The sequence below is a fragment of the Leopardus geoffroyi genome, chromosome C1 (genome assembly GCF_018350155.1).
Source record: "Leopardus geoffroyi isolate Oge1 chromosome C1, O.geoffroyi_Oge1_pat1.0, whole genome shotgun sequence".
Classification (NCBI taxonomy): domain Eukaryota; kingdom Metazoa; phylum Chordata; class Mammalia; order Carnivora; family Felidae; genus Leopardus; species Leopardus geoffroyi.
This window is the reverse complement of record NC_059328.1, coordinates 108,335,334-108,407,422: the sequence shown is the minus strand read 5'-3', so window position 1 is coordinate 108,407,422 and position 72,089 is coordinate 108,335,334. Positions and strand designations below refer to the sequence as shown.

Sequence of the window (72,089 nt, the reverse complement as noted above, 5' to 3'; positions counted from 1 at the left end):
TTTCTGAGGGGAAAAGATTAAAAAAAATATATATATATATATATATATATACACACACACACATATATATACACATATATATGTATGTATATACATATATGTATATACATATATATACATACATATATACATATATATACATATACATATATATATACATATATATATATATCAAAAGCAACAAAGATTATAAAGGACCAGAGCACACCACCAGAAACTCCAACTCTACAAGCATCATAATGGCAATAAATTAATATCTTTCAGCCTCACTCTAAATGTCAATGGACCCAATGCTCCAATCAAAAGACATAGGGTAACAGAATGGATAAGAAAATAAGACCCATCTATATGCTGTTTACAAGAGACCCACTTTAGACCTAAAGACACCTACAGATTGAAAATAAGGGGATGGAGAACCATCTATCATGCTAATGGTCAACAAAAGAAAGCCGGAGTAGCCATACTTACATCAGACAATCTAGACTTTAAAATAAAGACTGTATCAAGAGATGCAGAAGGGCATTATATCATAATCAAGGGGTCTATAGACCAAGAAGACCCAACAATTGTAAACATTTATGCACCAAATGTGGAGCACCCAAATATATAAATCAATTAATCACAAACATAAAGAAACTCATTGATAGTAATACCATAATAGTAGGAGACTTCAACACCCCACTCACAGCAATGGACAGATTATCTAATCAAAAAATCAACAAGGAAACAATGGCTTTGAATGGCATGTTGGACCAGATGGACTTAACAGATATATTCAGAACATTTCACCCTAAATCAGCAGAATATACATTCTTCTCCAGTGCACATGGAACGTTCTCCAGAATAGACCATATACTGGGACACAAACCAGCCCTAAGTAAGTACAAAAAGATTGAGATCATACTGTGCATATTTTCAGACCACAATGCTATGAAACTCGAAATCAACCACAAGAAAAAATTTGGAGACTGAAGAACATCCTACTAAAGAATGAATGGGCTAACCAAGCAGTTAAAGAAGAAATTAAAAAGTATATGGAAGTCAATGAAAATCATAACACCACAACCCAAAACCTCCGGGACACAGCAAAGGTGGTCATAAGAGGAAAGTATATAGCAATCCAGGCCTTCCTAAAGAAGGAAGAAAGATCTCAGATACACAACCTAACGTTACGCCTTGGACTGGAAAAAGAACAGCAAATAAAACCCAAAACCAGCAGAAGACAGGAAATAATAAAGATTAGAGCAGAAATTAATGCTATCAAAACCAAAAAAACAAAAAAAACAAAAAAACAAAAAAAAAAAAAAAAACAGTAGAACAGCTCAATGAAACCAGAAGCTGGTTCTTTGAAAGAATTAACGAAATTGATAAACCACTAGCCAGTTTGACCAAGAAGAAAAAGGAAAGGACCCAAATAAGTAAAATCAAGAATGAAAGAGGAGAAATCACAACCAACAGAACAGATATAAAAACAATAATAAGAGAATATTATGAGCAATTATATGCCAATGAAATGGCAATCTGGAAGAAATGGACAAATTCCTAAAAACCTATAAACTACCAAAACTGAAACAGGAAGAAATAGAAAATTTGAACAGACCCATAACCAGTAAGGAAATCAAATTAGTAATCAAAAATCTGCCAAAAAACAAGAGTCCAGGGCCAGATGGCTTTCCAGGGGAATTCTACCAAACATTTAAGGAAGAGTTAACACCTAGTCTCTTGAAACTGTTCAAAAAATAGAAATGAAGGAACACTTCCAAACTTTTTTATGAAGCCACCATTACCCTGATTCCAAAACCAGACAGAGACCCCACTAAAAAGGAGAACTATAGACCAATTTCCCTGATGAACATGGATGCAAAAATCTTCAACAAGACATTAGCCAACTGGATCCAACAATACATTAAAAAATTATTCACCATGACCAAGTGGGATTTACATCTGGGATGCAGGGCTTATTCAATATCCGCAAAACAATTAACGTGATTCATCACATCAATAAAAGAAAGGACAAGAACCATATGATCCTCTCAATAGATGCAGAGACATTTGACAAAATACAGCATCCTTTCTTGATAAAAACCCTCAAGAAAGTAGGGATAGAAGGATCATACCTCGAGATGATAAAAGCCATATACCAGTGACCCAACGCTAATATCATCCTCAATGGGGAAAAACTGAGAGCTTTCCCCCTAAGGTCAGGAACAAGACAGGGATGTCCACTCTTGGCACTGTTATTCAACATAGTATTGGAAGTCTTAGCCTCTGCAATCAGACAATACAAAGAAATAAAAGGCATCCAAATCGGCCAGGAGGAGGTCAAACTTTCCCTCTTCGCAAATGACATGATACTCTATATGGAAAACTCAAAAGATTCCACCAAAAAACTGCTAGAACTGATTCATGAATTGAGCAAAGTTGCAGGATATAAAATCAATGCACAGAAATCGGTTGCATTCCTATACACCAACAATTAAGCGACAGAAAGAGAAATCAAGGAATCAATCCCATTTATAGTTGCACCAAAAACCATAAAATACCTAGGAATAAATCTAACCAAAGAGGTGAAAAATCTACACACTGAAAACTATGGAAAACTTATGAAAGAAATTGAAGAAGACACAAAGAAATGGAAAAAGATTCCATGCTCCTGGATAGGAAGAACAAATATTGTTAAAATGTCTATACTACCCAAAGCAATCTACATATTCAACACAATCTCTATCAAAGTAACACCAGCATTCCTCACAGAGCTAGAACAAATAATCCTAAAGTTTATATGGAACCAGAAAAGACCCCGAATAGCCAAAGCAATCTTGAAAAAGAAAACCAAAGCAGGAGGCATCACAATCCCAGACTTCAAGCTATACTACAATGTTGTAATCATCAAGACAGTATGGTACTGGCACAAGAACAGACACTCAGATCAATGGAATAGAATAGAGAACCCAGAAATGGACTCACAAACATATAGGCAAGTAATCTTTTACAAAGCAGGAAAGAATATCCAATGGAATAAAGACAGTCTTTCAGCAAATGGTACTGGGAAAACTGGACAGCGACATGCAGAAGAATGAACCTGGACCACTTTCTTACACCATACACAAAAATAAACTCAAAGTGGATGAAAGACCTCAATGTAAGACAGGAAGCCATCAAAATCTTCAAGGAGAAAGCAGGCAAAAACCACTTTGATCTTGCCCGCAGCAATTTCTTACTCAACACATCTCCAGAGGCAAGGGAAACAAAAGAAAAAATGAACTACTGGGACCTCATCAAAATAAAAAGCTTCCTTACAATGAAGGAAACAATCAGCAAAACTAAAAGACAACTGACAGAATGGGAGAAAATTTTGCAAATGACATATCAGATAAAGGGTTAGTATCCAAAATCTACAAAGAACTTATCAAACTCAACACCCAAAAAACAAATAATCCAGTGATGAAATGAGCAAAAGACATGAATAGACACTTCTCCAAAGAAGACATCCAGATGGCCAACTGACACATGAAAAAATGCTCAACATCACTCATCATCAGGGAAATACAAATCAAAACCACAATGAGATATCACCTTACACCTGTCAGAATGGCTAACATGAACAACTCAGGCAACAACAGATGTTGCTGAGGATGCAGAGAAAGAGGATCTCTTTTGTATTGTTGGTGGGAATGCAAGCTGGTGCAGCCACTCTGTAAAACAGTATGGAGGTTTCTCAAAAAGCTAAAAATAGAACTATCCTACAACCCAGCAATTGCACTACTAGGCATTTATCCAGGGGATAGAGGTGTGCTGTTTTGAAGGGGCACATGCACCCCCATGTTTAAAGCAGCACTATCGACAATAGCCACAGTATGGAAAGAGCCCAAATGCCCATCAATGGATGAATGGATAAAGAAAATGTGATATATATATATATATGTATATGTATATATATATATATATATATACATCACATCGTATATATATATATACACACACACACACACACAATGGAGTATTACTCAGCAATCAAAAAGAATGAAATCTTGCCATTTGCAACTACGTGGATAGAACTAGAGGGTATTATGCTAAGTGAAATTAGTCAGTCAGAGAAAGACAAAAATCATATGACTTCACTCATATGAGGACTTTAAGAGACAAAACAGATGAACATAAGGGAAGGGAAACAACAATAATATAAAAACAGGGAGGGGGACAAAACAAAAGAGACTCATAAATATGGAGAACAAACTGAGGTTTCTGGAGGGGTTGTGGGAGGGGGAATGGGCTAAATGGGTAAGGGGCATTAAGGAATTTACTCTTGAAATCATTGCTTGACTGTATACTAACTAATTTGGATGTAAATTTTAAAAAATAAAAAATAAAGTTAAATTACAAATAAAAAATTCTTAAAAGAAAATTTATTATGGATCTTAAATTTGAATTTTATATAATTTCACATATCATGAAAGGATTCTTTGTATTTTGGCAACCATTTAGAAAACATAAAGACCAAGTAACATAAGTGACATTCATCTTCTATCCTCCTATGAATGAAGATTAACAATTTAAAATCACAAGATCAACCATTTAAAAACATAAAGACCAAGTGACATGAGTGACATTCAGCTTCTGGTCTCCCATGAAGATCAACAATTAGACAGATATCCACAGCATAAACAGCTCTAGAAGATCTCTGAAGTCCACTTAAGAAACTTTAGCAACAGAGTGGGATAAAAGCCTGAGAAGAACTGCAAAAGAAGAGAAGGAAAACAGCTTCAGTTTGCCTGCATCATCCCATCCCCAAAGTAAGCATTGCTCAGTACCAAGGGAGAATTTCTTCACTAGAAAGAACTCTTCTCACCAGAAAGGGTAGAGTGAGCACCAGCATTCCCAGCCTTTTGGAGAACCACACAAAGGTCTCACTTTGGTTTTATCCAGCCCAGATTGGCAAAGCTGAGATGTATGGGCATGGCTAAGAACAAGGGAAAAAATGCAGAGGTTATCGATAGCTAGGAACAAGGAAGAAAAGAAAGGGCTACCAATAGTAGCCATGACGAAGGAGCACTTGTAGTTCACAGTGACCTGCTGTGCAAACAAACCCAGCAGATTTTGTCACTGAAAAAACAAACAGCCAGAAAAACCACCCTGGGCCCTCTGCAGACTTCACCAGCTTTTGCACAACAGGTATTTATGTCTGTTGACACTTGAGTACCTCCTTACTTTCTCCACCCCCTACCTTTAGAACCTAAGAATTGCAATGGCAGACAGACCAGGACATTGTGGCTGCACAGCGCAAGACACCAACCTAAACACCCACAACTGACCATCCTCCTCAATATGCATGTGCTCAGGGCTAACCCCTCTAGCTATGTGCCTGCATGCCTACAGCCCAACTTCCATCACCAGACTCCATTACTGTATACATTGAGCAGCCAGGGAGAGCATGCTGACCACCTGGGCAACTACAACTGTCAATGAGCCTATACTTGGCTCTGGCCCTTTTTTCCTTCATTTGCCCCCATTACTAGGTGTGTTTCTGCACCTTGCACCTAGGCACCTACAGGTAATCCCTGCAGCCAAGTCTCCAGCCACCATTGTTGCCTGCTCACTGGAACTGGAGGTATACTGAGGACCCAAAAACCCTGAAACACTTCCTGCAGTGCTCACCAAAACCACATGGTTATCAATGATGTGGACTCCAGTAGCCTTAGCTGAAGAGACATCACACACCTTTGGACCTATGCCATCATATGCCCCCACACTTGGCACCCTGCACCACTAGACCCAGGGGTACAGTATATTCCAACATGCCCCCACCTGCAGGTGAAAGTCTTCCCTTACCAGAGTTATTTCATAAAGTTTGGAAGAGGAGACTATTTCTTCAAATGTACAGATACCTTTGCAAATCTACAGGGGTAATGAAGAATCAGGGAAACATGACTCCACCAAAGCAATACAGTAAACCTCCTATAACTGGCACCAAAGAAATGGAGATCCAGAAATTCAAAATAAAATTTCTAAAGATGCTCAGAGAGCTACAAGTGATATAGATAAATGATTCAATGACATCAGGGAAACACTATGAGAACAAAATGAGAAGATTAACAAAGAAATAGAAGACATAAAAAAGAACCAAACCAAAACTTTGGATATGAAGAATACAGTGATTGAAGAATTCAATATAGAGATTCAATAGCAATTAAACCAAACAGAAGATGTGATTAGAAAGCTAAAAGATAAGATCAGTTGAAATTATCCAATAAGAGGGGCAAAAAGAAAAAGAAGAATGAAAAGGGATGAAGAAAGCCTACATGACTAGTGGGATACCATCAAGATAAATAATGTAATTATCATTGGAGTTCCAGAGAGAGAAGAGAGGAAAAAGGGGGTGTAAATAAAGCCTGAGATATTTCCATACCTGGGGAGAGATTTGGATAAGCTAATAGGTCACCCCCAAAATTTCAATCCAAAATAATCTTCTCTAGGACATGTCATAATCACACTGTCTAAAATGAAAGACAGAGTTTTAAAAGCAGCAAGAAAAAACAATTTTCTCATATAAGGGAATTCCATAAGGCTACTAATGGAGTTTTCAGCAAAAATCTTGCATGCTAGAAGATATTGGGATGACATATTAACAATGTGGCAAGAAAGAAACTGCCAATCAAGAATACATTACCCACAAAAGTTGTCCTTCAGAAATGAAGGTTAGAGAAAGACTTTTCCTAACAAACAAAAACTGAAAGAGTTAATCACTAGATCTGTCCTACAAGAAATGCTAAAAGGAGTTTTTCAAGCTAAAACAAAATGATATTAATTGTTTACATGAAAATATAAAACACATTGTTGAAGACAAGCATACTCAAGCAGATTCAGAACACTCTAATACTGTGATGTGGTGTTGTGTTAACAATTAAACTCTAGTATAAGCCCAGAACAAAATGGTTTCACTGGTGAATCCCACCAAATATTTGAAGAAAAACTAACAACAAACTCTTCTCAAGCTCTTCCAAAAAAAAATTCAAGAAGAGGTAACACTCCCAAAGCCACTTACAAGGCCACCATTACTCTAATACCAAAGCCACATAAGGGATCTACAATAAAGGAACATTACAGGTCAATTTCCTTTATGAATATAGATGTAAAATTTTTCAACATAGTTTTAGAAAACGGCCCACCATGATCAAGTGAGATTTATCTCTGGGATGTAAATATGTTTTAACATATACAAATAAACAGATGTAATATATCAAATTAATACCATGAAGGATAAAAATTATATAATTACCTCAGTAGATGCAAAAAAAATTTGACAAAATTCAACATCCTTTTGTGAAAATACACAAAGCTGGGTATAGAAAGAACATACCTCAACGTAATGAAGGCCACATGTGACAAACCCTCAGCTAACATCGTACTCAACAGTGAAAAATTGAAAGCCTTTCCTCTAAGATCAGGAAAAAGACAAGGAGGTCCACCTCACCACTTTTATTCAACATAATACTGGAAATCTTGTAGCGAAATCAGACAAGAAAAAGAAATAAAAGACATACAAATCAGAAAGGAAGAAATAAATCCTCTCCTTTTTTTGCTGATGATATGACCTCATATATAAAAAATCATAATATTCCACCAAAAATTGTTAGAACTAATCAATGAATTCAGTAAAGTTACAGGGTATAAATCAACATACAAAAATAAGTTGCAAAAAAATAAGTTGTATTCATGTGTAATAATGTTGAAACATTTGAAAAAGAAATAAAACAATTTCATTCACAACAGTATCAAAAGCATAAAAATACTTAGGAATAAATTTAACCAAGGAGGTAAGAGATATGTACTCTGAAAACTATAAAACACTGATGAGGGGTGCCTATGTGGCTCAGTCAGTCAAGCATTCAACTTCAGCTCAGGTCATGATCTCAGGTTTGTGGGTTTGAGCTCCACGCCGGGCTCTGTGCTGACAAGTCAGAGCCTGGAGCCTGCTTCAGATTCTGTGTCTTCCTTTCTCTCTTTTCCCCTCCTCTACTCATGCTCTGTCTCTCAAAAATAAATAAACATTAAAAAAACAACAAAAAAAACCACAGATGAAAGAAATTGAAATAGACATGAACAAATGGAAAGATATCCTAATTCATGATTCAGAGAATTACTGTAATTAAAATGTCCATACTACTCAAAGCCCTCTGCAGATTCAATGCAATTACGATCAAAATTCCAATGATATTTCTCATTGAAATAGACAAAAAATAATCTTAAAATTTGTATAGGAACCACAAAATCCCCAAATAGTCAAAAGAATCCTAACAAAGAAGAAAAAATCTGAAGACATCACACTTCATGATTTCAAACTATACTAAAAAGCTATAGAAAACAAAACAATATAGTTCTGGCATAAAAATAGACACAAAGACCAATAGAACAGAATCAAAGCCCAGAAATAAAGACTTGCATATACAGTCAACTAATGTTTGACAAGCCAAGAATACTCAGTGGGGAAATGTTCATTTCTTCAGTGAACAGTTTTGGGAAAACTGGATAACCACATGTAGAAGAATGGATCACTACCTTACACCACTCACAAAAATAAAAAAAAAATAAATAAATGAGTTCAAAGCTTAAATGTAGGACATGAAACCATAAAACTCTTAGGAAAAAAACATAGAGAAAAAGCTTATTGATATTCGTGTTGGCAATAATTTTTTGGATATGACACCAAAAGCACCAGCCTCAAAAGCAAAAATTAATAAGTGAGACTACATTAAACTAAAAATTTTCTGTATGGCAAAAGAAACAATGAAATGAAAAGGCAAGCTATGTAATGGGAGAAAATACTTATAAAATATATAGACTCATACAACTCAATTGAAAAAAAAAACCCACAAATAACCCAATTTTAAAAAGGGCAAACAACCTAAATAGACATTTTTTCCAAAGAAGATATTCAAATGGCCAACAGGTAAACAAAAACGTGCTCAACATCAATAACCTTCAAGGAAATACAAATCAAAACTACAATGAGATACCATCTGTTAGCTATAATTAAAAAAAAAAAGTAGTTAACAAGTGTTGGTGAAGACATGGAGAAAAGGGAACTCTTGTGCACTAATGGTGGGAATGCAAACTGGTATAGCCACTATGGAAAACAGTATGGAGCCTTCTCAAAAAATTAAAAATACAACCACCAGGGGCGCCTGGGTGGCTCAGGTCATCATCTCACAGCTCATGAGTTTGAGTCCCTCATCAGGCTCTGTGCTTGCATCTCGGAGCCTGGAATCTACTTTGGATTCTATATCTTCCTCTTTCTCTGCTCCTTCCCTGCTTGTACTCTCTCTGTCTCTCAAAAATAAATAAACATTAAAAAATTATTTTAACGTTTATTTATTTTTGAGAGACAGAGCATGAGTGGAGGAGGGCCAGAGAGAGAGGGAGACACAAAATCTGAAGCAGGCTCCAGACTCTGAGCTGTCAGCACAGAGCCTGACACGGGACTTGAACTCACGAACCATAAGATCATGACCTAAGCTGAAGTCAGACGCTTAACCAACTGAGCCACCCAGGCGCCCCCCAAAATTATTTTAAATAGAACTACCATTGATCCACTTTTGCATACATATCCAAATAAATGAAAAGATAACCAACCTCAAAGAGATATCTGTACCACATGCACATTACAGTATTATTCACAATAGCCAAGACACAGAAACAACCTAAGTGTCTGTTAACAAATGAATGGATAAAGATGTGGTATATATACAATGGGATATTATTCAGCCATAAGAAAGAAAGAAATCTTGCCATTTATGACAATATGGATAAGACTTGAAGGCATTATGTTATGTGAAATAAGACACAGAAAGATAAATGTATGGTATCACTCATACATGGAATCTAAAAAAGTTGAACTCCTATACAGAGAAAGAGTAGAATGATGTGGTTATCAGGGACTGGGGGTTAGGAGGAATGGGGAGATATTAGGAAAAAATGTACAAACTTCCAGTTATAAAATAACTAAGTTCTGGGGATCTAATGTGCAGCATGGTGATTACTAATAATAATTACCAACACTGTATTATATACCTCAAAGGTGCTTAAGAGATTAGATATTAAATATTCTCACTACAAGAAATATCATTCCAATTTTAGTATATGTGCTGCCAAAGTGAGCAACTCACCACAAAAAATAAATGGTAATAATTGTGTGATGTGATAGAGGTGTTAGGTAACACTATGATGGTAGTCATTTTGAAATATATAAATGTATCAAATTAACACCTTGTAGTTCTTAAAGTTACACAATATAATATGTCAATTGTATTTCCATAAAGCTGGAAAAATTATCAGTAGCAAATAAAAAAGAAAAAAATTAAAACACAAAAACTATTCTTAGTTTGTGGGCCATGCAGAAAGTCTGAAAAACAGGCTCTTCTGAGCATTTGTTAAGTCAAGAACTATCTGGGCTTCTGTCTAAAGGTCTGACCAGGAGGCCCAGGTGAGGCTGAAGCACCTCAAGTCCTAATCAGTTACCCAAGATTCTAGTACAACTAGCCCAAAACTGTGCATTCAAAATCACTGTGGCTGGTGGGGGAGAGTCATTGAAAGTTTCTATTCAGGGGAGTGATGTTGTTGAGAAAATCTCCCAGGCTGAAGTATAGAGGATGGACTGAAAGAGGCAGAACCAAAGGCAAGAAGCCCCATTAAAAGTCTGTAACCAAGGGTGGAAAAAAGGCTGTGACCAGGCTCTAGGAACAACACCAGAGTCTTGTAGCACAGTAGTGCTGGAAAGACCAACAGAGGCAGAGGATGGGGTGAGAGATAAATGTTTGAGAGGGAGAATAGATGAACTGATAGAACTTGTCTGGATATAACATGTTGGACAGACAGAGTAGGTTTAGAATGCCCTGTGAGACTGAGGACATGGGAACAGTGAAAAGAGCAGTTCAAAGTGAAGATGTTAAGCTCAAGTTGGAACGTGTGGAACATGGAGGTATCTGTGGGATAGCCTGTGATACTGAGTTCCATGATGAAAATTGATGTTGACTCCAGGGATAATAGGGATCCATTGAAAGTCCTTGAAGTAGCAGTGCAACATGGAGAATTTAGAGTTTAAGGAAGGTTACATTGATGTGGAAATTGCACCGTAGATGGGGTACACAGGAAAGAGGTCAACCATCTAGCCGGTGATGGGGCTTGTCCAAGTGAGAGGTGGTGTGTACTGAAGCTGGGGAACAGCAGGGTGCTGCTAAGTGCTATCTCTAAGGAAGAATATTAATAGGATTTGTGAGCTCCTTTGTAATGAACAAAAAAGTACTTATTAATTCATCTTGATTACAAACCCACCCATTCACACTTGAGATCTTAAAGTGGGGCCACTGTGTGCCTGATCAAGATGGGACAGCCAGGTTGGGATAATGCCTACTGGTTCCATCCATCTTTCATCTTCTAGAAGCTGGCTGACAGACTATACTTGAATTCTGGCAGATGCTTCTTTGACTTTTGCTCAACAGTCCTACCTTGGCTTCCCAGTTGTGCTTTCCTAGAAATCATGGCCACAAGAAACCAGACCCTGACCGCTTTGTGCCCAGGGCTGGACTAGCTGACAGTGCATGTTATTTCTTCATGCTCATGGGCCCTTCTATCCTTCTCTGCTATGGCTGCCATGTTAGAGAACAAGCCAGGAGACATGTCTGTTCATTGCAAGCTCCACATCAGGGCCTAGTTTGAGGAAACCTCTCCAAAACCACTTTGTTAATGACATAAATAAAAAATCAACCTGGCGTAGACTTTTGAGTGAGATTGGATTGGTGAAAATCATCTAAATTGTTTTGAACCAAACCTTGCTTAACCAAGTCTTATTATTTAAGATAATGATCAAGCTGGCTAGAGCTGTTAAAATATGGAAGAAATAGAAAATTATAAGCCCCAAATACTGTGATTCTGTCCTGGTTAAAATTGTAGTTAAACACAAAGGTCATGGTAATATTTAAAGAGAAAACCTGAGGGAGAAAAAAAAGGATTGATAACTTGTGTGCTTCTGGGAATGCCAGCTGTCTCAGTGTGTTCAGGATGCCATAATAAAATACCAGACCCTATGGCCTAAACAATTTATTTTCTCAGTTTGGAAAAGACTAGAAGTCCAAGGTCAAGGTGTAGGCAGGTTTGGTTTTTCCTGAGGCCTCTCTCCTTGGCTTGTGAATGGCTGTCTTCTTCCCTGTATTCTCACATGTCTTTCCTCTGTGCATACACAACCCTAGTGTCTTTTCCTCTTCTTATAAGGACATCAGTCAGATTGGATTAGAGCCCACCCTAACAGCCCCATTTTACCTTAATTATCTCATAAAGGCTCTATCTCCAAATACAAGTCATAAATGGAGTTACAGCCTCAACATATTAATGGGGGGAAGGGGAAGAAGACACTTTGGTCCATGAAACCAACCCTTTGAAATAGAATAAGAAGGTTGAAAAATAGTTACTAGTTATCATTAAGGTGCAAGGGATAAAAATCTTATCCTTTAAATACTTTATTTAAAAAATTCTTATACAGTACTTATTATAAGTCAGGCACTGGTTCTAGAAATTTACATATATTAATTCATAAGGTGAAGGACCTATTAAAGGTCAGTTTGAATATTTTTTCCATCTTGTCACGATAAATTGATATACCAGCTGCATCATTTACTACAAAGAACAAAGAAGTCCCTGGTAATAATGACGAGTATTACATCTACATCCAGATCCTAAGGTCTGTAACTTGTGTCCTTGAGACCCTGGATAATTGTTATAGGAAACTGCATTTCTCAGAATGTTTACTATAGACAATTGTATCAACTCACTCCAAGTTATACCCTATATTTATTTCAGGAAATTAAATTTACTCACCAACTTTGTTGTGATTAACCCACTATCGCCTCATCCTTCATTGTATTAATTTGATATATTACATTATATTGATATATTACACCAAGATACTGGCAAATTGAATTCAACAGTACATTAAAATAATTATTTACCATGATCAAATGGGATTTATTCTTGGACTGCAGGGCTGGCTCCATATTTGCAAATCAATCAATGTGATACATCACATTAATAAAAGAAAGGATAAGAACCATATGATCCTGTCAATAGATGCAGGAAAAACATTTGACAAAATACAACATCTATTCTTGATAAAACCTCTCAACAACATAGGGATACATTGAATATACCTCATTAAGGCCATATATGAAAGACCCACAGCTATATCATCCTCAGTGAGGAAAAACTAAGAGCCTTTCCACTACACTCAGGAAAAAGATAAGGGTGCCCACTCTCACCATTACTATCTAACACAGCACTGGAAGTCTTAGCCTCAACAAACAGACAAAATGTTTTTCTTCTGATCTATGAGCATGGAATGCTTTTCCATTTTTGTGTCCTCTTCAATTTCTCTCATAAGCTTTCCATGGTTTTCAGAGATCTTTTACCTCTTTAGTTAGATTTATTCCTAGGTATCTTATTGTGCTTGGTTCAATTGCAAATGACGTTGATTTCTTGATTTCTTTTTCTGCTGCTTTGTGTACAGAAATGCAACCGATTTCTGCATGTTGATTTTATATCCTGAGTCTTTGCTGAATTTGTATATTAGTTCTAGCAATTTTTTTGGTGGAGTCTTTCGAGTTTCTACAAAGAGTATCATCATCTGAGAAGCTTGACTTCTTCCTGCTGATTTAGATGCAATGTATGTACGTATGTATGTATGTATGTATGTCTGACTGCTTCCCCTGGAAAGCCATTTGGCCCAGGAGTCTATTTTGTGGGAGATTTTTGATTACTGATTCAATTTCTTTGCTGGTTATATGTCTGTTTAAATTTTCTATTTCTTCCTGTTTGAGTTTTGGTAGTTTGTGAGTTTCTAGGAATTTGTCCATTTCTTCCAGATTGCCCAGTTTGTTGACATATAATTTTTCATAGTATTCTCCTTTAATTGTTTGTATTCTGTGGTGTTGGCTGTGATATCTCCTCTTTCATTTGATTTTATCTATTTGAGTTCTTTTTATTTTCTTTTTGATTAGCCTGAGTAGGGTGTTACCAGTTATTTTATTCTTTCAAAGAACCAGCTCTTTGTTTTGTTAATTTGTCCTACCGTTTGTTTTGTTTGTTTCTGTATCATTTATTTCTGCTCTAATCTTTATTATTTCCCTTCTTCTGCTGGCTTTCGGCTTTATTTGCTGTTCCTTTTGTAGCTCATTCAGGTTGTATAAGATTAGGTTGTATATTTGGAATCTTTCTTGTTTCTTGAGATAGGCCTGAATTGCAATATACTTACCTCTTAGGAGCACCTTTGCTGCATCCCAAAGGTTTTGGACTGTCTTGTTTTCATTAACATTTGCTTCCATGTATTTTTTTTTCTTTAATTTATTGTTAACCCATTCATTCCTTAGTAGGAGTTCTTTAACCTCCATGTATTTGAGGGGTTTCCAATTTTTTTTCTTGTGGTTGACTTCAACTTTCATAGCATTGTGATCTGAAAATATGCATGGAATGATCTCGATCTTTTTGTACTTGTTAAGGACTGATTTGTGACCAAGTACGTGATCTGTTCTGGAGAATGTTCTATGTGCACTTGAAAAGAATATGTATTTTGTTGCTTTAGGATGAAATGTTCTGAATATATCTGTTAAGTCCATCTGGCCCAGTGTGACATTGAAAGTCATTGTTTCCTTGTTGATTTTCTGCTTAGATGATCTGTCCATTGTTGTAAGTGGGATGTTAAAGCCCCCTAATGTCATTGTATTATTATCAATGAGTTTCTTTATGTTTGTGATTAATTGATTAATATATTTATATATTTCTTTCAAGTTGAGGGCATAAATATTTACAATTGTTAGATCTTGGTGGATAGGTCCCTTAATTACCATATAATATCCTTCTTCATCTCTTGTTACAGTCTTTGTTTTAGGGGCACCTGGGTGACTCAGTCAGTTAAGCATCCAACTTTGGCTCAGGTCATAATCTCTCAGTTCTTGAGTTTGAGCCCCACATTGGGCTCTGTGTACAGCTCAGATCCTGGAGCCTGCTTCAGATTTGCTGTTTTCCTCTCTCTCTGCCTCTCCCCTGCTTGTGCTTTCTCTCTCTCTCTCTCTCTTTCAAAAAGAAATAAACATTAAAACATTTTAAATCTGGCTTATCTGATGTAAGTATGGGCTATTCAGGGTTTTTTTTTTAATGTCCGTTAGCATGATAGGCAGTTCCCCATCCCCTTACTTTCAATCTGCAGGTATCTTTAGGTGTAAAATGAGTCTCTTGTAGGCAGCATATAGATGGATCTTGTGTTTTTTGTTTTTTTTTTTTTTAATCCATTCTGATACCCCATGTCTTTTGATTGGAGCATTTAGTCCACTTCCATTCAGAGTGATTATTGAAAGGTATGGATTTAGTGCTATTTGTTACCTGCAGAATTGGTGTTTCTGGCCCTTTTTAGTCTTTGTTGTTTTTGGTCCCTTTTTGTTTTTCTCCACTCAAAGAGTCCCCCTTAAAATTTCTTGTGGGCTAGTTAAGTTGTCACAAACTCCTTTCGTTTTTGCTTGTCTGGAAAACTCTTTATCTCTCCTTCTATTTTGAATGACAGCCTTTCTGGATAAAGAATTCTTGGCTACATATTTCCCCCATCCAGCATGTTGAATATATCCTGCCACCCCTTTCTGGCTTGCCAAGTTTCTGTGGACAGATCTACCTTGAACCTCATCTGTCTTCCCTTGTAGGTTAAAGACTTTTTTTCTCTTGCTTTTTTCAGAATTCTTTCCTTGTCTGTGTATTTTGTGAATTTGATTCTGATATGTCTTCGTGATGGTTGGCTTTTGTTGAATTTAATGCAAGTTTTCTGTGCTTTTTGGGTTTTGATATCTGTGTCCTTTCCAAGAATAAGGAAGTTTTCAGCTATAATTTTCTCACATAAACATTTTGCCCCCTTTTCTCCCTCTTTATCTTATGGGACTCCTGTGATACAAATGTTATTACATTTTAATAAATTGCTGAGTTCCCTAAGTCTGCCTTTGTAATCCCTGACCTTTGTTTGCCTCTCCTTTTCAGTCTCAATATTTTCCATACTTTTACCTTCTATATCGCTAATTCGCTCCTCTGCCTCATCCACCCTCGTTTTTATGGCCTCCATTAGTGTTTACATCTCAGTTATAGCATTTTTAATTTGGCCTGAGTAGATTTTAGTTCTTTTATGTCTGCATAAAGGGATTCTCTGGTGTCTTCTATGCTTTTTTCAAGCCCAGATAGTATCCTTATAATCGTTGTTTTAAATTCTAGTTCAGACATCTTACTTATATCTACATTGATTAAGTCCCTGGCCATCATTTCTTCCTTTTCTTTATTTTGAGGTGAATTCTTCTGTCTTGTCATTTTGGAGGAAGAAAAACAATAACAACAATAATAGAATGAAATAAAAATTTAAAAATTAAAAAAAAATCAAATAAAGGAAGCTAGATCCTAGGTGTGTTTTCGTGTGCTTGTTAAGAGAAGCTTAATAGAAAAAAAAAAGGAAACAAATAAAAATAAAAAATTATAAAAATTAAATAATAAAATAAAAATTTGCTCTTTCTATATCCAAGAAACAAAAGAAAGACAACAACATCAACAAAAACTGAAACAACAAAAAAAGCAGACAAATAGAGCTGAAACTTTGCAGCAGTCTATGGTTAGTAGACAAAGAGTGTGGACGGGATTTGTACTGGTCTTCTCAGGGAGGGGCTTGCTGCTCTGATTCTCAGGTCAACTTGCCCTAGTAGAGGTGTGCTTGGAAGGCACAGGTATAACAGCTCTATTCTCCACTTGGTGGTACTGTTTAGCTCACTGAGGTCCATCAGTGTTGGGCTACTGGTAATAGTGGCTTCACCCCACTCTAGTCTCTGGAGTGGGAAGTTCAGACCCTCACAGCTGAGCGATCTATCACCACTCCTGTGTCTCCCACTTCTGTCAGCTCCCTGCCTTCCCCTCTCTGTGTCCAAGCTGTCTGCCTACCAGGTGGTACCTCCCTCCAGAGTTTTATCTCAGGCATGGCTGTGTTTCAAAACCACACACTTCAGAGACCCCTGTGGCTGGGCTTGGACCTGCAGTGGTCCTCTGGGGGAGGGTTTTACCGCACTGTCGCTAGTGCTGGCCTGTTTCAGGAAGTGGCACTGTGACTGGGCAATGGCAGTGTCTCAGTGTTTCTGGTAAATTGCAACACACAGCTGACACCAGGGTATGCTGCTCTCAGCCGGCATCTTTGTTCCTAAATGGGTGAATACGGCAGATTGATGGCACCTGCTGGGTCTTTTGTCTGTGGAGAAGTCATAACACCTCTACCAAACGCACTCCAAGCAGGGGAACCACTTCTCTCCATGTGACACAGGGACTCCTCAGACCACACTGCCTGCTCCTGTGACTCCATCCTGATTCCTCACTGGAGCACTACCAGGTGCTGACCTCTGAAACTTCAGACTCTATGCTCTGCTATTTATAAAAACTGACAGTATTGAAACCCTATTTCCCCCTTTCAATGGTTTTGGGAAATAATTTTCTTGTGCCGTCCACTGTGTGTGTTTTCACTCTTTCTAGCTGCTTTCAAGGGGAGTGCTTTCTCGCAGAAGCCTAATGCACTGCTCTCTCCCTGCCTTCTCTTTCTCCTCTCCATGAAAAAGGTTCCCTCCCCTCTGTGGCACCACAGCTCCTTTCTCTCCAATTCACCTCTCTGCACCATGTACTTGCTGTGTTCTCTCCCTGAAATTATATAAATTGTTCTGCTAATCCTCAGATCAATTTACTAGGTGTTCAAAATGGTTTGATATTGATCTAGCTCTATTTGAGGGATGAGGCAAGCTTAAGGTCCCCTTACTAGTTTGCCAACTTAACTCCTCCCATAATTCTATTTTTACTTTTTTTAAAGTTTTATTTATTTATTTTGAGAGAGAAAGAAAGCACAAGTAGGGGAGTGGCAGAGGGAGAGGGAGAAAGAGGGTGAGAGAGAGAATCCCAAGCAGGCTCTGCACTGTCAGCATAGATTCTGATGTGGGGCCTGATGCAGGGCTCAAACTCATGAACTGTGAGATCATGACCTGAGCCAAAGTTGGATGCTTAACCTACTGAGCCACCCAGGTGCCACCTATTTTTATTTTTTTGAAGAAACACCATACTGTTTTCGACAGTGGTTGCACCAATTTGCATTCCTATCAATAATGCATGAAGATTCCTTTTTCTCTACATCTTTGCCAACAATTGTTATTCCTTGTGTTTTTAATGTTGGTATTCTGATATGTGTGAGGTAATATCTCATTGTGGTTTTAATTTGCATCTCCGTTGTGATGAGTGATGTTGAGCATACTTTCGTGTGTCTGTTGGCCATTTGTATGTATGCCTTCTTTGGAAAAATGTTTATTCAGGTTCTCCGCCCACTTTTTAATTGGATTATTTGGTTATTTTGGTGTTGAGTTGTATCAGTTCTTTACATATTTTCGATATTAACCAATGGGTATATCATTTGCAAACATCTTCCTCCATTAATAAAGGTGCTTTTTCTTTGTTGATGGTTCCCTTCACTGTGCAAAGGCTTTTTATTTTAGTGTAGTCTCAAGTTTATTTTTCCTTTTGTTTCCCTTGCCTGACGAGACATATCTAGAAAAATGAATCTATGGCTGATGTCAAAGAAATTACTGCCTATGTTTTCTCCTAAGAATTTTGTAGTTTCAAGTCTCATGTTTAGGTCTTTAATCTATTTTGAGTTTAGTTGTGTGTATGGTGTAAGAAAGTGGTCTGGTTTCATTCTTTTGCATGATGCTGTATGGTTTTCTCAACACCATTTGTTGAAGAGACAGTCTTTTTCCCATTGCATATTCTTGTGTCCTTTGTTGTAGACTAATTGACCATAAAAGTATGGGTTTATTTCTAGGTACTCTATTCTGTTCCATTGATATATGTGTCTACTTTATGCTGGTCCTGTACTGTTTTGATTACTACAGCTTACTATACCTTGAAATCTGGGATTGTCATACCTCCAGCTTTATTCTTCTTTTTCAAGATTGCTTTAGCTATTTATGGTCTTTCCTGGTACCAAACAAATTTTAGGATTATTAGTTCTAATAATAGAACTAACATTTTCTGTGGAAAATGCTGTTGGTATTTGATAAAGATTGAATTAAACCTGTAGATAGATTTAGAAATATGTACATTTTAATAATAATTTCCCAATCCATGAGCATGGAATATCTTTCCATTTGTTTATGTTATATTTAATTTCTTTCATCAAGTTTTATAGTTCTTAGAGTCAAGTTTTGTCACCTCCTTGGTCAAGTTTACTTATACATATTTTATTATTTTTGGTGAAATTATAAATAGGATTGTTTTATTAATTTTTCCTGGTACTTCATTATTAATGTATAGAAATGCAACTGTTTTCTGTACTTTGATTTTGTATCCTGAAACATTACTGAACTCATTTATCAGTTCTAGTAGTTTTTTTTTTATTTTTTTAATCTTTATTTATTTTTGAGAGAGACAGAGCATGAGCAGGGGAGGAAAAGAGAGAGAGGGAGACACAGAATCTGAAGCAGACTCCAAGCTCTGAGCTGTCAGCACAGAGCCCATTGTGGGGCTCGAATCCATGAACTGTGAGATCGTGATCCGAGCCAAAGTCGGATGCTCAACTGACTAAGCCACCCAGGCACCCCATCAGTTCTAGTAGTTTTTTGGTGGAATCTTTAGGGTTTTCTATGTATAGTATCATGTCATCTGAAAATAGTGACAGTTTTGCTTTTTTCTTACCAATTTGGATGCCATTTATTTCTTTTCCTTGTCTGATTGCTGTGGCTAGGACTTCTAGTACTATATTGAATAAAAGTTGTGATAGTGAACATCCTTGTCTTGTTCCTCATCTTATAGGAAAAGCTCTCAGTTTTTCACCACTGGGTATGGTGTTAGCTGTGGTTTTCCACATATGGCCTTATTATATTGAGATATGTGCCCTCTAAGCCTAGTTTGTTGAGTTTTTATCATGACTGGATATTGTACTTTGCCAAAATAGATTTTGAAATCTATTTGAAAGGATGATAATATTTGCATCTTTTGAAATGATCATGTGGTTTTTATCCTTTCTCTTATTGATGTGATGATCATATTAATTGATTTGTTCAAATATTGAACCATCTTTGCATCCCTAGAATAAATCCCACTTGATCATGGGGAATGATTTTTTTAATGTACTGTTGGATTTGGTTTGCTAATATTTTGCTGAGGATTTTTGCATATATGTTTATCAGAGATATTGGCCTGTAGTTTGTTTTTTTTTTTTTTAGTGTCTTTATCTTGCTTTGGTATCAGGGTAATGTTGGCCTCATAGAATAAATTTGGAAATGTTCCTTCTTTTTCCATTTTTTGGAATAGTTTAAGAAGAATAAGTATTAATTTTTCAAATGTTTGGTAGAATTCATTTGTGAAGCTATCTTGTCCTGGACTTTTTTTTGTTGTAGGGTTTTTTGTTTTATTTTGTTTTTTTGTTATTTTTATTATTTTTGCTTTGTTTTATTTTTTATTATTTCAATTTCATTGCTAGGACTGGCCTGTTCAAATTTTCTATTTCTTCCCAATTCAGTTTTGGAAGGTTATAAGTTTCTAGGAATTTATCCATTTCTTCTAGGTTGTCCAATTGTTGACATATAATTTTTCATACTATTCTCTTAAAATCCTTTGTATTTCTGTGGTGTCAGTTGTTATTTTTCCTTCTTTATTTCTGATTTTATTTATTTGAGTCTTCACTCTTTTTTTTTTTCTTTGATGAGTCTGCCTAAAGTGTTATCAATTTTGTTGATGTTTTCAAATAACCAGTTGCAGGTTTCAATGATCTATTCTATTGTTCATAAGTCTCTTTATTGACTTAGTTTTGTTGGATGTATGTTTCTAAGGATTTGTCCATTTCATCTAGATTATCCCATTAATTGACATATAAATGTTCATAGCATTCTTTTATAATCTTTTTTATTTTTGTAAAATGGTAGTAACATTCCTACTTTCATCCCTGATTTTAGTACTTTGAGTCTTTCTTTTGTTTTAAATCTAGGTAAACATTTGTCAATTTAGTTCATCTTTTCAAAGAACCAACTTTTGGTTTTGTTGACTTTGCAATTGTTTTTGTATTCTCCATTTTATTTATCTCTACTCTAAGCTTTATTATTTCCTTCCTTCTGCTGGCTTTGAGTTAGTTTTTTCTTCTTTTTCTCATTTCTTAAGGTATAAAATCAGATTATTGATTTGAGATCTTTCTTTTTTTAATGTATGCATTACAGATATAAATTTCTCTCATATTGCTTACTCTGCATTCCATAAGTTTTGGTATGCTGAGTTTCATTTTTATTTGTCTCAAGGTATTTTTAAATAAAGTTCCCTGATCCTCCATGTTGAGTCTGTGATGAGCCCATCAAAGGAATTCTTCATTTCTGTGCCAGTACTTTTGATTTCAAGCATTTTCTTTTTATTTATTTCTTAAAATTATTCTTGTAAGTTGTTATTACCACTGGTTATTACATGTTGTCTACTTTTTCTCATTAGAGCTCTTAACATATTAATCGTACTTATTTTATAATATTTATCTGATAATTCTAACATCTGTGAGTCCAGTTCTCATGATAGCTTTGTCCTTCAAAGTTTGTTTCTTCTTGAACTTTATAACTTTGTGTTGAAAGCAGGACATATTGTATAGAGTAATATGTACTGAGGCAAATAGGCTTTTAGTGTAAGGATTTACATTAATCTAGCTAAGAGTTGGTCTGTTTTAATATTAGTCGCAGCTAAAGGCACAAGAGCTTCATATTACTCTAGTGAGCTTACTTTTTCCTCCCTTCTCATCCTCATCCTCCTGCTCCTCATCTTCCCCCTCCTCTCCTTCTCCCTCTTCCCCATCCTTCTCCTCCTCTTCCCCCTCCCCGCTTCTCCTTCTCCTACTCTTCCTCCATCTTCTTCTTCCCCTCCCCCCTCCTCCTCCTGCTTCTGCTTCCCTTTGTTCTGGTCCTTAGATGGAATCTTTATCTTGTAACTCTTCTGGCTGTGATTCACTGTTATTACTGGATGCTTATTAGTGTGTTGATAGGGTGAGTGGGTAGGGTGTGGAGGGAAGGGATGTTCCTTTACACCTAAGCTTCTAAGTATGTCTCAGTCCTTTGTGGGCTTGTACTTTGGGGGTGGGGTTAGACCTTAAGAAGATTTAGTCTCTCTCCTACTGTTTCCAATCTGTTTTCTTGAAGTCCCTCTTCCAATTGACTGTCACTTACTTTACTTATTTACTTATTTATTCACACATGGGAAAGGAAAGTTGGAGAGGACTGGAGTGGGGTGGAGTTCTTTTCCTTCAGCTTGGAAAAGTTTCAGAATCACCCTCTGGAGAAGTCCTTCCCATGTGAGGTAGACCTATTAGGGAGAATGGTCTGGAGGGTTTCATAGTAGCTACTTTTCCTCTCCCTCTGCCAGGCCTATGAGAAGATCTTTCTCTGTCCTCACCCTGAAAAGGTTCCTAGAGGAAAAGGCTATGAAAGCATAGCCCCTTTTTACTGTCCAGCCTTCCAGCTTCTTACTCAGCCTGCAACAATTTGTCAAAATTACTTTTTATCTCTTCCTAACAGTTTTTGTCATTTCGTAGCTTCTGCTCCAGGTCTTGGTTGCTGTATTTCTCTGGATGCACCTGTTTCTCCATATTTCAAGGAAGTTGTTTGCTCTGTTCTCTGACGGGTCATGAATAGTCATTGACTTTCAGTTGTCCAGCGTTTTCTTGTTGTAAGGATGGGGATGGCAGTTTTCAACGTCTTACATGTAATAACAAAAAACCACCTTTCCCTTCCTCAATATGGGTGTGTGTGATATGTGTGTATCACCATGGAGCCCAGAGCATTAACATCAAGGCCTCAGGACAGCTGGGTGGGGGGGTGAGTACAGGAAACAGGATGTATTGTTCACTTTTTAAATGTATCTTTTCATTAAGTTTCATTTTTATAGTTTTTAAGAGGACTTTAATAAAGAAGACTTAGGAGAATAAAGAAGTGACCAAAGCATTGTTTTTTAACAGCAAAAATCAAAATAACTTGAATAGCCATCAACAGGAGAATATCTAAATTAATTGTTACCTATAGGAGATTGCTGTGGAATTGTTCAAGAGAATGGAGAAACTGCCTGCTGCTGGCACCTGCTAAGAAGATGTCTGTGATGCACTGTGCAGTAAAAAAGATTAACATTCATGTGTGTTTATTTCATGGGCATAAAAAGGGTCTGAGGACATACCCAGTGTTCAAGAAGCTCCAGGAAGTGGAGGCTCAGCACTTTGCTTTGTTTGGATTGTTTGTAGTAAATGGGAATAAATTTTGTAATCAAAACAACAGAAGGATAAAAGAAGGAAAGAGACTTACTTTTTATTGTCTTCTCTTCTGTGTCTTTTGAGTTCTGTATCCTGCTTATTTATCCCCATTCCATAAAAAGTAAAATAAAATAAGAAACCAGGAAAGGTAAGAAGTATCCCCTTATGTAGTTCACAGGCTCTTCCTTAGCATGTGCTGGTCTTTACCTGTTTTCATCACCTCCTCCCTGTTCTCTGCCTTGCCCCCTGGTGTACTCCAGGTTACTCTGCTGTAGGTCCAGGCCACCACCATATTTAAGGCAGGCTTGGAGGCTGCCTGGCCTCTTCCAGCACCTCCCATTTCCCCATGCAACCCTGGAAGACTGGATGTTTGAAAGGCATAGTTCACAGGCCCCAGGGTGAACCCCAGCTCTCTACTTGCCACTGTATGACCCTAGGTGAGTCAGACTCTGTGGAATATTTATGGGCTGCAACAATTAGACGTACTTCTCAGGATTTTACTTTATATGGGAGAAACAAGCTCCTATAACCTCTATAGCCATGTGAATGAGAGAGTAAAAAATGACCGGAATTCTGAAAATGTCTCATAGGCCTCTGCTACTCCCAACACTGGGCTAGGCACTCAACCCAGGAGCTGGCCCTGCAGTTCGATCCTATGCTCTCCATGGATCACCTGGAGAACATCCTTGAGGCCTGCAGAACCCTGACAGACGGGCACTGCCTGGACCCCTCTTGCAGGGGAGGGCAGCCTAAGGGGTGGAATGTGGAGAGAGATGGTCTTTGGCTTCCTCAGACCCTCTGGACACAAGGGAAAGGGAAGTGCCTCATCCATTCTCCCAGCAAGGTGCCTAACAGGCCACTGCTGGGACTTTCCCCAACATTGCTGAGAATGAGAATTTCTAGGGTATCAGGATTGCTTAAGATGCTTCCCAGAGTGAGAGCCACTGGGTTGGGGGTTTCTCTCAGGAGGCAGGACCTGTTCCTTGTCTGTCCTGCCCTGCTGTGTGTCACTGTAGACTACCCTCACCATAACCTCTGGGTCCTGGGTCTACTTTTGTCCTGTCTTCCTGACCCTAGGCCCCTCCTGACTGTGCCTGAACCTCCTCAGTTCCTGCCTCTCCCAGCGCTCTTGGAGCTGGCTGGATTTGCCTCCATCACCACCAGTCACCACATCACATCAAGGAAATGTTCCATCAGAGCTTCTGCCAAGGTAAAACCTTAACTCTGCTACTCTCCAGACACAAGACTCACATTTAATTAAAAAATCAGAAAGCCACAAGCAACCTTTTGGTATTTCATTATTTGAACAAGTAAATATGCACTGAGCACTTGCTCTGCTCAGGTGCAGTACAAAGTGATAAGGGCCATGACTGAATGAGATACTCAGCCTGCTTACAGGGGGACATGTGGCTGGCACCCAGACGGTGCTCAGACATCTGTGCCCTGAAAGAAGGGAGGAGTGGAGGCTTTGAAAGAGGTGTTTGCTGCAGGAGCTCAGCAAGAGAAGTTCTAGAACCTCGTGAAGAGCTGGGCTTTAGGAGTCAAAGTGTGGGATTCAAACCCCATCAACCCCACACACTAGCTGTGTGCATCCATGGGCAAGTCACATCAGCACTCTGTGCCTTGGTCTCCATATCTGAAAAATGATGACAACAATTATATCCAGGTTGATGCAGGGATGAGATAAACTTTTCCACATGTAACCTGTTCCCAGCACAGTTCAATAACACTAATCATTTGTGGAGGTCCTGAGAGGAAGCATCATGTGTGATTTCCCAGGAAGACTGGCCCTGTCTTTCCTCAGTGTCCAAGGTCTGGATAGGCCTGGTCAGCAGCCTATAGGAGCACACAGTAGGCTCCAGTAAGCAGTTGTTAATGAGGGCAGAGCATTTTCTATCCTGAAATGAAGCCTCAGACAATCAGGAGAGTCCCCAGCCTGTGATCAGCTATTAGACTGCATCCCTATGGTTGGCATTTCTCCCCTATCCCCACTTAACCTATCCCTTTCTGATGACCTTTCCTCTAGAAACAGGTTCGTATCTGTGGTGGCCATCCTTTACATCTCACTGCAGCATGTCAGGTGACGTAGGATCTTATCACAGAGAACCTTGATGTGTGGTCTGTTGCTGTACCCAATATCCTGACACCTGCCCTTCCTGAAGATGTGGGCCACCTTTCACTCCAAGATTCTGGACAGTTGGTGTTGTGCATGTTGTTGTGGCTTTTGGGAAGATGAGAGAGTTGCAGCTTCATTCCAAGGTAAGTTTTCCTGAAGGGGGAGGCAAGGATGCTGACAGTGTGGAGGGATGAGAATGGCAGAGTTGCGAAGAATCAATCAACTTCTTCCCTAAGAATATTTTGCCATCCTTGGCTTCATTTAGAGAGTGAAAGTTTGGGGAAATTATCGGGCTGATTTGTAATTGAGAACTCACCAACACCCACAGGATCTTCAGGGTTTGGCTAGCCCTGGCAAGGTTGCACAGTAACACATGGTGTCTGCTGATTCAAGGCTCTTACTGAGATGAGACCTGTCCTGCTTCTTACTCCCATGAGAAGTCCTTCAGGGCCCCAGCACATTGTGGCTGCTTGTCCTGGAGGTAGAGATCAGGCTTGTGTGGGGCCAGGGGGCATTCCTGAGCTCATCCGTGGCCCCCTATCCTGCCTGTATCCCATTCTCTGCATCCCACCCGTAAGCCTTGGATCACACATTTATTATTATTCTCAACCCCCTATGCAGACTTCATGGCTCCCTCTACCTCCCATTTATAGGATGTTCTGTTATCTCCCCATCAGTTTCAAGCCTGAGTTCCTCTCTATGACATGCTGTATAAGGAGAAGCCAGGTATGGCCACTTCACAGCCAACTGGGTTTTGAGTCTTCATTTCTCTGTGGGGAAATCAGTGAGGCACACTTTGAGAGCAATGGCAGCTTTTCAGCTGTCCTTGGCCTTAGGCTACCCAGTATCTGGCCTGGCTGAACTGGTGGGTTCAGGCATAGATGCCTCCATATTAAAATGCTCTGCTCCACTTGCTTGTGTCCTGCCACCTCCTACCCCCCAATAGTCCTTACATCAGGGACAAAGATAGAAAGTTGGGTCTTAAGTTCTCTTGAATGTGGCCACAAAGATGCAGTTCCTGGTGACTGGGGGTCCGTGCTACACGTGAGGCTCAAACATGGGTGGCCTAGGGCCCCTACTTCCAGCTGGTTTCAGGGGAGGCCCTTATGGTCCAGGAAGTTTTCTGGGACACTAGCAGAAGGGGTTCACTCGTGCTGGTTTTTGGAAGTGAAGTCCAAGATTCCTGGCAATTTGCCCCAGGGTCTCAGCTGGGTAGCAGGGCCAAGAGGGGTTATAAGTCCAGCTGGCCCCTGTGTGCCCCTGCTCCACAGCCCTTGAGTTGAGCTACAGGGGCTGGTCCTCCACAGAGGCACGAGACTGGGCATCCATCCTGGTGTGCTCCACCCTGAGCTGGCTGAGGTCAAGAACATGGCCTGGGCACCTCTGGTCCTGTGAGCTGTGAAGTGGACTACCCAGGGAGGGCAGGCCACATGAAACTGCCACGCTAGGGAACCTGTTAGGCTGTTTCTGCTGCAGAATTTCAGGGCCCCTGGTTTGAGGTTGCCTGCAGAGCCCACTGCTCATGTCCTGCCTTGGGGGCTGTTTAGTAGGGGGTTGGCAGTCTGGTTGGATCTGCAGGGCTGCAACCTGGGCCACACAGCCTGTCAGGGTGGGCTCTACATCAAGGGTGCTTTCCCCAGGACCAGGCCTCCAAGAACCTCGGAAATACTCCAGATTCCCAGGTGGTCTGGGCTCCTGGGAGCTAGGCCAAAGGTTTGAGACTTTGTTTTTGCTGCAAGTGTCTGTTGTTGCAGAGGTTGCAGACCCCACAGGGGAGAACAAGCCTTCATAGCAGCCTTGTGTCCCTCCTTCCCCAGAGACCTGCACACACTCCAGAGATGGGTCCCTGGACAGAGAGCTAGTTACCTGCTCAGGCCCTGCTAGGACTTTGCTCTCTCCAGCAAGTAGGCCCTTGGTAAGCGAATGTGCCCATAGCTCCCGCCTGCTGGGTACTGAGCCCACAATGGTCCTACCTGCATCTGAAGCCCCAGGCCCCCTGACCTCCAGCTTCACTGGACCTGGGCTCTTTTGCTCAGAGCCAGCTTCCAGTTTCTCTGTCTGTCCCCTGGGTGAGGTTGCAGTATCCCCAGGGGCTGAGGCAGGCGGGGTGCGGAGCTCAGGGCTACGGCGAAGCCAATTGATAATGCCCATGGTGATGGCAAGCTCAGTGTCACAGAGCTTTAGCAGACACTCTTTGCCCTTCCAGGAGCTTTGCAAAAAGCTCTGGCTGAGCAGGTCTGGACCTGGTGTTGGGGCCAAGTTCTCCTCTGCCCCCACATGGAAGCTGCACATGGACAGTGGTGCTCCTAGTGCTGGCCCTGACAGACTCTCAGACACACACAGGTCATCATCCAGGCTTGGGCCAACAGGGCCCTCACTGGGGTCATAGAAGAGCTCATAGAGGGCATCTCCACTGTAGCTATCCCGGGGGAAGGCAGCTGCAGGTGTGCCTGGGCTCGAAGCCTCCTTCTTATCCTCCTCGAGGCCAGGTGAGAAGGAGTCATAGTAGCCTTCATCACTTGTGGACACAGATTCTGGCTGTTCACTCTTGGGGGTACCTGTGTCTATGGAGCTGGCTTTGGAGCCACTGTGGGGGTCCCTGCAAGGACACAGGGGGAGCTCAGCAAGCCCAGCTGTATCCAGCCTGGGTCGGTCTGTATCTGTCCCCTGGGGACTCCCCAGCCATGGGCCTAGTAGGGTGCTATGCTGCTGTCTCACAGAGCGATTCACACTGTCCCAGAACTTGGCAAAGTCAGACATCTCATTTTGGGCGGGTGATGCCAGCTGTTCCATGCTGCCCTGGAAGGGGCCCCTAAGAACTTTGTTTTCAAGGGCCTGTGATACCTGAGTTGGGCTCTCCAGGCCCTCGTTCAGTTCCAGGGATGGCACGGAACTTTCATCTGCAAAGATCTCCCCACAGCCTGTGAGAGAGTCAAAGCTCTTGAGTGAGGCCACATCCTCACACAGGGCCCTACAGAGGTCAAAGGAAGAGTCGGGCAGGAGCTCGCTGTCAGATAGGTCTTGACATAGGCCATCTGGCCCCAGTCCTTCACCAAAGGGAAAGAAGCCTGTGTCTGTCTGCCCTCCAGCCTCTGATGGGCCTCCAGGAGAGGACAGGCTCTCCCTCTTGGTTACCAGTGAAGCCAAGTTCTCAGTCTTGTTTCTGCGAATGTGGAATAGGTTCCTAAAGCACTTCTTAGGTCGTTTCAGGGAGATCCTCTTCCTTGGTATGCTCTTGGCCACAGCTGGCACGAAGGGCATCTGGGGCACAAAGTGGCGGTAGTCAATCATGCGCTGGCTGCTAGAGGGTCCTGGGAAACTCGCGCTGCCCACCAGGTGCCCTGTGGTGGCACTCACCCTGCCAGCCCCAGGCACACTGTCATGAGTCTTGCTCTTTCGTACCAGTTTGAAGGTGGCCCCACAGAAGGCTGTAGCCCCCACCTCGGGTTCTGGTTTCGCTCCCTTGTTGGGGCATCTGTCATATCCTTGGGCGTTGGGACTAACCTGTGGGGCTCTCTCACTGTAGGGCCGCTGTTGCCCTCCTGGTGAGACTGACCAGGGACCTGCATCCTCCCTGACTGGAGCAGTGGCTGCTGGGTCTGGGGGTTTCTCATGGGAAATCTGCAGGCTGGATTTGATGAAGGTCTTTCCTCTCTTCAGCTCCATGCTGCCAGTGCCCCAGGCTGCTGTGAAGGAAAACAGGAGGCACTTAGTATCCAAGATGGAGGCCTATGGTTCTAGAAGACCTCTGCCTATCCCTGCTTACATAGTTGCTTTGGAGCTGAACTCTGACATCTAAACTTGGATCCTTTCAGAGGTAAGAGAGAGGGAGATGGGATGGCCCCACCCAGACTCACTGCCCCAGGGCTGCTCATTGCTCCATAGACAACTGATCCCAGAGAAGTTAAGTCACATGCCTAAAGTCACATAGTAGGGGCCTAAATGAGGACAGACTGGGGTCTGATTCTATTGTGTCTGTGATCTCTCAACTCAACCAAGCATCATCTCAGAGTTTACCTGGCCAAGTCAGATTCCCATTTCTATGCCCAGGCACTCTACAAATAGCACCTATCCTCACAGGGGAAGTATCATCGCTCTTTCAAGTGGTGGAGGAAAGGATTCAACAAATAAGTTCCTGCCTTCATCTAAGAGACAAAACTCAAAGGGAAACCCAAACCTGTATCCTGGGCTGGATGGAGTAGCTCATCAGTTGGAAGGGGAGACACATACACTGCCCTTCACGGCTATTGCATCTGTCTGAGGAGGTAAGACTTGGTCTACACAGAGACCATCAGCAAGGCACAGCTGAGTATCTAATGGTGCATGTTGAGCTTGAGCACTGAGAAGAGAGACAGCATCATGGTAGAAGGCAAAAGAGAGGAGGCAGGCATGGGGCCAGGATCGGACAGATTAGATAGACACAACACATGATAGGCTGGAGAGCAGCCAGGTATCACCTTCTATGCACATCTTAACTGAGAGGCATTGATGCCTGGAATGCCATCCAGAGTGCCATCCAGATGAATGCCCAGTCTGAGTTCAATGGGAAAGGGTGTTGTGGTTGACTATTGATGTCTGTCCTGGTATGGGAGGGGGAAGCCACATAGGAGTGTTAACTTGACCATTTTTGCATTGTTAGGGAGTATGGCCTTACTCTGAGATCAACGAAGAGCTATAAAAGTCTTCTGAGTGAGTGGGTGGGTGTAAAAAGTGGCATAATGAATTTGGTGGTCTAAGACCATTTATCTGATATCTAAGTGGAGGACAGAATAAATTAGGAGAGAAGCTTTGAGCAGAGAAGATTCACAAAGGGCAACTAAAGTGGTCTGAGTATGTGGAGATAAGATCCAGATGGAAACTGCAGTCAAAGTCATGAAAAAGAGAGGTAAAGTTATAAGGACCTTTCAAAGGCAGAAATGCTAGGATTTGGCAACTGAATAAAGAGAGAGAAGTCATCAACAATGAGGAAACAGTAAATACTGATCCAGACAAAGAAAAATGGGAAACGGTAAGGAAGTGGGAGTGGAGTGAAGGTGAGGAAGGGGCTTGTGCTAAGAGCTGGTTTGAAAAAGGGAAGCAAGGCTCTAGTTTTAAACATGTGGCCTTTGGGGTGAGCTTGGAGACCCCCAAGACCAGACCAAAAGAAGGTGATGCCCAAGAGCACCTGCAAACTTCCCCAGACTCTCCCTTGCTGTGTCTTCACAGGTACCCAGCTCACAGCTCAGTCTGTCCCAGCAGCTGGGAGTGGTGAGTGACCTGTGGGTCAGTCCTGTCAGTCTGGTGAGGGAAAGACTAGAAGAGAGAGTTTGGGGATGGTTTCTTTGACTTTCTTTTTTTTTTTTTCTTCTTAAAAAAACTTTGTTAAATGTTTATTTTTGAGACAGAGAGAGAAAGAGAGAGCAGGAGAGGGGCAGAGAGAGAGGGAGACACAGAATCTGAGCAGACTCCAGAATCTGAGTTGTCATCACATGGCATGTGACATGGGTGTTGAACCCACCAACTGTGAGATCATGACCTGAGCCAAAGTCAGCAGCTTAACCAACTGAGCCCCCCAGGTGTCCCTCTTTGGCTTTTCATAAGGACTTCTCCATAGGGAGCATCTGAATTCACTCCCCACCCCCACCCCTGGTGCACAACCTGTGAGGGACGTACACCACAGGTGTGAAGGCAAGTGGCTCTGTCAGCCTGCTTGCCTTTCAGACCCACTTCCCAGGAAGCTTTGCAGCTACCTTTAGAAAGCTGCTTGACAGTTATGAGCTGACCAGGGTCAGCTTCGGAGTCTCTCAAATGCTTAGACATGAAGACCTGGAGGTGAAGAGAGGGGCTGCCTCACAGCCCAGGTGACAACATTAAAGCTGGAGATGAGAAGTGGTGACAAAGCTGCCACTGCAGGGGCTCACAGGGACAAGCTGACTGGCCTCAACCCTACTCCCACTCATGGGCAGCACTTCCTCCCCTACAGGGGGACACTTGGGACTTTTGACTGGAAGATAGGAGAAAGTGCTATGCCAGGGAAAACCACAGAACCTGGACTTGGCTCTGGCAGCAGCTCAGCTCTTGGTGACAGCATCCTGGACAGTGGGACAGTGCTTCAAATTACCTTTCTGCCTCCTATGAGGTGTCATGCGCCCAAGCCTTTCCTACCCTATACCTGCAAATCCCATTTTCACTCACCACAGTCCTCTGTGGCTGAGACAAGTCCTTCCTTAGCTCTGATGAATTTTCTTTACACAGCATAGTGGTTAATATTTGGGACTCTGGAGTTGGAGAACCCAGATTTGAGTCGTGGTTGCATCTACCTAACCAGGTGAGTTCTTCACCTATAACCATATAAGAGACATAACTTCCATTTTACAAAGGAGAGAGAATAAGGTCGAAAAAAGTCAGTCAATTGGCCCAGGTCACACATGTGGTAAGTGACAGAACTAAAATTTGAAACCAAGCCTGTCTGATTCTGGTCATGTGCTCTTAACCACAACAGACATTCTGTGAACCAAAAACCCAAACTCTTCTTCATGGGAAACTTAAAAATCAAATACTAAATGTGTTCTTATGAAGAATTTTGAAAGCACAATGAAAATGGAGATTAAAAACCAAAGTGCAGCTTACACAAATTCAGAAAAATTATAATTGAAGGTCATATACTTTCTATGACAAGAAATCTTGGAGATATTTTATTATGAGATCTCTATTCTATGTTAGAAAAATATTTTTATTAACACACTTTTGGAAATAATTTCAAGTAAGCATGACAAAGATTACTTCACTGTGTGCAGAATTTGCAACTACAAGAACTAAGGTGGTTCATTTGATATCGATCTCTATCAATAAAACTGCTGATTTCTTATTTCTCAATTCAGTGAACTGATTTAAACTCATGAAGAACCAGAAATTTCACCACATTCTGAACTTGGAAAATAGCCTCTCAGAATAGCAGGCACTGCTAAAGATGGCTAGACTCAGTGTCACTGATGTTGCCAAACCTATTTCTTGAGTTCATTTAATACTTCGGCACATTGATGGGACAATAAGCGGTAATGTCCAGAATAATGAATGAGAGACTTGCAAAACACTGGAGCAATCATGTGAAATCCAGTGTATGTTCAATCTGGTCACATTCCACATTAAAATATTTTATCAGAGCCTGACTCTCTGGAAATGTGAGGCCCATATGTGACATGGGTGGGAACACCCTGAGGGGTCAGAGGCCTCACTGTCCAACTGGAGACAAGCTGGGCAGTCTCCTTCCATGACAGTTCTCAGGGACACAATAGAATTTATCTGGAAAGCCAGATGCTGGCACTGTCATTGCCTAAGGGCAGAAGCCAAATATGTCCAGGTTCCCAGCTGCAAAAATGTACACTCTGCTCTGTAACTCTCTGGCTAAAGACCCCCTAAGTGGATCCCAGCATGAAACCTGAGAAAGAATCCTCTACCACGTGCCACATCCCTCCCCAAAGGACAAAGTAGGCCTGTCCCTTTCCTGGTTTGGTGCCTTCTTGTATATAACACTCAGGGATCACTGGCTGCTCATTCTGGTGCTTGCTTGGTCTTGCAACTCCCCAGTGAGGTTGAAAACTTCTTTAAGATTCAGCACTCCAATGGTAGTCAACTGTGAGCTACTACTTATTTAAATGAAGTATTTATGTTTTTGAGACATCTTAGCTATATATTTACATCTAAGTTTCCTAAATGGAACACTGAGTCTAGTTTTTAATTCCATAATTTATGTACATCATTCTTTAAGACAGTTCTCAGTGACACCAAGACCCTGGACCGAGTTCTTCATCTCTAAAATGAACTTGCAAATTCCACGAGAACAAGAACCATACCATGTACTTTATTTAATCAACTCTGATTCACGGATGTGCTATTTTAACCAAGATCTAAAAGACAGCTGAAGACAACCAGGCAAAAGACGTGGGAAGCATATTCCAGGCAGAGGGAACATCCTGCAGAAAGGCCTTGAGGAGCAAAGGAGGAAGAATGTTTAAAACTCTGAAAGCAGGCCCAGGTGGCCAGAGCAGCCGGATGAAGCTGGGAAATGGGCAGAGCAGACTGTACTCTGCCTGAGGTCACAGGGAGGGTCTTGGCTTTTATCCTATGCACCATGGAGAGCATATGCACCATGCTTTTATCCTATGCACCATGAGATCCAGCCATCAAGGGTGAGTAACATGGCTAATATTCAGTTTTTAGGGCTGCCTGGGTGGCTCAGTTGGTTAGGCATCCAACTTTGGCTCAGGTCATGATCTCTCAGTTTGTGGGCCCGAGCCCCGTTTTGGGCTCTGTGCTGACAGCTCAGAGCCTAGAGCCTGCTTCGGATTCTGTGTCTCCTCTCTCTGCCCCTCCCATGCTCATGCTCTGTCTCTTTCTGTCTCTCAGTAATAAATAAACATTAAAAAAATAAAAATTAAAAAAAGACAGATTAGGAGCCAGAGCAGGGTCTAGCTGAAAGTAGTGACAGAGACTGCTCATGTATGTAAACCTTTCCTCTTAGCACCTTACACAAAGTATGCACTTACATATGGATTTATTACAAACTGAGCAAATGAAGTAATTCTAATGGCTGCTTTTCTACATGATAAATAACTTTAGCTCAACTGCCTACAATTTTTTTTTTCCTTTGGGAAGGTAATTCTGTGCTCTTCTTTCTTTTTTTTTAACATGAAAGTGACTGAGTGTTTCATGGATGAAAATAAAAATCGCTCAGGTACACATATGTAACAGAAGTGGTTGGAGATACAAACATTTTGACTAATAGTTTTGGCATTGCCATGCCTTCTCCGGCCCCGCCCCCAACATCCAGTGAAACCAGAAGCCTAGACATACAAAGAGGTGAATGGTGATTAGAAAGCAAAAGCCTCAGAGGGGAGCCTTGCCCAGGGACGTCCAGGACATTGGGGCCAGGGTGAGAGGCTATAAATGGGGCCATAGTTTATCTCTGTAGAAGGTACCTGTCTAAGCCAAAACCTTCAGGATGGATAGAGTGAAGGCTATTGTGGGGAGAGAAAGCCTCGTGTTATGGGGTGGGTGTGGGTTGGGGAATGAAGCAGAAATAGAATCCGCAGTGAAAACATCACCAATTCACCCAACCCCCACGTCAGGGAGACAAAGGGCCCTTTAGGGAGCGAAGGTTCTGGCCCACCTCCTCTAAAGGGAGTCTCTAGGTATTCCTGGGCTGCTCAACTGAAAGAAAATCGGTCTTGAATCTAATCTATTCTTTCCCAGCCCCTGCATCCGCGCGCAGGGGGTCTCTCCCCTCCCGTAGCCAGACCTAAAAGGGTCGTCTCCCTCAGACCCCAGATTCCTCATCAGCCACGCAGGACACGCAGGGTTGAGAGGGTGCAGACCCTGGTTCCTCCACTCAGCCCATCCACTGCGCGAAATAACGCACAAAAATTCCCCCCAAATCTTTCCTCCAAGTCTACATCGGAGGGCCCTTGGCGACTTACCGCTGGTGGCCGGCCGGGAGTGTCGCAGTAAGCGTCCTTGGCAGGGCCGGGAGCCGCTCCCGAGCCGCGCACGGAGCTCAGCACCACGGTCAGCTCCCGGCGCCGCGCGTCCCAGCCAAGTGGGGGAGGAGGAGGGCCAGAGCCCGCCCGCAGCGGCTGGAGGGGCTGGGCGGCTGCGGCAGGAGGCGGGCAGGCGAGGGTTAAGCTGCCGGAGAGCACTGGGGCGGGGGCGGAGCCGGGCCGGGAGCCAGCTCGCCAGAGAGGCAGGCGCCCCCAGCGAAGCAGTGGGCGAGATGAAGGGCTCTGGACCTGGGTGGGGGATGCTCCCGGAGAACTGCAGCCTCTGTGCCGCCACCGCCTGGGCCCCGCTCGGTCTCGCTTTGTTAGTATTTCTCCCGGTCTCTGTCTCTGTTTGTCTGTCTCCCCGCAGCGCTGTGGTTTTACATCCTTCAGGCCTTGCTGCCAGGGCTGCCAGGATGTACAGACGCCCAATGGTCTCTCCTGGTCCGCGACTGCACGCCTGCGCGGCGGTCTGAACCCCTTAGAGCTCACAGGTGTGGGTGCACTAATCCCTGCAGCCGGTAGCGCCCAGGCAGATTTAATCCCAACGCTCTCGGAAGGGCTGGGCACACGGGGCCTAGTTAAAGATTCCTACTCAAGATTCCAAGCTGGCTTGGAAGAAGTGGCAGTCTAGTCTCGGGATGCAGGGCTGAGTTTTACAGAACCTTTTTTACAGAGTGCCTTTCTTGTACCGAATTGTATTACTAATGGAACGCTTCCCTTAAAGCGCTTCCCTTACAAGTACTTACTGTGTGAAGTCAGCCGGTGCTTTGCCCTGCAGCAGTTTTGTGGGGGAAGAGCAGAAATGTTGTGGGGACTCTCCCCTCTGAGCTCAGGACCAAGGACCTGATGGTGGGAAAGGAATAAAGTAAGGATTAAATAACTTCTGGATGGCTCTGGGAGCGGTGCCAGGACCATGGGGGAAGGTGTGTGGGGTGGAGAGGGGCGGGAGCGCACAGCTGGTGCTGGTGAAGCTGCCTATCCCTCAGGAGTGTGTAAGGGAGACAGAGATCCGGGTGGTGGTGATGGCTGATCCCACACAACAGGGGTGAGTGCAGGCAGTGAATGATGGAAGGAAGGACTCAGGGGTCGCCTAGTCCAGCCTTGGGTTGAGACCCAAAAGAGGTCAGGACTAGGGCAAATGACAAAGACCATGAGTTCCTTTCAGCCTGATGGTCTCCACCTCGTCCCCATGTCCAAAAACCCCCCTAGACACAAGGTGTGTTATGTTGGTGTGGGCTGTCTTTGGCATAACCCATCAACCTTCTTTATAGTCATCTTGAGATCATTTCACCCTAGAGTCAAGAGGCTTCTCACTGCTGTCCCCTCCTCCAGAGAGTGTCTGCCACCACCTTTGGATAAGTCCACCTAATTAATTGCATTTCTTGCTGTTAAAGGGCCTTTCTACCTAGTGACTGATGCAGGATGACCCCAGGTGTCCCCTCTCCCTGTGGTGTAGTCCTGACCTTTTCTGGCAGTTTCTGGCCATCAGACTTCCCTCAGTCAATTCTTCCCTGCTAGGTAGAAACAAAGGCTAGTCTATGTTTCATCGCCACATACACCCTGAATCAAGAGGAGGACTCCCACAGACTCCACAGTCCTCACTAGCTGAAGTTAACAAACGTTACTTTCTTCTGTTAGGATCTTCCATCTTCTGCATTACAAGGACTTTATATTTTTCTTAATTTTCTCCTGTTTTGAGGATAATTATGGGCTTAACTTCTTCCAGTGGCTGATAATTGCTCTTTTCCACCTGAACCTGTCACCTTGGGCCAATGAGAGCTATTCTAAGCCATCTACTCTCATCCTTTCAGAGAATTTTAAAACATCCTTACTTTTTTTTAGGGGCAGGTGGGTGGCTCAGTCAGTTGAGTGTCCGACTTCAGCTCAGGTCATAATCTCACAGCTTGTGGGTTCAAATCCTGCATCAGGCTCTGTGCTGGCAGCTCAGAGCCTGGAGCCTGCTTTGGATTCTGTATCTGCCTCTCCTATGCTCATGCTCTGTCTCTGTCTCTCTCTCAAGAATAAATGAACATTAGAAAAAATTTTTAAATAATATAAAATATACTTTTAGGTAACAAAACAAACTATGTGTATAATTTATAATATATAATTTTTTTCTTTCCCAAAGATATGGGATCAGGTCTTCTCCAAGGATCCCCTGGAATGATCTTTCACAGCAAGATTTCCCAGTTCAGAAACTACTGATGATTTTTCTTTAATAGTGTCCTATTGTAAACTTCCTTTATGTAATTTTTATAACACACTTAGTTTTCTTATCAGACCTCACAACATTTTTGGGCCATGGCTGTAACTCTTTTCATCCCTGGCATCAGCCCTTAGGGTTCTCTGACCTTGCTCCCTGTCCTCTTGATTGGCCAGCGGGTCTCAGACCTTCTGGCCATAACCCTTGCTTTCTGAAAGACCCAAAAGATTTCAGTTGACTGAACACAAATACAATACGTAGGTGCTGATCTGTCAACTGCATTGGTCATCGTGCAAGAATCCAGGTTTGCAGCCTGAACTCAGTAGTTCCTTATGGATCCTACATCAGAGAAGACTGGGAAATGAGACAATGGGATCCTAGGAAGGCTGGCACGGCTGGGACTGTCAACTTGGAGAAGAAATGCTTCAAGGGCCACAATTTGGAGTAGGTATCTGGGTGAGGAGGAGGAACTCTAGTACTCAGGCTAGTTCTCCTGCAGAAAGTTGTTCTCCCCAATCTCAAACAAACACACATTAGAGAGTACAATCACATGATGTGGCCTACTGCAATGACTTGGTGGTTTCTTGTTCTTCAAAGCTATCTGTATTTTGTTTTATTTAAAATATGGAATACTTCATGGATCTGCATGACATCCTTGTGCATGGGCAATGCGAATCTTCTTTGTATCATTCCAATTTTAGTACGTGTTCTGCAGAAGTGAGCACAAAATCCATCTATATTGTAAAACTTCCATTTAAAAAAATTGAACACAGTTTGTTTCTTTTTCTTTTTTAAAATTCTGGTAAAAAATATATAACATTGAATTTTCCATTCCAATACGTTTTAGGTGGACAATTCAGCATCATTAAGTACATTCACATGGTTGTGCACCATCACCTCTAGCCATTGCCAAGATATTTTTATCACCTCAACAAAAACTCTACGAACTAAGCAAAAACTCATCCTTCTCTCCCTAGCTGGGGGTAACCTCTATTTTACTTTCTTTCTCTGTGAATTTGACTGTTCTAGGTAACTCTTAATGAGGGAATTATACAATATTTATCCTTTTGTGTCTGGTTTATTTCACCGAGCTTAAGGTTTTCAAGATTCATCCATGTTGTAATATGTATCAAAATTTCATTTCTTCTTAAGGCTGAATACATTGCTTTATCCATTCTTCCATTGATAGACATTTGAGTTGTTTCCACCTTTTGTCTATTGTGAAAAATGCTGCCATAAACATTGGTATATAAATATCTGTTCAAGTTTCAGCTTTCAGGTCTTTTGAGTATATTCCTGGAAGTGGAATTATTTGATCGTAATGGTAATTCTATGTTTAATTTTTTGAGGAACATTGTACTTTTTACTACATTCCTGCTAGCAATGCCAAAGTTCTCCATTTCTCTACATCCTTACCAATACTTGCTATTTTCCATGATTTTGTTGTTTTTCAATTAATAGTCATCCTAATGAATATAAAGTAGTATCTCATCATGGCTTTGACTTGCATTTCCTTAATGATTAGTGATGGTAAGAAATCTTTCATGTGATTATCAGCCATTTGTATATCTTCTTTGGAGAACTGTCTGTTCAAGTCCTTTATGTATTTTTAAATTGGATTGTCTTTTTTTTTCCCAGCTGTATTGAGGTATTACTGACATATCCATATGGAAGTTTAGGGCATACAACCTGATTATTTGATACATGTATATATGGCAAAACATCCCTCCTCAATATTAGGGTGTTGTAGTAACATTTGAAGTTTACTCTCTTAGGAATATTCAAGTATCTAATACAGTATTGTCAATTATTGTCATTATGTTGTACAGTTGGTCCCCAAACTTATTCATCTTATGCTGGAAGTCTTATCCTTTGATCAACATCTCCCCATTTCTCCCCCCACCATCCCCTGCCAACCACCCTTCCACTCTCTACTTCTATGAATTCAGCTTTTTTAGATTCTACATACAAATGAAATCATATAGTATTTGTCTTTGTCTGACTTATTTCTCTTAGCCCTCAAGATACGTCCATGTTGTCACAAAAGGCAGGATTTCCTTCCTTTTTTATAGATGAATCATATTCCATTATGTTTGTGTGTATATATGTATGTATATGTATATGTATATGTACATGTATATACATGTACATATTATTTATCCATTCATCCATTGATGGACACTAATATTATTGCCAAGTCTTGGCTATTATGAATAATGCTGGAATGAAACATGAGGGTGCAGACATCTCTTTGAGATAGTGATTTCATTTCCTTTGGATATATACCCAGAAGTGGAATTGCTGGATCATAAGAAATTCTATTTTTAATTTTTTGATGAACCTCCATTCTTTTTTTCATAGCGGATAAATCAATTTACATTCCCAACAACCACATACAAAGATTATATTTTCTTCATGGTCTCTCCAACACTTGTGGTCTCTCGTTCTTTTGATAATAGCAATACTAACAATTGTGAGGTAATATCTTGTGGTTTTGATGTGCATTTCCCTGATAATTAGTGCTGTTGAACACCTTTTCATGTTTCTTGGCCATTTAGAAGTCTTCTTTGGAAAAAATATCTGTTCAGTTCCTCTGCCTATTTTTTAATAAATTGTTTTGTTGTTGTTGTTACTGAGTTGTATGAGTTCTTTATATACTTTGGATATTGGCCCCTTATCACATAGAGAGTTTGTGAATATTTTCTCTCATTCCATAGATGCCCTTTACATTTTGTTGATTGTTTCTTTTGTTGTGCAGTGCAGAAGATTTTTAGTTTAATGTAGTTGCACTTTATTTTTGCTATTGTTGCTTATGATTTTAGTGTCATATTTTAAAATTCATTGCCAAGACCAAGACAACTTTTTCCCTTGTCTTTTCTTTTATGAGTTTTATAATTTCAGGTCTTAAATATATTAAGTCTTTAATCCATTTTGAGTTAACTTTTATAAGTAATCTAAGATGGGGCTTCAGTTTCTTTTTTCTGCATGTGAATATACAGTTTATTGACGAGACTATTCATAGTCTATAAATATGCTATGGTATTTTGATTACTACAGCTATGCTATGCTATAGTACTATGCTATTTTGATTACTACAACTTTGGCATAAAATTTGAAATCAGGAGGTGTGATGCTTCCAGCTTTGTTCTTTCTCAGGATTTGTGCTATTCAGGGTCTTTTGTGATCTTTTTGGAGTTTTAGGATTGTTTCTTCTGTTTCCATTAAAAAGTGCCATTAGAGTTTTGATAAAGATTGCATTAAATCTATAGATGACTTTGGATAGTATGGACCTTTGAACAATATTAATTCTTCCTCCACAAACTTGGAATATTTTCCCATTTATTTCTATCTTCAGTATCTTTCATCAATGTCTTGTAGTTTTCAGTGTACAAATCTTTTACCTCTTTAGTTAAATTTACTCCTAGGTATTGTATTATTTTTGATAATATTACAAATATAATTATTTTATTTAATTCTTTTTCAGATTATTGTAAGCATAGAGAAATGCAACTGATTTTTGTATGTTGATTTTGCATCTTTCAACTTTACTAAATTTGTTTATTAGTTCAACAATGTTTTGGTGGAGTCTTAGGAATTTCTATGTATATCACATCATCTGGAAACAATGACAGTTTTGCATATTCCTTTCCAGTTTGGATTTCTCTTTTTTCTTTTCCTCAGCTAATGGCTCTGCCTATAGTTTCCAGTACAATGTTGAATTAGGAGTGGTGAAAGTTGTCTTATTCCTGGTCTTAGCAGAAAAGTTTTCAGCCTTTCACTGTTGAGTATGATGTTAGCTGTGTGCCTGTCATATATGGCTTTTATTGAAGTATACCCTTTTATATCCATTTATTGAGCATATTGATCCTGAAAAGACATTGAATTCTGTCAAATGCTTTTACTGCATCTATTGAAGTGACCATATGATTTTTCTTTCATTCTATTAATATGGTGTATCATATTTTATTGATTTGTGTATTTTGCTTGCTTGGGAGTGTTTCATACATGTGAAAGTATATAGCACACTTGTAAAGGTAAATATGCAATCAGATTTAGAAAATGATAATTTGTAATAGAATGGTATGTTAACCACTTAACTATAGTTTGAAAGTCAGAGGGAAAGAGTATTAAAAATAATCATAGCTACTATACTTTGTTAATGAATTCAATATAAAAAGAAGTAAAAGTGACATCAAAAATAAAAACAGTGGATTAAAAGGTGAATTTTTTAACAGGTGATCAAAGTTAAGTTACTATTGGCTTAAAAAGGACTGTTTTATCTATGATATGTCTTATGTAAGCCTCAGGATCATCACAAAGCAAAACCCTAGAGTAGATTCACAAAAAATAAAGAAAGGGGAAACAGAGCACACCACCACAGAAAATCACCAATTTACAAAAGCAGGCAGAAACAGAGGGAAGAAGAAACAATGAAACTACATAGCATCAGAAAGCAATGAACAAGATAGCATTAGTAACTCAACAACAACCCAATTCACCAGTCAGAAGGCACAACGTGCTGCAGTGGCTAAAAACACAAGACCAGCTCATATACTGCCTGTAAGAGACTCACTTCAGCTTTCAGAACACATGTAGGCTCAAAGGGAAGGAATAAAAAAAAAACAACCAGGTAAATAGAACAAAAGTGGGGTAACTATATTTAGATAAAATAGACTTTAAGCCATAAAAGGTAACAAGAGACAAAGAAGATCATTATATAATAATTGGGTCAATACATCAAGAAGCTATACCAATCATAAATATATACATACCCAACATCAGAACACCTAAATATATAAACTGAATACTAGCAGATCTGAAGGGAGAAACAGACAATACAGTAATAGTAGAGGCCTTCAATATCCCACTTTCAACAATGAATAGATCATCCAAACATAAAAAATCAATGAGGAAACATTGAACTTAACCATGCATTAGTCAAAATGGACCTAACAGACATCTATAAAATGTTCCATCCAACAGCAGCAGAACACACATTCTTCTCAGGTGCACACAGAACATTCTCCAGGATAGATCATATGATAGGTAACACAGAAAACCTCAGCAAATTTAAGAAGATTGAAAAGATCATACCACTGATCTTTTCTGACCACAATGGCATGAGACTAGAAATCAACAAGAAGGGGAAAGCTGGAAATTTTTAAAGCATGTGGAAACTAAACAGCACACACCTGAGCAACCAATGCATAAAAAAATCAAAATGGAAATTTAAAAATCTCAAAACAAATGAAAATAAAAACAACACACCAAAACCTATGAGATCCTGCAAAAGCAGCTCTGAGAGGGAAATCTATAGCAACAAATGCATATAGTAAGAGAATAGAAAGGTCTCAAACAACTTAACTTTACACTTTAAGGAACTAGAAAAAAAAAAAGAACAAATTAAGCCCAAAGTTTGCAGAAGGAAGGAAATAATAAGGATCAGAGCAGAAATAAATGAAATAGAGACCAGAAAAACAATAGAAATGATGAATAAAACAAAGAATGGGTTTTATTGAAAGGTGAAAAAAATTAACAAACCATTAGCAAAATTAAGAAAAAAAGCAAGAAGCCTCAAATGAATAAAATTAGAAATGGGGGTGCCTGGATGGCTCAATACAATTAAGTGTCCACCTCTTCATTTTGGCTCAGGTCACGATTTCACTCACAGTTTGTGAGTTCAAGCCCTGTATTCAGCTCTGTGCTGACAGTGCAGACCCTGCTTGGGATTCTCTCTCTCTCTCCCTCTCTCTCTGCCCCTCCCACTCTCACTCTCTCTCAAAATAAATAAATAAACTTAGAAAAAATTCTAAATGAAAGAGGAGATATTATAACTGATACCACAGAACTACATAGGATTATAAGAGACTTCTATGAACAATTATATACCAGTGAATCGGATAACCAAGGAGAATTGGAAAAATTCCTAAAGATGTATATTCTATCAAAACTGAATCAGGGAGAAATAGAAAACCTGAGCAGACTAAGTATATTGAATAAGTATTCAAAAAACTCCTAGCACGGAAGTGTTCAAAACCACTGGTAAATTTACTAAACATTTAAAGAAAATTAACCCCAATATTTATTAAACTCTTCCAAAAAATTGAAGAAGAGGGGACCCTCCCTAACTTACTTTAAAAGACAGCATTATCCTGATACCAAACCCAGATATAGACACTACAAGAAAAGAAAACTAAATTCCTGATGAATATAGATACAAACATTTGCAAAAAATAGTAAACTAGGGGTGCCCGGATGGCTCAGTCAGTTGAATGTTCCACTCTTGATTTCGTCTCAGGTCATGATCCCCAGATCATGGGATCAGGCCCTTCATGAGGCTCCTCGCTAAGTGTGAAGCCTGCTTGAGATTCTCTCTCCTCCCTCCCCATACCTCCCTGCTCACATTCTCCTCTCTCTCTCTCTCTCTCTCAAATTAAAAAAAATATATATTAGCAAACTGATTTCAATAACATATTAAAAGAATCATACACCATAACCAGGTAGGATTTATCCTTGGAATGCAAGCGTGGTTCAGCATACACAAATCAATCAAGGTGATAAGCTACATTAATAGAATAAAAGAAAAAATAATATAATCATTTCAATAAATGATTGAAAAATCTGTTGACAAAATACAACATCCTTTATGATAAAAATAATTCTCAATAAATTGGGTGTACAAAGAACATACCTCAACATAATAAAGACCAATGGAACAGAATAAAGAGCCCAGAAATAAATCCAAACTTATATGGCCATTTATTATTTGACAAGAGAGACGAGAATACTCAATGGGGAAAGATAGTCTCTTCAACAAATGGTGTTAGGAAAACTGGGTAATCAAATGCAGAAAAAAAGAAATTGGAACCTTATTTTAAGCCATTCACAAAAATTAACTCAAAATGGGTTAAAAACAAACATAATTCTTGATGCCATAAAAATATCAGAAGAAAACATAGGGAAGAACCTCATCACAATGATTTTTTAGTTAACACACCAAAAGCACAAGAAACAAGACGCAAAAATGAATGAGTGAGACTACATCAAACTAAAAAGCTCCCACATAGAAAAAGAAGCAATCAACAAAATGAAAAGACAACCTAGAGAAGGGGAGAAAATATTTGCAAATCTGTATCTAATAACATGTTAATATCCAAAATATATTAAAAAATAAACAACTCCTACAACTCAATGACAAAAACCAAACAATTGGATTGAAAAGTGGGCAGAGAAACTGAATAGAAATTTTTCCAAGACGACATTCAAATGGCCAACAACTACATGAAGAGGTGCTCAACATTGCTAATTATCAGGGGAACGGATGCCAAAACCACAATGAGATATCACCTCACACTTGTCAGAATGGCTATCCACAAGAAGACAAGAGATAACAAGTTGGCAAGGAGGTGGAGAAAAGGGAACACTGTACACTGATGGTTGGAATGCAAATTGATATAGCCACTATGGAAAACAGTATGGGTTTTTGAGGTTCTCAAAAAACTAAAAATAGAATTACCAAATGATTCACCAATCCCACATCTGAGTATATATTTAAAGGAAATGAAAACAGGATATTGAAAAGATATCTGCATCTCTATGTTTACTTCAGCATTATTGATGGAAATAACCCAAGCAGAAAAAGAAGATGTATTTATACATATGCACACAATGAAATATTATTCAACCATAAAAAAGAAGAAAATTGTACCATTGATAACAACATGAATGGACCTTGAAGGCATCATGCTTAGTAAGATAAGCTGGACAGAGAAAGACAAAAACTGTACGTCACTCACACATAGAATTCAAAGAAGGCAAGGTCATACAAATGGAGAGTAGATATAGCATAGAAAATTGTTAAAGGATTCAATATTGCAACTGGAAGATTAGAGTTTTGCATGGCATGATGATTACAGATAGCAGTACTGTATTATATACCTCAAAATTGCTAAGAGACTGGATCTGAAATGTTTTAACCATAATAAATAAATGATAATTATGTGTTGTGTCAGTGGTGTTAAAGCTATATTGGTGATCATATTGCAATATATAAATGTATCTAATCAACATATTGTACACCTTAAACATATACAATATTATATGTCAATTATATCTCAATTAACTAAAGAAAATGTGCATGTGCAATGATAAGTGTAGGATAAATAACTAGGAACAGAATCCTGGGTCAGGTGTATGAGTAAAAACGCTCATATGGGCTAAGATTTGTGAGCATGTGATTTAACACCAGACTGCCTGAGTTTGAATCCCAATTCTACTACTTATTAGATGTGTGATGTTGGAGAAGGTACTTAACTTCTCTCTCTGTGTCTGACTTTCCTAATCTGTAAATGGGAAAGATGACATGGTGTCTATCACACAGCGTTATTATTGTGTGAATTTTAAACATTGTTAGTTACTGCAAATTGCCCTCCCTAGAGTTTAGAACAATTTATAATCTTACAACCCACGCTTATCACAGTCGTCAAAAAAAAGGTATTCTTAAACTTATAGAATTTTTATCAATTCAAGAAGTGGAAAATGTTATGTCATTGTTTTATTTTCCATGTCTATTGTATTAGTGTAGTGAATCACCTTTTCAAAAACTTATAAGACTTGACTAGTTTCTTTTATGTGCACCGGGTATATGTTTTTCAGCAGTTTTTAATTGTGTGATTTGGGGTTAAACTTATGGGCTATATATATAATACATATACATATGTATATATTATATATATATATTATGGACTATATATATTATGGACTATATATATTATGGACTATATATATATATATATATATTTAATGTTTATTCATTTTTGAGAGACAGAGATAGAGCGTGAGTTGGGGAGGGGCAGAGAGAGAGGGAGATACAGAATCCGAAGCAGTCTCCAGGCTCTGAGCTGTCATTACAGAGCCCAACGCAGGGCTTGAACCCACGGACCATGAGATCATGACCTGAGCTGAAGTCAGACGCTCAACCAACTGAGCCACCCAGGCGCCCCTGGACCTTATATTTTAAGGAAACCACTCATTTTTGAGATCAGTAGCAAGTATTTTGTCACAAATTTTGATTTGTCTTTTGACTTTACTTATGGTATTTTTCCCTTCTGTAGAGTTTTATAGCTTTAGATAAGTAAATTAATATTTCCTTGTAACACTTCTGTGTTCTATATCCCATTTAAGAAGGCTTTCTACTGCCTTTGATGGCTTTATTTTTATATTTAAATATTTCTTTCATGTGAGATTGTTTTTAAAGCTAGATGGCCTCCCAGGTGTCCTAAAATAATTGAATAATTCATCATTTCTCACTGATATAGAATGATGCCTTTACTATCTATCTGTTATCTATCATCTGTCTATCTATCTAGCATCCATTTACCATCTATATTATCTTATCATATTATTTTATCTTATCTAGGATTGGGAACAAAGGGAAGTGATTGGGGTTACCAGACCTAGAAGCTCAGTGAAGAGGTTTTGTGTCACTGAAACTCAGACTCTCAGAGGAAGAAGTGCTGTCTCTCTGGTGATGATACTTCTGAGGGACACAAAGAGAGAGAATCCAAAAGGGTGGAAACAGGAACCAATTGTTACTGCTGAGGTAAAGGGCTATTATTGAGGTGATGGAGACAAGAACAGGGAGCAAAACTGGAAGGGTCAGTATTTTATTCCTCCTTGTGCCCTCCATTCTCTCTCTAGGACCCTTTTGGACAGAGTTTAACAAGAGACGAGTGGGCAAAGGAGAGTGTGGCTTGAGAGCCCAGCTCCAGCATCACAAAGATAAGTATAAAGGGTGGGAATTTTTGCAGGGGGACAATAGCTTACTAACCTGCATGCCATATGTTTTAGAACTACTTCTGGACTTCTGACAGTTCATGTGCTAGTACCACATTGTTTTATGTCTCTGCTATGACTAGTGCCCACTCATTATCTTCTTTTTCAGAATATTCCCCGTTCCTTTATCTTTGTTCACTATTTCTTTTTCCCAAAGCAACATTGCTGTAAGTATGGATTGGTATAATGTTAAACCTATCAATTGGTAGAAATAATTGTCCAGTGTATGATGTAGAATATTCAGGACAGGGCTTTCTATGAGTTCAAGGCTTCTTTGTTGTTGCTTAAACCCATAATTTATAACACCCCCACTTTCTGGACCAAATTCTGTATAAGTTCATGTTCTTAGTCACCAGCCACACAACTGTCCTCTGACTGGTTCATCCAGAGAAAAGACTGCACTGAAAAATTTTGAGTAGGTCTCAGAATTTTCAACAGCCCTGCAGAACAAGACACAGAGGCCATGTAGCCATAACCCAGCCCAAACCATAGTACCTCCTCTGCTCCTGGCAAGGTGAGGCTGTGGCTTGCACATTGACCACACAGCATGGACCTGGCTCTTCTGCTGTCATCACTGGCTCCTGTTTCCATGTATGGGTTGGGGACATCCCACCAAACAAGCCCAAGTCATGCACCCACCACTGGCAGGACAAACTGTAAGGGAGGGGAAGCAGAATCTGGATGTTCTAACTTCCCAAAACATATCGAGAGAGTGCAGAGCTCTCTCATCCAGGTGTCCACAGATGGCTTCCATTGAGCCTACAAATGAGAAATCTGTGTCCCATTGTCCAAGACTTCCCTGCCATTAATGGGAAAGTTAATATACATGCTCATCTCTGGGCCAGTAACAGCCAGTTACAGTTGCCCTAGAAATGCTTGTTCTCTTGACCACATTCCTTATTCTCTCTAGGTCTTTACCTTCTCATATATAAAGGGAGGTAGAAAGGTGGGAGAACTGAAGAAGGAAAGGCTGTAGGTCACGTATTTTATTAATTCTTTTGTTTAACACAGCATATGTTAAACAGTATGTATAAGTTCTATGCAATTTTAAATATAAGAAATGGAACAAATACTGTGGACCCTGCTTATAAAATATATTAAACATAATTTAGAAAATCCCTGTTATCTCCAGTGACATCTTCCTCCTTCCCACATATAGTCTTTTTTCTGAATTTTGTGTTAATCACATTCTCTTTTATACTTTCCAAACATAAGCATGTATTGGTAAACTTCGTGTTGTTTAATCTTCTCCATTTCCTTCTGCTTTATAGAAATGAAACTGGAAAATATGTATTCTTCTGTCACTTGCTTTTTCCAGCAACAATATCCTTATGAGATTCACCAATGTTAATGTGTACGCTCTTTGTTCACTTTTCAATGCTGTATAGTGTTCTGTTGTATGAATATTCCATAATGCATTTACCCATTCTTTTTTTCCTGACCATTGGTGTCATTTTCCATTTTTAGCTATAGTAGCAGTGCTGCTGTGAACACAAAATACCTGACAAATGTTTCTCTAGGGACTGTATCTTGAAATGTAATTCCTGGATTATAGAGTAGGGCATCTTCAACCTTGTTATTTTCCAAAATGGCTGTAAATTGCTATAGTAACCCTCCCTGTATCCTTGTCCCTTGTAATGTGATTTGGAGCTCCTCCCATCAGGAGGTAGAGTCTGTTGTTTCATCCCTTGACTGTGGGGTGGTGCTGTTCTTTATTCAATAGAATGTGTTGGAAGTAATGGTGTGCTTGTTCCAAGTCTCTGAGTACTTCCCCTCCCTTGAAACTTCCACTGCCATGTGAACTGCCCAGGTTAATCTGTGGTAGATGTGACACTATGGGGAGCAAAGAAGAGCCATCCATAACCAAACCCACTGTATTATTTTCCTATTGCAGTTGTAACAAATTACCAAAACTTAGTTGTTAAAAATAATACAAATTTATTATCTTACAGTTCTGAAGATCAGAAGTCAAACATGGGTCTTACTAGACTAAAATTGAAGTGTCTTTTGGAGATCATAAGGGAGAATCTATTTTCTTTTCTTGTCTACCTTTTAGAAACCTCCCACATTCTGTGGAAGATGGCCGCTTCTCCATTTCAAAGCCAGCAGTATAGCATCTTCAAACAGTTCCCCCTCTCTGACTTGTGATTCCATCATCACATCTCCTGCTATCCTCCTGTTTCCTTACTTCTTTGGTTTTTTTTTTTCCTTACTTCTTTGTAAGAATCTTTGTGATTACATTGGGCCTAGGCAGATAATCCAGGACAATCCTCCCTTTTCAGGATTCCATCTTCAAAATCCTGATGAGACACAGTCATTGCTAACTGATAACATACATGTTTTATCTTCAGTTTCTTAATTTGGATACTAGCTCATTAATTTTGAGACTTTTTCCTTTTGGATAGAGCATATATGATTATGTATTGTCCTCTAAATTCTGCTCACATGTCAAAATTTTTGATATTTAATATTTTATTGTTATTCAATTCTAAACATTTTCTAAGTTCCAATATTAATGAACTGGTTTTTGGTCCATGAGTTGCTTAGATCATGGCTTTTAAATTTCCAAGCATACAGCAAAGGAAACACCAACAAAACTAAAAGGCAACCAACGGAATGGGAAAAGATATTTGCAAATGACATATCGGACAAAGGGCTAGTATCCAAAATCTATAAAGAGCTCACCAAACTCCACACCCGAAAAACAAATAACCCAGTGAAGAAATGGGCAGAAAACATGAATAGACACTTCTCTAAAGAAGACATCCGGATGGTCAACAGGCACATGAAAAGATGCTCAACGTCGCTCCTCATCAGGGAAATACAAATCAAAACCACACTCAGATATCACCTCACGCCAGTCAGAGTGGCCAAAATGAACAAATCAGGAGACTATAGATGCTGGCGAGGATGTGGAGAAACGGGAACCCTCTTGCACTGTTGGTGGGAATGCAAATTGGTGCAGCCGCTCTGGAAAACAGTGTGGAGGTTCCTCAAAAAATTAAAAATATACCTACCCTATGACCCAGCAATAGCACTGCTAGGAATTTACCCAAGGGATACAGGAGTACTGATGCATAGGGACACGTGTACCCCAATGTTTATAGCAGCACTTTCAACAATAACCAAATTATGGAAAGAGCCTAAATGTCCATCAACTGATGAATGGATAAAGAAATTGTGGTTTATATACACAATGGAGTACTACGTGGCAATGAGAAAGAATGAAATATGGCCCTTTGTAGCAACATGGATGGAACTGGAGAGTGTTATGCTAAGTGAAATAAGCCATACAGAGAAAGACAGATACCATATGGTTTCACTCTTATGTGGATCCTGAGAAACTTAACAGGAACCCATGGGGGAGGGGAAGGAAAAAAAAAAAGAGGTTAGAGTGGGAGAGAGCCAAAGCATAAGAGACTCTTAAAAACAGAACAAACTGAGGGTTGATGGGGGGTGGGAGGAAGGGGAGGGTGGGTGATGGGTATTGAGGAGGGCACCTTTTGGGACGAGCACTGGGTGTTGTATGGAAACCAATTTGACAATAAACTTCATATATTGAAAAAAAATAAATTTCCAAGCATATTTTAATTATCTTTTTCATATTTATTTCTAACTTAATTGCACTGGACTCAGAAGACGTGGTCTGCACAAGAATTTCAATTATTTGAAATTTACTTAGATTTGCTTTGTGGGTAGCATGTGGTCAATTTTCTTAATAATTTCAGACGTTTAGATATCCTATATATTCTCCAATTGTTGAGTGTCATATTTTAAATTTGTCCATTGGGTCAAGCTTGTCAATTGTGTTGTTCAAAATTCAATATCCTTGTTTATTTTGCCTGCTTGATCTACCAATTAAGGAGAAATGATCCCCAAATTCTTTATGACGGTTGATTTATTCATTTCTCCTCATGACTTTATCAATTTTGCTCTGTTATTCTGTGTTATTCTGTGTTAGTTCTTTGTCCTGATAAACTGGGCCTCATATCATTATGCAATGAGCTTTTTTAGTAATGCTTTTCTTGCTTGAAAGTCTACTTTCTGTCTTCTGTTAGCTTACATTTAATGAGCATTTGCTTTCTGTATCTTTTTCTGTTCTTTTTACTTCCAGCTGTTCTCTGCTATTTATTTAGGGCTATCTTTTATAAATGACATACATCTGATTTAAAAGAAAACTGACAATATTGTCTGCCCATCATCAAATTTTAGTCAATTTAAATGTATTGTTTTTGTCCATTTAAACTAGTTGTTTGGATTCTATCATATTATTTTATGCTATTTTTCCTGATTTTTCTATATAGTTTTTCCTTTCTTGCTTTATTTTGGATGATTTCTGTTTTCTCTTACTCATTGTATTTGTTCCATAGATTTTTTTTGAAAGCCTTCCTCTTTTCGCCTACTCTGTTAGTGGTTACCTTGGGTATTTTAACATACTTGCTTAACAAAGTCTTAGATTAATATTTCTACCCTCGTCCTGAAGACTGCTAGAACTTTAGAATGATTTGTGTGCAATTATACCATCCCATTCATATGATATTTTTGTATGATACTTTTTTAACCCCCTAATTAGACATTTTTATTGCTTTCATACAGCCAACCAGACCATGACTGTTCAGATTTATGCACATAGATTTCAATGTTTATTCCTCACCATTTTTTTCATGCACCTCAAATCATCCATGTGGAATAATTTTCCATCTGCCAGAAATATATCCTTTAAAATTTCTTTAATGTGCACTGTTAAGAATAATGTCTTTTGGGTTTTGTGTTCTATAATGATTTTTATTTTGCTTTCTGAAAAGATTGTTTTCCCATGTGTAGAATTCCAGATCAACAGTTATTTCTCTCATTACATCAGACTTTTGCTGTTTTTGTCAGAAGTTAGCTGTCTTTTAAATTGTTATTCTTTTGTCTCTTATCTCTACCTGCTTTAAATAGCTTGTCTTTGTATTCAGTTCCCTGCAGTTTCACCCGATGTGCTTCAGGTGGATTATTTGTCATTTGTAGTATTTGTAACTAGTTAAGAGTTCTTGGGTCTGAGGTTTGATATCTTTCAAACATCTGAAAAATTATCAGATATTATGTCTTTAAGTATTTTCCTTTCCACGTTGTCTCTATTGTATTCTTAGATGTCAGTCTTTTCTATTCTAAATACAATGTCTCTTAATCTCTCATTTATATTTTTTTATTTCTTTGTCACTCTAGGCTGAATTTTAGATCATTTATTTAAACCTATCTTCCAGATTTCAAAATATCTCTTCAGTTGTGTCTAATATACTTTTTTTTGTATTGCATAAAAGGTTTATTAACATAACTTCAGAGAGTTCAAAATTAGCTGTGATGAAGAATCTGCTGCATACTATACTTTTTAACCCATTTTAAATATAACCCATCTTTTCCAATTCTAATTATTATGTATATATTTTTATTTCTAGAAGTTCTATTTAATTTTTTCCCCTAATCTTCTCAGTTATTGTAAAAATGTATTGCTCTTTATTCATATGCCCATGTCATTTTTCATGTCTTAAAACATATTGAGGGGTACCTGGCTGCCTCAGTGAGTAGAACGTGTGACTCTTGGTCTCAGGGCCATGAGTTCAAGCCCCACACTGGGCATGGAGCCTACTTAAAAACAAACAAACAAACATTGAACATTTTTGTATTAGCCAAGTGTCTGACAGTTCAAGGAGCTGGATGGAGTATACTGCTGCTATCTTTTTTCTTCTCACTTTCTTTCATGGTGCCTTATTCTTTTGTGTGATTTTGTGAGTTTCGACTACATGCAATTCATTTTCTTTGGCATTCTTTTACCAGGGAAATTCTTTGAAGCATGAGCTGAAGCTCTAGTCCTGCAGAAGAGCCACATCAACCACAGTATGAGGTTCGTTGACCACAAAAATAATTTGAAACCTAGTTCTAGTCCTGTCTGAAGGGTAGCTTCTATTTAAGAATTCTTGAGGAATTTTCTTCCTCTTCTGCACAGCACCAATATCAAGGCAGTAAAGTCCTTGCTGTTTGTTAGTTGTCATATATCCTTGTTCTGAGACTATAATCGTTTGGGGTTCCAGCTTTATAGATGTCTTCATGACACTCCCTGGTATAGATGGGTCCTAGGTTTGCTCTCCTCCCTCCCACATCCTGAGAAGCTACCCAAATGGAGGTTCCTGGTCCCAGATTCAGCAAATCTGCTTGCTTACACTTCAGGTTCAGATTACTTTCAGTAATCTTTTGGTTTCTGTGTGTTTGTCAGCAACATGCTTTGTCAGTGGCCTTGGAGGGTATGGGGGAAACCATTGGAAAGGCACAGATCTGGCCTCAGCTTCACTTTGATCAGAGCTCTGCTGAGTCATTTTACTTGCTTCAATTTTCAGGTAGGGCTTCAGTGAGAAGTTAGCTTTCTCTACTTAAAAACTTTTGAAATGTTGAATGCTGAGGTCATCTTAAAGGTCCTGTTGCACAAGTATATTACAGTTCTCTGGAGTTGATGATAATTGAATGCTGATGCATCCAATATATAATTTTTAACCTCAGCTTGCCAAACTGTGAAATTTGTAGCTCTTAAAAATGGTGAAGATGTCACTGTGCCTCCTGGAGGAGAAAAAGTGGCCCCCGACCATCCCCAACAGCTACCAGTAGTAGAGTGTATACAGGTATGGGAGCATGGTACGAGGAGCATCATAAGCACCTTGCTGTTGGCTGCCATGAGCCACACATGAGTTTTGGCATCAATGTGGTTGTACTTGGTTAGCATGATATCCAGGCAAAACACCATAACAGGGCTAACGTACAGTATGAGTAGCACTGTATGGATGAGCAGGGTGCCCATGGCCCAGGAATAGCCCTGGACCCAGATGCCTGAAGTCCTGGTCTCTGCATAGATACTCCAGAAGCAGTAGGTAATGAGACCTGTGCATAGAAAGTGAATGCATAAAATGTAGGTGTGGGTAATATTGACCAGGGGGCCACAGCCTGGCTCATTGCACAGGGTCAGCTGCAGGATGCATAAGGCCCCTTGTTTCTCTAAACTGGCATCTTGCTGCTTGCTAAGCCAAATGAGACATGTAGGGAAGAATTAGGCCAGCAGCCAGATGAGGGCCACCACTTTCTTGACAGCCTCACAGGACATGAAGGAGAAGTAGCACAAAGGATAAGCAACTGCCAGGTAGGTGTGCAGCATGGTGGCCATGAAAGACAGGATGGTGCTGGTGTAGGTAGCAAAGACAACATCTGTGAGAACACCACAGGTGATGTGGCACAGAGTCCGGCCACCCAGGTTGCTGGATGAGATAAGCATGTAGAACACAAGGTAGGCCAGATCTGAAAGCAGGATGTTAGCCAGCAGTAGGTAGTGGAGCTCTTGCCACAGCTTCTGGCTCTTCAGGATGGTTGCCAGCAGCAGGAGGCTCAGAGTCAGTGTGGCTGCAGCCAGCAGGCTTAAGGGAAGAAACAGCCAGCACAGCACGGAGACAGGCACCCTGAGGTCCCCAAGGTTTAGGAGGTGTTGCTGGCTAACGTGGCATGCTGATGAGCTGGTCAGAGGCTGGCCAGGCTGTTGTGTTCAGGGGGAAGGGTGCCAACTGAACCCCCAGGCTTCCTGGCAGGAATGACAGGCTTTCTCACAGGTGGTTGGTTCTGTATCCGCCCAAGGTATAGATCTCCCCTGCAGGATCCTCATGGTGCTACTCCTCTGCAAAAATGTTGAGCTTGAGCAGGTCTTAGGGATGACTGTTTAACAAAAATAAAACAACAAAGCAAAATTCTGCTCATACAGGGCTTCCTACATTCATGCATAGCTGTCAGCTGTCCTGGCTGCATGTGTGTGGGCACATCTAAATGGATCAGCCTATTGCCATGATTCACTGGTCACTGAACTCTGATCTCTTGAGAAGTGTCCCCCATTTTGATGTCCCCCAAACCCGTCTGGTTGGCTAGCAGGGAGTGTGCAATGAATGTTCACCACATTGGATTGAATTCAGTGGTCATAGTCAGGCAGTCCTATCTGAAGGGAAGGAGCAGCCATCTGGGAACTAGGATTTCTGGACTGTGGAACAGGCCTAGCTTCCGTCTGAGGCTGCACATGACAGGGCCTCAGGAAGTGGTACCAGGCTAGAGGGGCCTGGGTATGCTCACATAGGTGACCCTATGTGTGAATGTGTGTGTGTCCCACAACCCTTCTACACAGGACTCCACATGGGAGAGCATTCAGCTGCCCTCTTGTGGTGTCCCTGTGTGGCAAGACAGATACCCCACTTGGCAGAGGCTGCACAGATGCTAGAGGAAAGGGGCAGAAGGTGGGAGAGAGAAGAGAATGGGAGGTTCACAAGCAGCTGGGACATCACAGGTTATCCAGAAATGTATAGACGGTTATGTGCACTTGGTTGGGGCCCACAGTGGGGTGGCCTGGGAAAGAACAAGGCATGCTCCAGTTCAGGTAAGCAGGCTTTCTGTTATTGAGATCCTGGCTTTGAAACCTTAGGAAGCTTTGCTCATCTCTCTACATTTGTTTCCTTATCTGTGAAATGTGAGTGCTTCCTATGCAGACCTCATGGAAATGCTGCAAAAACCTAGAGGTTACATACTTAGTGCAATGTGTAGCCTGGGGTAAATGCTCAATACCAGAACACTAGCCCTTACCTTACCACACTCTCCAGAGGCTTGGGTCCTCTCTGCTCCACAGACCCCCTTGCCCTCACTGCAAAAGGAGTGCACTAAATGCTTCATGCCCCTAGGACCCCCGCCCCATGCTGCCTGTGCCACACTCCTCTAGCCCCTCTCTGGCCCCACACTAGGCCCCAGCTTGACACCATACTGAGCCCAAGGAAGGAGCTGCTACAGAGCTGTTGACTTCCTGAGCACAGGCGGAATGTTCTTAGGATTAGAGGGAGACAAAAATTTCAGACATTGAGCCACAAGAAGCCCAGCCTCACATCATGAATGTCACTTGGAACATATTCAGCAAGTGACACACCAGAGTCCTGCCTCATCCCTCAGCTAAGGGCCCTCTGACCACACAGGCATTTGCTTTCTGCCTCCCTTCTCTTTCTCAGCAGTGTCATAAGCTGAAGACTTCAGAGGAAATCTGGCTTTGCCTCTTATGATTAACTGTAGCCTTGGCTGAATTACTTTGCCCCTCTGGGTCTCCATGACCTCACTGGGGGCCCATGATGACAATACACCTGTCCTGGAGGCCTGCATCCAATTACACAGATGCTGACAGTCCCTGCCAAGTAGCTTCTTTCCTAAGAGTGCCCCATGGACAGAGCCTTGCCATAGAACATATCTGGGGTACAGGTAAGGGGAGACCCCCCACTTAACTCCCACTCAACCCAGGGACCATGCCTTTCTTGAAGGTTTGTTACAGTATTTGAGGAGGAGCAGCAACTTCATCCTGAAGGTAGACTATGGTAAAGACTCTAAGGGTTGTTCTGACAAAGTACATCTCCCTCCTCCAGAAAATTTGCAATGCCAGAGAGCTAACCCTGCCTCCCTATCTCCTCTGCCAGGGCCTGTGCTCCCCAGGGGGTCGCCCCTCAGACCTTAAGTGGCCCCAGGTCTGGGGAGGGAACAGAGCCTTGCCCTGCAGGTGTACTCTGAGGCCTGTATGCCTAGAGCTGGGCTGGAGGTAAGGCTGCCCCCTGCTGTCAGCCTTACAGATACCCTTGCCAGTCCCTGGCTGTCAGTCTTGTCCTCAGCAGGTGCTTGTCTTAGAATACAGATTCCCTGGGAGAGGGAAACCATTAAATGACAACCCTTCCGTAAAAATGTAACTGAAGGCTCAATCCTTCTGATAGCTGGTGACAGGCAACAGCTCCAGGGAAATGGAAAGTTGGTAACTCCCATGATGAATGAGCTGGTAAGTGTAATAAGGAGCCTGCCTTACTGTTGAAAATCATGCACCACCCAGGTTGCCCTTTCTGGAAAAATCCAGACTAGCATGGATGTGGGGTCTCTGGTATCAGCCTTTCTTGAAGGTCAGTATGTGCTGACTGCTGTAGGGATGACGTAGCACTGCCCCTTCTTGGTTAGTGACATCACCACCTTTAAATGCTCTATTCCCCTCCATTCTCTGATCTCAGTATGGGTCAGAACATGCCTGTCTGTACACGTTGTGGGTGCTATAGGAGACCACATACTGATATAGAGAAAATGAGCAGTACAGGTTAGCAAATCTACATGTCACTTTGGAAATAAAATCTTCGCCATGTGTGGCATTTCAAAAGCCTCTGGCTCCTGGGACTGCCCTTGTCCAGGGACCAGACAGAAGGCACCATCCAGGAAGCTGGAGATAAGCTGAAACTATGGAAAAGCTTGATGCAAATTCAAACTGCCAAGTGGACAGGCCCCCAAGTCCTGCCCCCCAAGGGAGAGAGAAACTAAGTGACTGCACACAGCCTCACTGTGGGGCACCTACTGCATGCAAGCACCAGCACATGACATCATGGGAAAACTACACTGAATCAGCAAGACAGCTTCTAGATGGGAAACTGAGACCAAAGGAGGTTAAGTGCCTTGCCATTGTGGGAAGGCTCAGGATGAGTACAAGCTGCCTTTCCCGAGACATGCAGAGTATTCATTGCTGCATCCCCCAGAGTTGGCAGCAGAACAGGAATTACTCACTGTGCTGGCGTGAAGCTCAGGTGTGTCAGGGTGTGGGCAGTTGAAGTGGCAGAAGTAGCCCCAAGCAGAACCTCTACCTCACATAGCTGTTCCCATAGACAGCCAGCAGCCAGGACTCTCAAGTTGAAGGGAATGATCTAAACAAGAGCTCTTGGGCTCCTAGCAGCAACATTATGTCCCTCAGCAATAGGCAGTGTCACCTGACTGGGCTGCAGGAATGAGGCCCTCATCGTCATATGCCTAGCTACATGCCTCTGTGTCAGGGAAAAACAAAGGAAACTTACAGTTGTACCTACTGGGTGCCAGGTAATTTTATACACATTGTTTCACCTTTGGGATTCTTTTTGAGGGTGAGGAAATTGAGGCAGATGTGGGATGAAGGCATTTTCTCAAAGGCATCCAGAAAATAGATGGCAGAGCTCTGGTGTGTCTCACTCTACATCATGTGTTGTTTCCATCCTTGCTCCATCAGTGTCCAGGACAGTCCTCTTGTCTCTACCGTCCTAGCAGGTATTGGTGCTGGACTCTTCACCACCATCACCATTTCCATCAGCATCTCAGTCAACACATCTTTTTTTAAATTTTTTATATTTTTGTTTTTTTGAGTATAGTTGACACACAGTGTTACATTAGTTTCAGGTGTGCAACCTAGTGATTCAACAAGTCTATATATCATGCTGTGCTCCCCACAAATGTCACCACACAGCGCTGTTACAATACCCTTGACTATATTCTCTGTGGAAGCCTGTACCTCCCCTTACCTGTTTTGCACATTCTTCCACCCCCATCCCCTCTGGCAACCATCAGTTTGTTCTCTGTATTTATAGGTCTGGTTCTTTCTGTTTATTTGTTTATTCATTTTCAATCTACATATCTTCATCATCACCATTATTATCACCATGTCAGCATCACTGTCACCATCACATCGGTCTTATCCTTATTTCATCCCTGTTATCACTGTCCTCATCATCACATGATCATCACCATCGTCACTGTCACCATAATCTTCCTCCTCAACAGTCTTACCATAACAGGATCACTAGCATAGCATCAACATGTTGCTCCTATTTTAAATAAAACTCTTCTCATTGCTCTTAAGATAACGACTAAGGTCTTTGTCCTAATACATGAGACCAAGTGCAGCCCATCCCTTGCCCCTCCCTCCATCTTCAGTCTGTGCTCCAGCTCACTTCCCTCCTTTCCATTCCTTAAAGAACATGTGACTCTTGCTGCCTGGAAACATTGTTACCCCCCTTCCTTATCAGCCAGTTATCAGTTTGAAGGACTTTTTTGGCAAATGTCTCCTGCCTGCTGGAATGGATCACAGCTATCTTCTTTATACTCATATATTTCCACCCCTGCTTTTTTTTTTCTATTTACAACAATTTGTTTTAGTGTTTCCTTGTGTGAGTCACATCTAACTTTGTTATCAGAATCAGGTCCATAGAGGCTGTCCTGCTCACTAGCAGACCCTCAGTGCCTGTCACACAGAGAGGTCATGTAAATGTTAGGCTGAGGCTTAAAGTGGCTTGACCTGAAGGCCAGTTGCTGAGACAAGGAAAAGAGATGGGGTAGAAGTTCCAAATGAGAGACTCAGCTTGAGCAGAGCCAGGAAGATGAAGGACCCAACACTGCCAGGGCACTGCCTGTGGGCCACATGGGCTGTGGCAAGAAGGAGGAGGGGGGAAGCAATGAACACTGCAGAGCAACAAGACAAAACTTACCTACTATGAGGACAGAGCTGACATCCAGATGGACAATGGGCTGGAGGAGGCCTGGAGGAAGAGTGAGATTTCTTTGTGATGGACCAGATGTGTAGAAGAGGAATACTTTTGCAAAGACAGGTCCTAAGTTGACCGTTCCATTGGTAGATATGCCACTTTTTAAGAACTGTCCCTGAAATCTTAGAGGCCTTCACCATACTGACATCTTTAGAATTAGCAAATTTTCAGAGTACCTGCTGGCTTAGTCAGTAGAGCATGCAACTCTTGATCTCAAGATCTTGAGTTCAAGCCCCACATTGAGTGTATAGCATACTTAAAAGAAAATTTATATATACATATAAAATATGTATAAATATATACAAATATATACATATATATATATATATATATAGCACAGTTTCAATCCATAATCAAGTAATATTGGAATGTCATCTGCATCTCCTGGTTAAACCTAGATTTTAAAAATAAAAAATATATACTGATGAAATATAAATTAAAACTCTGATAGCTCCCACAGGCCCTACTATTCTCTCCATCTCCTGTGTTCAGTTGTTGGCCTTGTTCTCTACCACACCGAGCTCCCTGAATGCAGAGCCACAGCTTATTTGCATTCATCCCCTTTCAGATGGTGTTTCCGGGTCAGCACTCCTACCTGGTAAATCTTAGGATAATAAATAAATGGATGATAACACCTGGAGCCTGGCTGGGGTAGCTGGGCCAGAAAGACCATAGTGTTTGGTCCTCATTACCTGTATGCAAACCTGAGTGTCTCTTGGTCTTCAGGGCTGGCCCAGGTCTCACCTTCTACACACACTAGGGTGTCCATTAACCTTTCTCCACATTGTAGTCAGAGAAACGTTTTTTTTTTTGTTTTGTTTTGTTTTGTTTTGTTTTTAATATATGAAATTTATTGTCAAATTGGTTTCCATACACCACCCAGTGCTCATCCCAAAAGGTGCCCTCCTCAATACCCATCACCCACCCTCTCCTCCCTCCCACCCCCCATCAACCCTCAGTTTGTTCTCAGTTTTTAACAGTCTCTTATGCTTTGGCTCTCTCCCACTCCAACCTCTTTTTTTTTTTTTTTTTTCTTTTTTCCTCCCCCTCCCCCATGGGTTCCTGTTAAGTTTCTCAGGATCCACATAAGAGTGAAACCATATATGGTATCTGTCGTTCTCTGTATGGCTTATTTCACTTAGCATCACACTCTCCAGTTCCATCCACGTTGCTACAAAAGGCCATATTTCATTTTTTCTCATTGCCACGTAGTATTCCATTGTGTATATAAACCACAATTTCTTTATCCATTCATCAGTTGATGGACATTTAGGCTCTTTCCATAATTTGGCTATTGTTGAGAGTGCTGCTATGAACATTGGGGTACAAGTGCCCCTATGCATCAGTACTCCTGTATCCCTTGGATAAATTCCTAGCAGTGCTATTGCTGGGTCATAGGGTAGGTCTATTTTTAATTTTCTGAGGAACCTCCACACTGCTTTCCAGAGCGGCTACACCAATTTGCATTCCCACCAACAGTGCAAGAGGGTTCCCGTTAGAGAAACGTTTTTTTAAATTTTTTAAATTTTTATTTATTTTTGAGAGAGAGAGAGAGGGCATGTGTGAGTGGGGGAGGGGAAGACAGGGAAACAAAGGACCCAAAGCAGGCTCTGTGCTGAGAGTGGGGCTCAAACTCAACGAACTGTGAGATCATGACCTGAAGTTGGGCGCTTAGCCGAGTGAGCCACACAGGCACCCCCAGAGGAACTTTTTATTCATGCAGTCACTGAGGCAGTAAGTAAAGATTATTTTATTGTATTTTAGCATGAAAAGCCTCTTTAACTGTGCATATAATTCTTACCATCTCATTTACCCCCTCCTGAAGTCCAAAAAGGCTGGAAATCATTCTCACTTCTGTCCCAGCTCACTTGGGACTGTGCCTCCCTGTGCAGCAGCTGCCCACGAGCCTCCCAGCCTTGTACACTCTGCCCTGCCCTCACCTGGTGCTCTCCTCCATAACCAATCCCTTGGTTTCTTCCTGTCTCTTCTGTGGAGGCTGCTCCTTCCCATCTTCTGTAGACTCAGGCCCTCTCCTCACCTCACCCTGCTACTACTTAGGATTCATTTTGTTCATTTATTTAATTCTAAAAGTTAATATATAATACTATGTTCTTTTATTATCATTGTGAGCTATTTTAAATATATTGAAAAATGCAGAGAGGAACTAACAAATGTTCATGGGCCTACTATCCAGAATTAACAAATGTTTGTATTTTGCCATATTTGCTTCCAATAATTTTATATACTGTTTTAATGTTATATATATAGATAGATATATAAAATATAAAATATTGTATATTTCATATGCAATATATACATGTGTAGCATATAAGTATAAAAAAAACATTACACACATGGCTTACAGCTGCCTTTGTCACTATCCTCTGGCCTGCTCCCTCTCCTACCTCCCCAGGGGGAAGCCTCCATCCCAAATTTAGTCTATATTCCTCCTACCCATGCGTTTGAACTTTCAATGCAAATACACGGTTCCCAAATCATATATAGTATTGGTGTTCATGTTTGGTGTTGAACTATGATTAATTCCACTACTGCCTTTTTTTACTCAATATTATACCTTGTAAGCCAGTGTTTTTCTTACACAGATTGTTCATTCTATGAAAATGCCCTACACACACGCACCCCAATGTTTACAGCAGTGCTATCGACAATAGCCACAGTATGGAAAGAGCCCAAATGAGCCATCGATGGATGAATGAGTAAAGAAGATGTGGTATATATATACATATATGCAATGGAGTATTACTCAGCAATCAAAATGAATGAAATTTTGCCATTTGCAACTATATGGATGGAACTAGAGGGTATTATGCTAAGTGAAATTAGTCAGTCAGAGAAAGGCAAATATCATATGATTTCACTCATATGCAGAATTTAAGATACAAAACAGATGAACATAAGGGAAGGGAAGGGAAGCAAAAATAATATAAAAACAAGGAGGGGGACAAAACATAAGAGACTCTTAAATACAGAGAACAAACAGAATTGCTGGAGGGGTTGTGGGTGGAGGGATGTGCTAAATGGGCAAGGGACATTAAGGAAGACACTTGTTGGGATGAGTACTGGGTGTTATATGCAGGGGATGCATCACTGGATTCTACTCCTGAAATCATTATTAGACTATATGCTAACTAAATTGGATGGAAAGAAAGAAAGAAAGAAAGAAAATGAAAGAAAATGAAAATTTGCAAAATGAAAATGAAAGAAAGAAAGAGAAAATGGCTTACCGCATTTCATTCTCTGTTTATACCACCACTCTATATCCTTTACCTATTGATGGATATTTATGTTATCTCCAATATAAGCAGAGCAGTGATGAGGATGCTGGATTGAGTCTCTTATGTGCATACATGATGTTTCTCTAGTAGCAATAATGATCAACCATAAGAAATCATACATTCATCAGAATTTTCCTTTGGCAGGCAACATGTAGACAGATACGTACCCCAAGAAATGGAGAATACCACTATGCACACAGTCCTGTCTCAGCCCTGAGCACCCACGGAAGAACTGAAGACATACAGAGGTCACATGGAGGGGAAAATGCACATGAATACCAGTGGAGCAAACTCTTCTCAGCCCTGCCTTCCATGGCTGGGAGGGGAAGGTCATTATAGGGTCCTTGGATGCAATATTCCAGCTGCAAGCCATTGCTCCACAATGAGGCTGTGTCACAGACACCAGAACACAGCCTCTGCCTCTAGGAAGCTTGTTGTAATACAGCAAGAGGGTGGGAAAAGGACACTGCACACACAGGACAGAACAGGGGAAGACAATGTTCTTAAAACTCCCCACAAAGATGCAGCAAAGGCAGTCCTAAGAGGAAAATACATTGCAAGCCAGACCTATCTTAAGAAATAAGAGGGGCGCCTGGGTGGCGCAGTCGGTTAAGCATCCGACTTCAGCCAGGTCACGATCTCGCGGTCCGTGAGTTCGAGCCCCGCGTCGGGCTCTGGGCTGATGGCTCAGAGCCTGGAGCCTGTTTCTGATTCTGTGTCTCCCTCTCTCTCTGCCCCTCCCCCGTTCATGCTCTGTCTCTCTCTGTCCCAAAAATAAATAAACGTTGAAAAAAAATTAAAAAAAAAAAAAAAGAAATAAGAAAAATCCCAGATACAAAATCTAACAGCACACCTAAAGGAACTAGAAGCGGAACAACAAAGAAATGCCAAGGCCAGCAGAAAAGAATAAAGATCAGAGCAGAAATAAACAATATAGAATCCAAAAAAACCAGAACAGGTCAATGAAACTAAGAGCTGATTTTTTTGAAAAGATAACAAAATTGATAACCCCCTGACAGACTTCTCAAAAAGAAAAGAGAGAGGACCCATATAGATAAACCCACAAATGAAAATGAAAATTAATCCCTCAGAAATACAAACAATTATCAGAGAATACTATGAAAAATTATATGCCAACAAAGTGGACAACATGGAAGAAATGGACAAATTCCTAGACCTACACAATACCAAAACTCAAATGGGAAGTAATAGAAAATTTGAACAGACTCATAACTAGTGAAGAAACTGAAACTCTCCCAACAAATAAGAGTCCTGGGCCAGCTGGCTTCCCAGGGGAATTCTACCAGACATTTAAAGCAGAGTTAATACCTATCTGTCTAAAGCTGTTCCAAAAAATAGAAACAGAAGGAAAACTTCGGGACTCATTCTATGAAGCCAGCATTACTGTGATTCCCAAGCCAGAGACCCCACCAAAAAGGAGAATTACAGGCCAATTTCCCTGATGAACATGGATGCAAAAATTCTCAAGATACTAGCAAATCAAATTCAACAGCATATAAAAAGAATTATTCACCATGATCAAGTGGGATTCATCCTGGGCTGCAGGACTGGTTCAATATTCGCAAATCAATCAATGTGATATGTCACATTAATAAAAGAAAGGATAAGAACCATATGTTCTTGTCAATAGATCCAGAAAAGCATTTGATGAATTACAGCATCCTTTCTTAATAAAAACCCTCAAGAAAGTCGGGATAGAAGGAACATACCTAAACATCATAAAAGCCATATATGAAAAGGCCACAGCTAATATCATCCTCAATGGGGAAAAACCAAGGCTTTCCCCCTGAGATCAGGAACATGACAGGGATATCCACTCTCACCATTGTTGCTTAACATAGTGTTGGGAGTCCTAGCATCAGCAATCAGACAACAAAATGAAATAAAAAGCATCAAAATTGGCAAAGAAGTCAAACTTTCACTTTTTGCAGATGACATGATTACACAGAAAACCTGAAAGACTCCACCAAAAGGCTGCTAGAACTAATACGTGAATTCAGCAAAGTTGCAGGGTACAAAAATCAGTGTACAAAAATCAGTTGCATTTCTATACACCAATAATGAAGCAACAGAAAGAGAAATAAATAAACTGATCCTTTAGTTTACAATTGCACCAAGAACTATCAAATAACTAGGAATAAACCTAACCAAAGATGTAAAAGATCTATATGCTGAAAACTATAGAAAACCTATGAAGGAAATTGAATAAGACACAAAGAAATGGAAAACATTCCATGCTCCTGAATTGGAAGAATAAATATTGTTACAATGTCAATGCTACCCAAAGCAATCCACACATTCAATGCAATCCCAGTCAAAATTGCACCAGCATTCTTCTCAAAGCCAGAACAAACAATCCTAAAATGTGCATGGAACCACAAAAGACCCTGAATAGCCAAAGTAATGTTGAAAAAGAAAACCAAATCAGGAGCATCACCATTCCGGATTTTAGCCTCTACTACAAAGCTGTAGTCATCAAGACAGTATGGTAATGGCACAAAAACAGACATATAGACCAATGGAGTAGAATAGAGAACCCAGAATTGGACCCACAAATATAGGGCCAACTAATCTTTGACAAAGTAAGAAAGAGTATCCAAGGAAACAAAGACAGTCTCTTTAGCAAATGGTGCTGGGAGAACTGGACAGCAACATGCAGAAGAATGAAACTAGACCACTTTCTTACACCATACACAAAAACAAACTCAAAATGGATGAAAGATCTAAATGTGAGACAAGAAACCATCAAAACCCTAGAGGAGAAAGCAGGCAACAACTTCTTTGACCTCAGCCACAGCAATTTCTTTCTTGACACGTCTCCAAAGGCAAGGGAATTAAAAGCAAAAATGAACTATTGGGACCTCATCAAGATAAAAACCTTCTGCACTGCAAAGGAAACAATCAACAAAACTAAAAGGCAACTGATGGAATGGGAAAATATATTTGCAAATGATATATAGGATAAAGGGTCAGTACCCAAAATCCATAAAGAACTTACTAATGTCAACACCCAAAAAACAAATAATCCAATGAAGAAATGGGCAGAAGACATGGATAGACACTTTTCCAAAGAAGACATCCAGATGGCTAACAGACACATGAAAAGATGCTCATCATCTTTATCAGGGAAATACAAATCAAAACCACACTGAGATACCACCTCATACAGGTCAGAGTGGCTAAAATTAACAACTGAGGAAACAGCAAATGCTGGCAAAGATGTGGAGAAACGGGAACCCTCTTGCACTGTTGGTGGGAATGCAAACTGGTGCAGCCGCTCTGGAAAACAGTGTGGAGGTTCCTCAAAAAAATTAAAAATAGAACTACCGTACAACTCAAAAATAGCACTATTGGCAATTTATCCAAAGGATACAAAGTGCTGATTCATAGGGGCACATGTACCGGAATGTTTATAGCAGCACTTTCAACAATAGCCAAATTATGGAAAGAACATAAATGTCCATCAACTGACGAATGGATAAGGAAGATGAGGTTTATATATACAATGGAATACTCCTTGGCAATGAGAAAGAATGAAATCATGCCATTTGCAACAACGTGGATGGAACTGGAAGGTAGTATGCTAAGTGAAATGAGTCAGAAAAGACAGATATCATGTTTTCACCATATGTGGAATTTGAGAAACTTAGCAGAAGACCGTGAGGGAAGGGAAGGGGAAAAATAGTTACAAACAGAGGGAGAGAGGCAAACCATAGGAGTCTCTTAAATACAGAGAACAAACTGAGGGTTGATGGGGAGCAAGGGGAAGAGGGGAAAATGGGTGATGGTCTTTGAGGAGGATACTTGTTAGGATCAGCACTGGGTGTTGTATGTAAGCAATGAACCACCAGAATACACCCCCCAAACCAAGAGCGCACTATAAACACTGTATGTTAGCCAATTTGAAAATAAGTTGTATTTTAAAAAAGGAAAATAAAAATAAAATTTTCTCTTTCTGTTTTTTTTTAACGTTTATTTACTTTTTTTTTTTTCTTGTAGGTGACTTTATTTTATTTTATTTTATTTTTTAATATATGAAATTTATTGTCAAATTGGTTTCCATACAACACCCAGTGCTCATCCCAAAAGGTGCCCTCCTCAATACCCATCACCCACCCTCCCCTTCCTCCCACCCCCCATCAACCCTCAGTTTGTTCTCAGTTTTTAACAGTCTCTTATGCTTTGGCTCTCTCCCACTCTAACCTCTTTTTTTTTTTTTCTTTTTTCCTCCCCCTCCCCCATGGGTTCCTGTTAAGTTTCTCAGGATCCACATAAGAGTGGAACCATATGGTATCTGTCTTTCTCTGTATGGCTTATTTCACTTAGCATCACACTCTCCAGTTCCATCCATGTTGCTACAAAGGGTCATATTTCATTCTTTCTCATTGCCACGTATTACTCCATTGTGTATATAAACCACAATTTCTTTATCCATTCATCAGTTGATGGACATTTAGGCTCTTTCCATAATTTGGCTATTGTTGAGAGTGTTGCTATGAACATTGGGGTACAAGTGCCCCTATGCATCAGTACTCCTGTATCCCTTGGATAAATTCCTAGCAGTGCTATTGCTGGGTCATAGGGTAGGTCTATTTTTAATTTTCTGAGGAACCTCCACACTGCTTTCCAGAGCGGCTGCACCAATTTGCATTCCCACCAACAGTGCAAGAGGGTTCCCGTTTCTCCACATCCTCGCCAGCATCTATAGTCTCCTGATTTGTTCATTTTGGCCACTCTGACTGGCGTGAGGTGATACCTGAGTGTGGTTTTGATTTGTATTTCCCTGATAAGGAGCGATGCTGAACATCTTTTCATGTGCCTGTTGACCATCCGGATGTCTTCTTTAGAGAAGTGTCTATTCATGTTTTCTGCCCATTTCTTCACTGGGTTATTTGTTTTTCGGGTGTGGAGTTTGGTGAGCTCTTTATAGATTTTGGATACTAGCCCTTTGTCCGATATGTCATTTGCAAATATCTTTTCCCATTCCGTTGGTTGCCTTTTAGTTTTGTTGGTTGTTTCCTTTGCTGTGCAGAAGCTTTTTATCTTCATAAGGTCCCAGTAATTCACTTTTGCTTTTAATTCCCTTGCCTTTGGGGATGTGTCGAGTAAGCGATTGCTACAGCTGAGGTCAGAGATGTCTTTTCCTGCTTTCTCCTCTAAGGTTTTGATGGTTTCCTGTCTCACATTCAGGTCCTTTATCTATTTTGAGTTTGTTTTTGTGAATGGTGTGAGAAAGTGGTCTAGTTTCAACCTTCTGCATGTTGCTGTCCAGTTCTCCCAGCACCATTTGTTAAAGAGGCTGTCTTTTTTCCATTGGATGTTCTTTCCTGCTTTGTCAAAGATGAGTTGGCCATACGTTTGTGGGTCTAGTTCTGGGGTTTCTATTCTATTCCATTGGTCTATGTGTCTGTTTTTGTGCCAATACCATGCTGTGTTGATGATGACAGCTTTGTAGTAGAGGCTAAAGTCTGGGATTGTGATGCCTCCTGCTTTGGTCTTCTTCTTCAAAATTCCTTTGGCTATTCGGGCCTTTTGTGGTTCCATATGTATTTTAGGATTGCTTGTTCTAGTTTCGAGAAGAATGCTGGTGCAATTTTGATTGGGATTGCATTGAATGTGTAGATAGCTTTGGGTAGTATTGACATTTTGACAATATTTATTTTTCCAATCCATGAGCAGGGAATGTCTTTCCATTTCTTTAAATCTTCTTCAATTACCTTCATAAGCTTTCTATAGTTTTCAGCATACAGATCCTTTACATCTTTGGTTAGATTTATTCCTAGGTATTTTATGCTTCTTGGTGCAATTGTGAATGGGATCAGTTTCTTTAGTTGTCTTTCTGTTGCTTCATTGTTAGTGTATACGAATACAACTGATTTATGTACATTGATTTTGTATCCTGCAACTTTGCTGAATTCATGTATCAATTCTAGCAGACTTTTGGTGGAGTGTATCGGATTTTCCATGAATAATATCATGTCATCTGCAAAAAGCGAAAGCTTGACTTCATCTTTGCCAATTTTGATGCCTTTGATTTCCTTTTGTTGTCTGATTGCTGATGCTAGAACTTCCAGCACTATGTTAAACAACAGCGGTGAGAGTGGGCATCCCTGTTGTGTTCCTGATCTCAGGGAAAAAGCTCTCAGTTTTTCCCCATTGAGGATGATGTTAGCTGTGGGCTTTTCATAAATGGCTTTGATGATCTTTAAGTATGTTCCTTCTATCCCGACTTTCTCAAGGGTTTTTATTAAGAAAGGTGCTGGATTTTGTTAAAGGCCTTTTCTGCATCGATTGACAGGATCATATGTTTCTTCTCTTTTTTTTTGTTAATGTGATGTATCACGTTGATTGATTTGTGAATGTTGAACCAGCCCTGCATCCCAGGAATGAATCCCACTTGATCATGGTGAATAATTCTTTTTATATGCCGTTGAATTCGATTTGCTAGTATCTTATTGAGAATTTTTGCATCCATATTCATCAGGGATATTGGCCGGTAGTTCTCTTTTTTTACTGGGTCTCTGTCTGGTTTAGGAATCAAAGTAATACTGGCTTCATAGAATGAGTCTGGAAGTTTTCCTTCCCTTTCTATCTCTTGGAATAGCTTGAGAAGGATAGGTATTATCTCTGCTTTAAACGTCTGGTAGAACTCCCCTGGGAAGCCATCTGGTCCTGGACTCTTATTTGTTGGGAGATTTTTGATAACCGATTCAATTTCTTCGCTGGTTATGGGTCTGTTCAAGCTTTCTATTTCCTCCTGATTGAGTTTTGGAAGAGTGTGGGTGTTCAGGAATTTGTCCATTTCTTCCAGGTTGTCCAGTTTGTTGGCATATAATTTTTCATAGTATTCCCTGATAATTGTTTGTATCTCTGAGGGATTGGTTGTAATCATTCCATTTTCATTCATGATTTTATCTATTTGGGTCATCTCCCTTTTGTTTTTGAGAAGCCTGGCTAGAGGTTTGTCAATTTTGTTTCTTTTTTCAAAAAACCAACTCTTGGTTTCGTTGATCTGCTCTACAGCTTTTATAGACTCTATATTATTTCTGCTCTGATCTTTATTATTTCTCTTCTTCTGCTGGGTTTAGGCTGCCTTTGCTGTTCTGCTTCTATTTCCTTTAGGTGTGCTGTTAGATTTTGTATTTGGGATTTTTCTTGTTTCTTGAGATAGGCCTGGATTGCAATGTATTTTCCTCTCAGGACTGCCTTCGCTGCGTCCCAAAGCATTTGGATTGTTGTATTTTCATTTTCGTTTGTTTCCATATATTTTTTAATTTCTTCTCTAATTGCCTGGTTGACCCACTCATTCGTTAGTAGGGTGTTCTTTAACCTCTATGCTTTTGGAGGTTTTCCAGACTTTTTTCTGTGGTTGATTTCAAGCTTCATAGCATTGTGGTCTGAAAGTATGCATGGTATAATTTCAATTCTGGTAAACTTATGAAGGGCTGTTTTGTGACCCAGTATATGATCTATCTTGGAGAATGTTCCATGTGCACTCGAGAAGAAAGTATATTCTGTTGCTTTGGGATGCAGAGTTCTAAATATATCTGTCAAGTCCATCTGATCCAATGTCTCATTCAGGGCCCTTGTTTCTTTATTGACCGTGTGTCTAGATGATCTATCCATTTCTGTAAGTGGGGTGTTAAAGTCCCCTGCAATTACCACATTCTTATCAATAAGGTTGCTCATGTTTATGAGTAGTTGTTTTATATATTTGCGGGCTCCGGTATTCGGCGCATAGACATTTATAATTGTTAGCTTTTCCTGATGGATAGACCCTGTAACTATTATACAATGTCCTTCTTCATCTCTTGTTACAGCCTTTAATTTAAAGTCTAGTTTGTCTGATGTAAGTATGGCTACTCCAGCTTTCTTTTGGCTTCCAGTAGCATGATAAATAGTTCTCCATCCCCTCACTCTCAATCTAAAGGTGTCCTCAGGTCTAAAATGAGTCTCTTGTAGACAGCAAATAGATGGGTCTTGTTTTTTTATCCATTCTGATACCCTATGTCTTTTGGTTGGTGCATTTAATCCATTTACATTCAGTGTTATTATAGAAAGATACGGGTTTAGAGTCATTGTGATGTCTGTATGTTTTATGCTTGTAGTGATGTCTCTGGTACTTTGTCTCACAGGGTCCCCCTTAGGATCTCTTGTAGGGCTGGTTTAGTGGTGACAAATTCCTTCAGTTTTTGTTTGTTTGGGAAGACCTTTATCTCTCCTTCTATTCTAAATGACAGACTTGCTGGATAAAGGATTCTCGGCTGCATATTTTTTCTGTCTAGCACACTGAAAATCTCGTGCCAATTCTTTCTGGCCTGCCAAGTTTCAAAAGACAGATCAGTCACGAGTCTTATAGGTCTCCCTTTATATGTGAGGGCACGTTTACCCCTTGCTGCTTTCAGAATTTTCTCTTTATCCTTGTATTTTGCCAGTTTCACTATGATATGTCATGCAGAAGATCGATTCAAGTTACGTCTGAAGGGGGTTCTCTGTGCCTCTTGGATTTCAATGCTTTTTTCCTTCCCCAGTTCAGGGAAGTTCTCAGCTATAATTTCTTCAAGTACCCCTTCAGCACATGTCCCCCTCTCTTCCTCCTCTGGGATACCAATTATGCGTATATTTTTTCTTTTTAGTGTATCACTTAGTTCTCTAATTTTCCCCTCATACTCCTGGATTTTTTTATCTCTCTTTTTCTCAGCTTCCTCTTTTTCCATAACTTTATCTTCTAGTTCACCTATTCTCTCCTCTGCCTCTTCAATCCGAGCCGTGGTGGTTTCCATTTTGTTTTGCATTTCATTTAAAGCGTTTTTCAGATCCTCGTGACTGTTCCTTAGTCCCTTGATCTCTGTAGCAAGAGATTCTCTCCTGTCCTCTATACTGTTTTCAAGCCCGGCGATTAATTTTATGACTATTATTCTAAATTCACTTTCTGTTATATTATTTAAATCCTTTTTGATCAGCTCATTAGCTGTTGTTATTTCCTGGAGATTCTTCTGAGGGGAATTCTTCCGCTTGGTCATTTTGGATAGTCCCTGGCGTGGTGAGGACCTGCAGGGCACTTCCCCTGTGCTGTGGTGTATAACTGGAGTTGGTGGGCGGAGCCGCAGTCAGACCTGATGTCTGCCCCCAGCCCACCGCTGGGGCCACAGTCAAACTGGTGTGTGCCTTCTCTTCCCCTCTCCTAGGGGCGGGATTCACTGTGGGGTGGCGTGGCCCGTCTGGGCTACTTGCACACTGCCAGGCTTGTGATGCTGGGGATCTGGCGTATTAGCTGGGGTGGGTAGGCAAGGTGCACAGGGGCAGGAGGGGCAGGCTTAGCTCGCTTCTCCTTAGGTGATCCACTTCAGGAG

At 40.4% G+C, this 72,089-nt stretch overlaps 2 protein-coding genes and 1 non-coding gene across 3 annotated transcripts; all 3 read right to left on the bottom strand.

Annotated features, from left to right (window-relative positions):
• Positions 1–23,382: 23,382 nt before the first annotated feature.
• On the bottom strand, positions 23,383–35,442 carry AMER3 (APC membrane recruitment protein 3). Its single transcript, XM_045479325.1, has 3 exons — positions 34,919–35,442; positions 28,968–29,149; positions 23,383–28,724 (listed from the first exon to the last, which is right to left on the bottom strand). Exons 2-3 carry the CDS (start codon positions 29,127–29,129, stop codon positions 26,748–26,750), a joined length of 2,139 nt encoding a protein of 712 aa, XP_045335281.1. The 5' UTR covers positions 29,130–29,149; positions 34,919–35,442; the 3' UTR covers positions 23,383–26,747.
• On the bottom strand, positions 34,778–55,742 carry GPR148 (G protein-coupled receptor 148). The gene is given in 5 exon segments (XM_045475126.1): positions 34,778–35,490; positions 53,563–53,694; positions 53,697–54,532; positions 54,534–54,615; positions 55,661–55,742. Coding segments are annotated over 5 exon segments (1,845 nt in total).
• On the bottom strand, positions 37,803–37,909 carry LOC123600137. Its single transcript, XR_006713516.1, has one exon. It is a non-coding gene; the product is annotated as a U6 spliceosomal RNA (small nuclear RNA).
• Positions 55,743–72,089: the final 16,347 nt, after the last annotated feature.

What these genes read in the sequence shown, in the direction of transcription:
- AMER3 (XM_045479325.1), bottom strand. Translation starts at nt 29,129, where the DNA reads ATGGAGCTGAAGAGAGGAAAGACCTTCATCAAATCCAGCCTGCAGATT. An exon ending in ACAGTGAGAGAGCCCCACAG is followed by an intron (nt 28,725 to 28,967) that starts GTTAGTCCCAAC and finishes TTTGTGCCCCAG; the next exon opens with ATGCCCTTCGTGCCAGCTGT.